This window comes from Wolffia australiana, chromosome 5 (genome assembly GCF_029677425.1).
Source record: "Wolffia australiana isolate 7733 chromosome 5, ASM2967742v1".
NCBI classification, from domain to species: Eukaryota; Viridiplantae; Streptophyta; class Magnoliopsida; order Alismatales; family Araceae; genus Wolffia; species Wolffia australiana.
This window is the reverse complement of record NC_135839.1, coordinates 6,902,903-6,974,991: the sequence shown is the minus strand read 5'-3', so window position 1 is coordinate 6,974,991 and position 72,089 is coordinate 6,902,903. Positions and strand designations below refer to the sequence as shown.

At 38.3% G+C, this 72,089-nt stretch overlaps 5 protein-coding genes across 9 annotated transcripts in view; 3 read left to right on the top strand and 2 right to left on the bottom strand.

Moving 5' to 3' along the window:
• DRM2 (domains rearranged methyltransferase 2) overlaps positions 1-3,235 on the top strand; it is a 29,357-nt gene extending 26,122 nt beyond the window's left edge. The window contains exons 7-8 of the mRNA XM_078575947.1: positions 1,803-1,915; positions 2,005-3,235. Of these exons, the coding sequence (XP_078432073.1) occupies positions 1,803-1,915; positions 2,005-3,150 (1,259 nt within the window). The 3' untranslated portion in view covers positions 3,151-3,235. The remainder of the gene's footprint in view (positions 1-1,802; positions 1,916-2,004) is intronic.
• A 24,500-nt stretch (positions 3,236-27,735) lies between these two features.
• LOC144703537 (uncharacterized) lies at positions 27,736-30,832 on the bottom strand. Its single transcript, XM_078575721.1, has 9 exons — positions 30,702-30,832; positions 29,606-29,750; positions 29,418-29,501; positions 29,116-29,196; positions 28,876-29,015; positions 28,660-28,801; positions 28,320-28,368; positions 28,161-28,223; positions 27,736-28,062 (listed from the first exon to the last, which is right to left on the bottom strand). The coding sequence occupies exons 2-9, from the start codon at positions 29,665-29,667 to the stop codon at positions 27,985-27,987; spliced, it is 699 nt and encodes a 232-aa protein (XP_078431847.1). The 5' UTR covers positions 29,668-29,750; positions 30,702-30,832; the 3' UTR covers positions 27,736-27,984.
• Positions 30,833-33,429: 2,597 nt separating this feature from the next.
• Positions 33,430-36,150, top strand: LOC144703243 (uncharacterized). The gene is made up of 3 exons (XM_078575368.1): positions 33,430-33,810; positions 34,333-34,387; positions 35,863-36,150. The coding sequence occupies exons 1-3, from the start codon at positions 33,495-33,497 to the stop codon at positions 36,011-36,013; spliced, it is 522 nt and encodes a 173-aa protein (XP_078431494.1). The 5' UTR covers positions 33,430-33,494; the 3' UTR covers positions 36,014-36,150.
• A 15,889-nt stretch (positions 36,151-52,039) lies between these two features.
• Positions 52,040-56,411, top strand: LOC144703316 (uncharacterized). 5 transcript variants are annotated; one of them, XM_078575467.1, is made up of 7 exons: positions 52,040-52,184; positions 52,856-52,988; positions 53,672-53,754; positions 54,726-54,812; positions 54,892-55,040; positions 55,884-56,015; positions 56,090-56,411. In XM_078575467.1, the coding sequence occupies exons 2-7, from the start codon at positions 52,859-52,861 to the stop codon at positions 56,277-56,279; spliced, it is 771 nt and encodes a 256-aa protein (XP_078431593.1). In that variant the 5' UTR covers positions 52,040-52,184; positions 52,856-52,858; the 3' UTR covers positions 56,280-56,411. The 5 variants fall into 5 exon arrangements, with proteins under 5 accessions (XP_078431593.1, XP_078431595.1, XP_078431594.1 ...); XM_078575469.1 differs by having other exon boundaries at positions 52,049-52,184; positions 52,884-52,988; XM_078575468.1 differs by lacking the exon at positions 52,040-52,184 and adding an exon at positions 52,280-52,429.
• Positions 56,412-71,333: 14,922 nt separating this feature from the next.
• Positions 71,334-72,089, bottom strand: part of LOC144703221 (uncharacterized) — a 5,037-nt gene continuing 4,281 nt past the window's right edge. Inside the window, exons 6-8 of the mRNA XM_078575339.1 lie at positions 72,032-72,089; positions 71,597-71,644; positions 71,334-71,513 (exon numbers count right to left, since the gene is read on the bottom strand). The exon at positions 72,032-72,089 is cut by the window's right edge and continues 34 nt beyond it. Of these exons, the coding sequence (XP_078431465.1) occupies positions 71,393-71,513; positions 71,597-71,644; positions 72,032-72,089 (227 nt within the window). The 3' untranslated portion in view covers positions 71,334-71,392. The remainder of the gene's footprint in view (positions 71,514-71,596; positions 71,645-72,031) is intronic.

Genomic DNA, 72,089 nt, shown 5'->3' with positions numbered 1-72,089 from the left:
TCCTTATGCTCCAGAAAGAACTTAAGGCTGTAATGATTTGTCCTCTTGACAAATTTCTTGAAAAAATTATATTTTTTCCACTTGTTGATTGAGCATATATATGTACCACATCGGGAGGATCACTAATCTCAGGTGATCTCCCTCTCTTTTTTCAAAAAAAAATGTTTCTGCTCGTTGATCTCCAAAACAATTTCCATCAATTCGTGCTCATGCATGTATTTTACAGGGCTGAGGACTGAAAGATCTCGCAAAGGCAATCAGACCTTGTGCATGATGACAGATCCAATTCCTTTCCCCAATGCATCGATTTTGACCTGAAAGGTTTATTTTAAGTTGGGAAGCTCTTGTACTAGGATGGATATGAGTTCTAGTTTCAGATGTCAAATGATATCTGATCTCCATCATGTCACTAGAGCATCCCTTCCTTCAGAAGACTGGTCAAAAGGCAGGGCAAGAGTTCTAATAAAACATTTATAGTATCTTGGTTATCCCAAATGCATGCAGGTCCATGATATTTGACAGTGGCCAGTGCGTTTTCAACTGGATATTGGAGTCCTCCACCTCCAACTCTGGATTGGGTGGTCCAACATTTTTTTCTATTATCACAGAGATCATGCTGTGTCAAAATGGTGAGAGACATGGTAAAAGTGGACTTAATGGGTGGAAAAATCGTTGCTTATCAAAATTGGCTATAATGCTCTTCCTCAGCACGGTTTTGGAAACCTGATTCATGTGACTTTGTAAGGAGGCTGGTGCGTGCATGAGTCTGAACATCATAAGGTGAATTCATAGTGCCCTCATGTGTCTTGAAGGGGGGCCTTTTCAAAATATAGTCCTGCGCTATAGTTCTTCAAATGCTTATCCATTACCAGAAGGGGATACCTTTTCATTTTGGTGGTTCTGTTTAGATCTCTACGATTTATCTGGAAACACAATTTGTCCTTTTTGACTCTCAGCCAGGGCTCAGATAGGGGCTGTCAGAGTAGCATATCATCCCCTCATCTTTAAGTCTTCCAATGTTCATTCCATCGTGTTCTTTTGGAAGGAGTATTGTAAGGATGAGAGTTGACAGGCTGAGCACCTTTGACCAAATAAATGTAAACTCTCAACGTGGTACGGAATAGGTAATGCCTTGACAACAGCCACCTTACTCCTCACCTGATGGCATGGACCCCACCCAAAATTTGCTTGGTTGCTCTTTCTTCAAATGTCTTAATTCTCTAAAACATCACTCTCTACTCTGTACTACATCACCCCTGCACGTGCTGTTCATTCATGATGTTCCCAATATCAGTGAGGGGTCCACAGTCTTGCATTAAACCCCTTCCAGCCAAAGTAGCTTAGGCGTCATCTCTTATAAGTTTTCTCTGATAATTCTGGAAGAGGACTCTATGGCATCTTTTTAGCCATTTGTAGATGCATTCATGTCTCTAGAAATGTCGAGTCATTACTCGTGACATTTCTGCTTGCAATTTCTAGCAGTTCGATCACCTCAAACATGCATCTTGTTGATATTTGAGTGGTAAGAATTCATGACACATTTGAAATAGTTTACGTGATGATTTTTCTGCGATTGCTTTCTTAAAAATCTCAAAAAACTCTGCCATATTTTTATGTCAAACATAATGCATCCGTTCTTGGTTCTCGATTATAGGCATGAATCAACTTTGTCCTTTTCAACTGATGCTAATTTTTGACACAGATTGCATTCATCATAATCTTTTTTCAATATAGTCATCTAATTTTCTTCTCTAAACCTCTTTAAATAGAATCATCTGAATGTTTTCTGCACTTCTCTGCAGGTCCTAATGCTTCCTTCTTAGAATTGGTGGACTCTATTCTTGCTGCCCAAATGGCAAAGGATTCAGATGATTTTTCGGATCTGTGGGAAGACTTCCCCCTGTCTGAAGATGAGGTATGCGCTCATTCTTGTATCTCTCTTTAACTTTTGTTTTTCTTCCAAATGTTGTTTCTATTGATGTATCTTTTAATACGAATGCTTAGGAGGAAGAGACCAATGTAAGAGAAGATAAAAGACGGCAATTTTTGAATCGAAATCAATATGGTTCTGGGCCTAGTACTGGTCTCCACACCAGCCCCTCTAACCTGCCATATCCAATGGTGGGCTTTGGTCTGCCGTCTGACCCACAACGGATTACTCACCGGGAGCTGCCAAAGTCTGCCTACGGTCCACCCTACTTCTATTTTGAGAATGTTGCCCTTGCGCCCAAAGGAGTTTGGGAAGAAATGTCTAAGCATCTTTATCACGTAGAACCGGAGTTTGTGGATTCACGGTATTTCTGCTCTACTGCCAGGAAGAGAGGATACATCCATAATCTTCCCATTGATAAGAGGATACAGCTTCTTCCTCCCCCTCCTTTAACCATCCAAGAAGCGCTTCCATCAGCACGAGAATGGTGGCCTTCTTGGGACAACAGGACAAAGTTAAACTGTATTTTGACAAGCAAAGTCTCTGCAAGGCACACTAAAAAGATCATTGAAGCCATAGCCATCACCAGCGGCGAGTCGCCAAGTCCCCTCGTTCAAGAGTTTGTGCTGAAGGAGTGTAGAAGGTGGAACCTGATATGGGTTGGACTCCATAAGGTTGCTCCTTTGGAACCAGGAGACATGGAAGTGCTTTTGGGCTTTCCTAGGAACCACACTAGTGGCCTGGGATTCTCTGAAAGATACAAATGCCTTGGAAATTCCTTCCAGATAGATACTGTGGCGTATCATTTATCGGTTCTTAAGGAACTTTTTCCCCATGGGCTGCGGGTGCTCTCACTCTTCTCAGGCATTGGCGGGGCAGAGGTGGCACTTCATAGATTGGGAATCCCCCTGAACCTCGTGGTCTCTGTGGAGAAATCAGAGTCAAGCAGAATGATTTTTAAGGCATGGTGGGGGCAGACTAAGCAAAGAGGGACCCTTATCAGCATGGATGATGTGAAACAGCTGAATGAGGAGAAGCTCAAGGAACTGATAAGGCTCTATGGTGGGTTTGATCTAATCATTGGTGGGAGTCCTTGTAACAACCTCACAGGAAGTAATAGGGTGAGTAGGACTGGGCTGGAAGGCGAACACTCGTCACTTTTCTATGATTATTCTCGCATTGTGCACTTTGTAAGGAGCTTTATTAGAGGAAGGATGTGAGAAACTTTATCATGAGGACCCACTATTTTTTTATATACATTTTGTGGATAATAAAAAAATGTGACAAAGCTTTTGACGTTGATAACCCTAAAGTCGTTTCTCATATTTCCTTGCCTCATCCGTTTTGATCATTGATAGGTTTCATTGTTATAGTGTATTGGCTTCTCATAAGTCATGAAAACATTTTGTGTGGAATCATAAGTTTTCCTTCATCACAGTAAGAAAAAACTTGGTAAAAGTTAAGTTTAAAACTTGGTAAAAGTTAAGTTTTTGATTGATAGTGAAACCGGACGAGAACCGGAAGTATGTGATTTCATATTTTTTTATAAAATTCTAAAAATATCAAATCCAACTCAATGGAGAGGTTTTCATTGAGCTCAGTGTAGACGCCATTATATTTGACCATCTGTGGGCACCCACTTGATGTAGAAGATAGTTAAGATTACTATGAACATAAATTTTCTACTTAGACTTGGAAATTGACTAGTCATCCTAATCAGACCGTAACAGGTCCAGACTGGGCGGGACCAACAAGAACAGACCAAAATTGGACCAAAGTTTAGATAAGGTTTAGGTCTTTGCTAAAAACCCAGACAGGACCAGGACCGTCAAACCCAATATCAATTTACATAAATTAATCATTGTTGTTCAATTCAGTTCATTATTATGAAATTAATTTCATAAATATTTATTAATTATTAGGAAACTAGGTTCAATATTTTAAGAACATTAGGTGTTACATGGGCTCCTAGTATTCTAAAAAAATGATTATGATTCAAAAATTAAAATTTTGATTATTTGATTCTACCTTTAACTAGATAATAATTGTATTGTTATTCAAATTTAGGGCACTAGGTCCAAAATTTTAGGAACATTAGGAGTTATGTGGGCTCCTAGTATTATAAAAAATATTATGATTCAAAAATTAAATTATGATTATTCAATTCCACCTTGAACTAGATAGTAGTTTTAATGTTGTTTAAACTAAGTGCATTCTAAAAAATATAATTGAGGAAAAAATTGGAGACAATAGAAATGAATGGAGACATGTTTACGAAAATAAAGTCGAATTGTGGGGACATGTCGCTCAAAAGTATATAAAAAACATTGTTTAAAAAGTTCAACATGCTAATCCTCATTTCTATCTTCATCCTCTTTGTTGGCATCATTGTTGATGTTGTCTCATCACCTGACAACAACACTTAAGTGTCATGATTAGCTCGTTGCTCTCCGCAGTTAACCTTGATTGCTTGTAGTTCTTGACGACACAACCGGCAGAGAAAAATCTCTCTAAAAGCGCACTTGTCTCCGAAATTGAGAATAAATCCTTCGCAAGTACTGTTAACCATGAATATGAGTGCTCATCTGTGACTTTCCACCAATGTAATGCTTCCACCCCCTTTATAAGAGGTGAGCTAATGTATACATCTAGCTCATCCCCTGGACTAGAGGCTGTGTATGGTAATTATCTGGCAACAAATCATCAAGTGCTTCACTCATAAAAAGCTGTAGTTGTCCAAGCAGGACAAAAACATCTAGAAGAAACTAAATCAGCTATCTTTTGATCATTCCTGACCCCATGCATGGTTAATAAATTCCGCAAATAATTTATGACTGTCCCCGTAGTCATGATCAATTAACCGTAACTTAATGGAAGGATCAATGAGTGAAACAATGGGGAAGGCCTCATTGTGAGTGAGGGCAGTTGCATATTTAGTAAGCTTGGTTTTCATTGCCAGAAAAAGCATTGAAGATGGAAGTTTCTTGTTGTGATGAAGTCTAAGGTCTAAAAATAACAAAAAAAGGGTAGAACCAAGCCAACTAAGACAAAGTGTCATAGAGATAGCATTTATGAAAGAGATAAGTCAGAGAAAGATATAGAGTGAATTTTGCGACCTAGAGGATAGTTGTACGGAAATAGTAGGATCTTACTTAGCCAATAGTAGTAAAATGCAAGATAATAAGACCTTAGAGAGAAAAGACAACAAAAGCTAGAGATATGTTGTGAAAATAGCATAAAAAGCGGAAAACTCAGAGCTCCAAAGTGTTGGGTAAAGCCAAATAAGGCAGATGATATCTGTTTGGAAATAGATGGAATTTAACCAACAAAATGTTGTAAAATGCGGAATAGCGTTACCTTAGAGGCAAAATAGGTCAAAATCTACCAATATACTGTGAAAATTTCTAGAAGGGGCAAATCAGAGTTTCAAAGTATTGGACCAAACCAAATAAGGCAAAGTGTTAGGAAGATCGCGTATAAAAAGGGGATGAGCGAGATAGAGAGAATTTTGTGAAGTAGATGGATGTCTGGATGGAAATGGATGGATTTTAATTAACAAAAATTAGTAAAACGTAAGATGGTGAGAGTTTCATAACAAAGAAGGCCAAAATCTAGAGGTATGGACCGAAAGGAAAAACTCAAAATTTCAAAGGGATGGATCAAGAGAATTGTGAGAGTGATAGTGTTTTACAAATGGGAGAGTGAGAGAGAGCGAGATAGAATGAATTATGCAAAACATAGGATATCTTTTTGGAACCAGATAAGAATTTAACCAACCAAATGAATTCAAATGAGGGATCATGAGACTTTAAAGAGAAAGCAGTCCAAATATTGAGATATGAACAAACAATTACCAAAAGAGGTAAAAATGAGACTGCTAGAGTATAGGATGAAGCTAGAGATACTTTAAAGATAAAAGAGGCCGTTCTTGACTATAATAACATTAATGAATTCCATTTATCCTGTTACAGTATAGAGATCTGATAAAAAGAAGATTTCTTGACTGTAACAAGGTGAATGAAATTAGCCATCTTGTTTCAGTCAAGAGATCCAATTTTCATCAGATCTCTTGATTGTAATAACATTAATGGATTCCATTAATGTTGTTTCAGTCATGAGATCTGATTTTAATCATATTTCTGGCCTGCAACAGGATAAATGAAGCATCGGTTATAAGACGAGTACATCAAAAGGTTGAAGCATCAGTTTAGAAAAAAACCATTTTAGACTAAAGGAAATACAGGAGGGTGAAAGCTCTTTTTGAGGTATATTAAACAAAGAATGAGCCATGGTAAATTTTATGGAAAAAACATACATAAGGTAGATGGCAAATGCATAAATACTAACATCTAAAAATGCTCAACCAAATTACCACTACAAAAGTAGATGAGCATATGAATAAGCAAAATGGTTTGACTATTTTTATAAGCTGGATTTGAAATCAGGAGTTCAATTTTCAACCTTGATTTAACTATGTACTTACATTTTCTCTAGTAGCACAATTAGTAAAAAAAAATTTCCATGATTGGTTGACCCTTCCATCTCCCTGTTGATATGGCCATCAACATTGATGAATAGGAAATATTTAAACCCATGAAATTTTAAGGTTCATGTCATTGAAACAATTGAATTAAAAGAATAGTTTAAGAACATCGACAATGATCAATAATATAATGGCAATAAAAGTTATCTGTAAGATACAAACTCTATTTGAGCGTTGCCTATTTAATAACCACAGCACGTAGATCCAACAATGGAATAGAGATATTTTGTACTTTCCTACCCCATGAAGAAGTTTTAATTATTGTGTGGGAAACTATTAATTTAATTATTGTGTGGGAAACTAATTATTAGCTCTAAAGTAATATGAAGGCTTATACATGCTATAATTAACCGTTTCAGCTACCTTTTTTGATTTTTCCCCAAAATAATAGTTTGACTTCAACAAACTGCCATATCGCCTTTATCCACCAAGATACATTTCATTATCCTAAATCAGATAAAGTATATCAGATGGAAATGTCAGATAATGGGATACGTCTTCATACTATAGCAAGTACTGAATATCAGGGAGAAAATAATCATCTTCTGGACAATGGAGAGTGTCAGATCTCAAATATTGGATATTGAATCCAATATCAATATATCAGGATATAGCATAAAATTTGGGTGATGCGTCCCTTATAAATATGTCCAATTAAAAACTCTATACAAAGCACATTCTGATATTATTTAAGGAAAAAACGTGTGTCATGGCAAATCTAACATTTTCCTTTCTCTCTATTTTCTCCATGGTCAATGCATTCATTGACCAAATGTGACATAGGACTTCAATCATTAGATGTTTTGAGAGAGAGAGAGAGTAAGAAATAAAGAGGGAGTCTCTTACCCAGGCAAGAGTAAGATAGAAAGAGTCTCTTACACATTCATGAACTTCCAGTAGAGAGAGTAGCCTCACTCATATGATGATTATGGCTGGTCCCCTAGCCATTAGTGTTGAGACACTAAAATAGATAGGGGGTGCTCTATGATGGAAATATTTCACTGAATTGATCTGTACAAATCTGTGGAGCGTTTAGTGATAAGGGACTATACCTACATGGTAAATGATGACAATCAGGTTCCATGAGTGAGTCGACTCTTCTTCATATCTTCTAGAGCATGAGGTCTAGCTGGGCAGCCCAAGAGTTGAAGGCTCAACCTATCGATTGGGTTCAATATATCCAACAATGTTTAGTTTATATGGTGATATAATTACTTAATTTTGAAGCTAATAAATGTTATTGGGTGCTGGCATCATTAACTAGACTGATACATGGGCCTAGGGGGTCACACGCAAATGGTTTTTTAGATGTCAAAGGATATACTTAAATTTGGTGATTTTATGAAAAAACACCCTCTTAGCATAAATAGGGAAAGGCCATGAACCGAAATACCTAAAGGCCTTGTTCATCTCCCTTCTTCCCACAACTCAACTCCTCTCTCGATGGGATTGGGATGCATAAAGACAACAATGGAGGGTGACAAGCTAGCAAAGGAGTTTCGATGTGCCATGGACTGCATGGATATAGAGATTGCACACATGAGCAACTCCACACGACTCACTCGAGGATCGAAGGAAACAAAGATGTGATCTAGGCCAAGGTTATCAGTTTCATGTTTTAATGATGCCATTACAATTCCATTGAAGTCTTTCCCTGGGATTCATCTTGAGTTCCTCATCCTATAGAACCTAACTCTAATATCGTAATGCCATACAAGCACATTCATATTGGGCCCTGAAAAATTCATCCCGATATCCATCAGTACATTAAGAGCTTAGGCCAGCTCCAGTACTTCCTCAAAATGGAAGTCGCATTCTCGTCTAGCTTTATCACTTTATCTCAGCACAAGTATATCTATGATCTTGTTGATTATCCTGACTATCCCCAGTGGCAACTTATCTCAACTCTTATGGAAGTCAATTTAAAACTTAAACATGATCCTATTGAATTTGATCATGGTCATCTTCCCCAGAAGCATCTTACTGGTTGGCTTGTCTATCTAGCTCAAGTCAAACTGATTATATCATATTTTGCTAATGTTCTTAGTCAATTTATCCATCATGATAAAGTCTCCAACATGATGGTGCCCTACTAGATTCTTCACTACTTGCATGGGACCATTGGTTTTATTCTCATATTCTCTCGTAGTATGTCCTTGAGGCTTCAAGTTTATAATGACTCAAATTATGGCTTTCAGGTCGATCCCAAGTCAAAAATTTACTATTTCCCCCTTCGTTTTGTGACTTAGTCACTTGACACAAATAATCATTTAGGCATATCCTTATCCAGTGCTGAAGCTTAAGCACTCTGAACTCAAAGAGTTCTATGTGATATTGCTTTTTCTCCTTCACAACCCACCACTCTCCTATGGGACAATAAATTTTTTATCATCTTGGCATGATCCTATCCAGCATGACCTGACTAAACACTTAGAGATGTCATTATTTTATTGACCACAAGTTAGAGAAATCTTATTCCCATTTTAAGCATTCCAACAAAGCACCAGTTGGCAGATCTCCTAACCATGCATGAAGCTCTAGTGTCCAACCTGGAAATGAAGGATATTAATTCCTCCACTTGAGGAGAGGTGTTTTGGTGTTGTAATGTAGAATGTGAGACACATATGCCACACAAGTGGAGGCTAATCATATGATTAAAATAGCCTTTGCATTTCATATTGGGGGGTGACCAATCCAGTCTAACACACATACGTACATATCACTTTAACCTAGGTACAAAGTGTACTATTGCATTCACCTTTCTCTCACAATGTATTCCACTCTTGTCATCTCTCTGTCTCTCTCCCTCTCTCTCTCTGTCTGTCTGTCTCTCTCCCTCCCTCCCTCCGTGACCCAAAACTCTAGATGACAGTAATGTTATACCACTGGAATAGAAAATATAAGTCAGATATGAGAAATTTTTTTCATGTCTGATATCTGATATCAGAAACAAAATTTCAAGATGTTGGCTATATCAATATTAGTACTTTAGCAACCAATTTCTGTTTTTGGAATTAGATATTGGGTGTTGGTTGTTGTAGATATCAATTTTTCCAAATCTGACACAACTCATCATCTGGGAGAGGTGAATGAATACTACAATTGGCTTTCCCACATTTCATAAACAAAGCCTCAAATCTTCATTCAAAGCAAACTTTTTTCGAGTACTGATTAACATCATAGTTCATGTTTAAGTGCGCTATCAGTAAAACACTAGCATACTTTTATGGGTCTTAAGAAAAACAAATTAAGGAGTGAAAATAAACCCAATTTTTAAATTCCAAGTTAAGTAAGCAGAAAGTCCACCTTCTCAGGATTCTCTATGATTCAAGAATCACACTAATCATTGATTGCAGTGATAAATAGCATTGCAGTCCATGAAAATAGTTTTATCATATTCCATACTTTGGACCTGCCACTACTAAGGATATATTTTGGTGAAAATCTTACAGATTTAATTTTTATGCCATGAGGGAGAAAGTGTGTCGTATATAAATCCATCACCAATAATCTCTTAATTATTGTTGTAATAATTGAATACATATTGCTTTACATGAAGGTAATAAAATTTTCTCTATTTACTAAATCGCTTATGGCTGAAACTAATTAGCTAATTGTTCTCGGATAGCATATTATTTGTGTATATATTTGTATTACTTGGGCACTGGTTGTATCCTTTATGTGGCAAATGTTTTAGCATAGTTCCCATTTATCACATTAGAGTTGAAACATTATCATCATCTGAAAATTTTCAGTAAGGGGGACAGAAGTGTCATTGTTTCTTTGGAACTATATCCATCATAAGTTGCTCTATCATTATGCTTTAAATGTTTAATGCTCAATATGGCAGGTTAGATGCACATTTGTTTGATCTGAAGACATCACTAGGGATTGGGGATTCAATCTGCTCGAATGTTCATCCAATGCATTGGTAGTCACCATGAGGTATTGGGGTTCAATCTAATCAGTTGAATGCTCTATCAGATTAAGCACTTGATCGATCAAATCTGAACCATGGTCATTTGGGTCAGAGCGAGAAAACAAGAGAGATAGAGAAAGAAAGCAAAGTGAGAGAGAGAAAATGAGAGACATAGAGAAGAGAGCAAAGTGTTAGAGAGAAAACGAGAGAGAGAGAGAGAGCAAAGTGTTAGAGAGAAAATGAGAGAGATAGAGAAGAGAGCAAAGTGTTAGAGAGAAAATGAGAGAGAGAGAGAAAATGAGAGGGAGAGAGAGAGAGAGAGAGCAAAGTGTTAGAGAGAAAATGAGAGCCAGAGAGAAAAAATGAGAGAGCGAGAGCAATGTGTGAGAGAGAAAACGGGAGACAGAGAAAATGAGAGAGAGAGAGAGAGCAAAGTGTAACAGAGAAAGTGAGAGAGTCCTCTTTTTTCCGAGCTGTTCTGTTTTGATCAAACAATTTGGATACTTTTGTTTGATTTATATTATTAAAATCAGATCAATCAAATCTCTAGATCGATAATTAAAATTCCAATGTTGGATCAAGAAATTCAATCGGTTTGGATCGAACTGAAATTTTATAAATAAATCTTTTGATCAAAATTCAAAGGATCTGATTCCATTTGATCCCTGATCCATAGTCAACATGTAGGTTTACTCTGCTATAGAATTACATTTGATGATAATAGTTTGATATTGATTTTATTATAATGTGATAAAATTTGATATATATTTTTTATTAAGTTGATCTTACAATTATCTTATTTTGATTTCCTAATGAATCTCATTCTGAATGAAGTGCAGAACTGGAAGGAATCAGATGGCACTGGAAATTTTAATTGGGAATTTCTAATATTAAATTTGGGAGAATATATTAATAAAAACTCCATTGTATTCTCAATTTGAATTTAGTTTGATACTTTTCAGCAGCCAACTGATATTAAGGATCTAGAATACTAAGTGGTAGGGTTATTAATTCATTAATGAATGACCACTCCAGATTAAAATAAGGAAACTTTGATTTATGGATTGAGGTTTATTTACTAATATGATAAACATGAAGAAATAAAGTAACTTTGAAAAAATGTTCAATGATCATGGCACATTAATTATTGAATTTTCAGGTAGACATCTGCAAAATCCAAAATTACTGTGTAACTTGAACATTATTGTCGATAATTGAAAATTGAGGTGAGAACTAGAAAAATTGATATTGATGGTTTGAATCAATCTCATATCTTTGAGAAGATTTACTAAATTTAGAATAAATTCATCAGTTGAATCATCTGGAGGAAATTTCCTCATAAATTATATTATCATCTTTGTGAAGAACACTATATGGATACTAATTCACTATGATTGAGAAGATTATGAATCTTTATCTCTCTTTGAGCCAGACACCCTTATCATTTAACATCAAAATTGTCTTTACGGGAACACTTTTCCCTCTCTTGTTGTGACTGTTATTCTACTTTGTGATCATATGACACATGAAAATATATGTTAGGCCCATATGAATGTGCACGTTCACTTAATCATTGCTCCTTTTCCCTTTACTCCATGTAGTTTCAGCATCGCTATGACATCACATCCTGAACATATTTAAGTTGATGACATGAAATTTTTTGTCTCATCATACCTTGCACAGATCAGAGATTGAAGTCTGGGGTAGTGTGAAACATTTGTAAATTTGAGACAAAAATTTACAAGACTATAATAACACTTAGAAGATAGATAGATTTACACAGAGAGAGGAAGACAAAGGGAGAATGAGAGATAGATTGGCAGAGAGTGAGAACAAGGAGGCCAAAAGTGTGATAAATTCATATAGTGAGAGCTAGAAGAGGAAATGATAGAGAGCAAGGAGGCAAAAAGTAGATAGATTCACAAAGAGAGAGAGAGAGAGAGAGAGAGAGAGAGAGATCAGAAGTGAGAGAGAGCGAGGAGGGAAAAAGGGAGATAGATCCACAGAGAGAGGAAGATGGAGGGAGAAAAAAAAGGAAGATAGATGCCTTACCAAGTTGGGCAGCACTGGTGGCACAAGCAATGACTGTTATGGCAGCTCAACGTGCCAACTAGAACCTGAACAAAATTTTGGTGAGCCCTAAAAAGATTGACTGACAATCCGTTGAGGTCTAGTGTGGCCAAAATTTTGCCGAACCGTGTCCTCAGCCATGGGCATAAAGAATGCCATGTAATGGAAGACGAGTGGGTTAGGTTGTGTCGTGACCTAAAACGTGACAGGAGCAACCATCAATAATTAAAATGCGCAGAAAGACAAATGGAGATGTCAGGGATGAGAGAGTGGAGAATGTACGTGTCATAGGGGTAAATGCCAGCCCAGTTAATCAATGACTTAGAAGACGGAAAGGTGTGTACATTTGAAGTGGAGACAAGATTGGCCAAAGACTAATTTTGCCTTCTAATAACAAATATTTTTAGTAGGTTAGTGTGACCATATTTACATGTTTATTTTCATTAAATTTATTTTATATGTGTGTTATCAATCCTAAAATGATTAATTTCATTTATTTTAAGGTATTTTTAATTTTATGAATTTTTATGTATTTTAAAAGATTTTATGTTGTCATATTCTGAAACAACTTTATTTTTAAGGTGGAATAAACTTTTCTTGAATGTTTTTGCATTATATTCGAAGGGATATAATTTTTTAAATTCAAAATATATATTTCAAACATTTGTATGAATTAATATCTACTTTTTTAGTTCTATTTAATGGATCTTTGAATTTTTCCAGTCCTCCAAAATTAGAGAGAGAAAATCAGAGGACTACAAATGATCTAAACTGAAATCGGGATATCCCACAATCAATAGTTGTTTCGAGCTCAAACTTGGAGGGTAGATTTAATTTTCCCACCTCTTTTCATCCATATAGTTGGCTCTATAAATATAGCCTTCAAATTTTGTAAAAACTATTTTTAAGTTCATATCTTTCTAGAGAGGCAGATTAAAGGAAAGTGAAGTTTTAAAGGTTCGTCAAACGTTTTCTTGGTGTTTTGAGTGCTTGAGGAAGATCAACATAGAATTGGGGAGGATCATATGGCTTAGATTGTTTTTCTTCCTTCACATCCCTTCAGTTAGGTGTACATCCTTATTTTCATCGTCGTATTCTCATCACTGTCTTCCATCATCTCACCCAACCACAGCCATCTCTGGGATCTCGATGTCACGCTAAATCATCTAGTCCATCGTCTTTTCTCCACCTCACAACCTCTTATCCATTCTTTCATCACATCTCTCAGTTAGATCGTTATCATTTCAGCACCATCCATCCACATCCGCTGACATTCATTGACTCATTTCATCATCTATCTTCATATTCATCTTACATGTCCATCATCACTTCATGTTTTCATCTATCTCACTCTCTCATTTACATTTGATCTATCCATGTCATCCTCTCATCACGTATTATCACCCTCTCACCACCTCATATTCATCGCATCACAATCTCCTATTTTCTATGTATATACTCTATCCCTCTTGAATCATCATTTAAAGAATATTTAAACCCTAATATATGTTCCCTATGGAAATGACCCTTGCTCATCAGTAAATAGTCAAAATATTTTATGAGTAAAGGTTTATAAATTATTATTGATTTGACTCAAATAACAGTGAAAAATTAACACCTTCAATCTGGCTTCATCACTTTCATGCTACACACTATGCGGGGGTAACTGTTGGATCATCTAACGAGTAGACACAAAAGGCATAGCTGGAAGAGCCTTGATGGTGGGATTTAAAGCTGTTTCATTGTATGGCCATTCAGGTTTCCTAAATCATTCTAGAACTTGTTACAAGGATGCCCAGTTTTCCCATACTCGGTACAAAGAGGAAGGGCCTCCTTCACTTTGACTTGATTCTATCCCCCATTGTGTTTAGATATCATAGGATATTAGGAATCTCACCCTACATCCCTACCATGTAAAAATGGTACTACTAGAATCTAGGAATCTAGTAATGCAGATGAATGTTCCTTTAAGTAAGAATTTGAACTACCTGAGGGAGCACCATTGCTAACTTATTTTTGGAAACTTAGCAAACACAAATTACCTGACCACAAATCTTAGATGCAATTGAGGGTCTAAGTCCACTAAGATAAATAAATGACATAAGCTCCTTGATATATTTTTGTAAAGTGCATAATGATGGAGGCAAATTGCAGTGTTAATTTTATCTTATTTTAAATTTCATTTGCATAAATCAAATATCATTTTTAAAATACAAAACTCACTTAGGTTTGTATGATGAGAGTGTGGTCATATTCACAGGGATTAGCCTTAAGATATTGATCTAATAGTTGAATTATAGTTAGGGATAGTAAGATCATAATAAGGGTAATATGATAATTTAGCTATAACTTGAGTAAGACAAGTTATAGTAATAATAATAATGATGAAGATATTTAAAGGCGGAAGATAAGTAGTGAGTGGAAGAAAGTAATTAGGGTAAGAGAGAATTTAAGATGATGTGTAATGGTAAATAATAGTAGCTAGTATTAGAGAGAAATAGAAAGGGAGAGGTAATATGGTTATAAGAAAGGATACTTATATTATTAATAGGGTAAATATATTTCATAGATATTAGAGGTAGAGCGGAAGAAATATATTCCTCATAGTATTATAATGAAACAAGATAGTCATATAGGTAGTGGAGGATATATTTTTGGAGTTTAATCATGATGTAGGAGAAATAAGGTTAAGTGTGATTAATAAATATACTATGATAAGTAGGTGATATTCTTAGTGTGATTATTTAGTGTGGTTATATGTAAGAATGATAAAAAGATGTAATAGTGAAGAAGGATGACTATGTAGGGAGTGTTAACAGTGGTATTTAGAGTTAGGTAAGTAGTGAATCCAAATTTATTTTATTAAGATATAAGATGAAGAAAAAAGGGGATGAGAATATTAATGATAGTAAGACATAAACTATTTAATATTATATATATATATATATCTGGCACGGTATTATTGATATAGATAGGATTTTAACTATAAGATGAATAGTATGATAGTTTTTATTTAGTTTTAGAGGGGCCTAATTAATTAGAACGAGAGGGAGAGAGTAGTAGAAGATAGTAGGAAGAATAATATTAATTAAGTTCAATTATAAATATTAATATATAGTTAGGAGATGTCAAATAGTAGCATAGTGATGCCTATATAGTTTATATATTTAATATGTGTATATATATTTATATAGTAAAATTTGGGATGAAAAAGTGGAAATCATGGAAAATGCTCTGTGCACAGAACGTGTCAGATAGAATTCCTTGAAGAGGGCGAACCATGAAAATACAATGAAATCAAGTCCCACTTGGACTCAAATCAAATTATGTGTAATCAAAGATGTTCATAAACTATTTTTCAACCTGATTGAGTCAAGATCATACCAGATCCACCCTGATTTGAAGAGAAAAGGATGGGGGCACTGATCGTCACTGCCCAACATTGGTGTGCACCTTCCATGTGGGACAAATCTTGGTCTCTTGAGTGCTGGCACAAATCTTGGTCTCCCAAGACTATCTATGAAGCCATTAGAGAAGTATCACAGCACTCCTCTTGCTCACTCCATCACCGAAGGGTCTCCCGTGCCATTGAGAATATTTGTTGGAAGATGAAGATTTCAGGGTCGAAGAGATCCTTTCAAAGGCTCAGGAGGATCCTCACCAGCCGTGGATAGGTTGGTCCGGTTGTAGTGGTCCTCTATGGACTGTCAGATTGCTTGTGACTATCCCCCATGGCCAAAAACTGTTATACGGCCAGCGGAGTAAATGGCTAGGGATAGAGATAGATGGATCTGCCCCTGGCCATTGATCTCCTTCAGAGAGAATCCAACGATTGTGATTAAATCACAGCCCTGGACCTCACTTCGACTGGTGCAGCCCAGCTTGCCACATAGATCGCCTTGTCATCGAGCTTGTCAATCGGCCCATCAGCACCTTCCTTCCCGATCCATCTTTCTTATGGTCCAGCCATAGTTGTCAGCATTAGCTGACAAATAAGGTGCCTAAAAAAGACAATAAGTGAACATATATAGTCTAAATCTGGCAGCACAATATCCTTCACAAGATTTTACTGTCGAGATTTTACTATCGAGATTATATCAATGCAATTAAATTGGCCTGATATGACACAGGCTTTGGGTTGGGTCAGCTCGAAGCCCAAATATGATTTTCTTTTAATTTTCTCAATATTACAGCCCCTTTGGCCGTGATCCATCTTGTCGCTTTTCATCTTAACCTACTGTGAAGCAAAAAGAAACATTGAGATTTGATCTCATATTGGAAAAAATAGCAATATAAATGTTATTTGAGTATGATATATGAATTAAAATTCTCATCTCCCCCTCGTGTGTGCACCTTTACACTTGGGCATGTGATGGAGCGTGCCCAAAAGACATCGACAAAATGTTGTCAGAGCTGTCCTTGCCGTCATCAGCATCACCGCCGGTTCATGTCCAGCCAGACCGGTACGCCAAAGCATCCGTGAAGATGCCCGGGTTTAAATACATCCTGGTAGAGTACGTCTGTGCACGTGCTCGCATTTAGTTATCTGTTTTCATTCATCCAATTTTATGTTTCCTCTTCGTCACGACGAATTCCCCATACTTATCGTGGCGCATCCGTATCGTTGCCTTTTATCCGTCATTCTATTTTGAATTGTTTTATTTAAGTTTTCCCCTACGTTTTCATTTTTAAATGTTGTAAAAGGGGTCCCTTATTGGGCCCCTTTTGTAAACTTTGTAATGGGCCCATCATGGCCCTATATAAGGCCATGATGGGCACGTTCAGAGACAGATCTGGAATTATTGTTGCAGTTGCATCGTCGTTCTTCAGATCTCCCCAAGAAGAAGAAAAGGTGAAGAAGAAAGAAGAAGGGGTAGGGTGTGGAATATTGGTGCCTTTTTTTTTTCTTCCCACACTACTATGCTCGTTCAGGTTTCTTCCCCAGACGCAAATCATCAGCAGAACTTCCTGCCTCGGATTGTTGCATCGCACAGTTTGCATTGCCTGATCGTTCATCACAATCTTTGAGAGTTACTTCCCAAGGTCGTTCATTGCGTTTGACCACACTGGTACCCGCTCGCGACTCATCTTGGATATGGTGGCCCTACCGTGGATATTCCCCCTCTGCCGAAGACCCTCCCATTTGCTCGGTTACTCCGAATATGTACTGCACGTAGCAGTGAAATCTTCCAGTCATGCGTCCCAGTCCTTGACCGACGATCCAGACAATCTTTCGGTCAACTTGGACATGCGCCCCGCCCCCATCATCGCACGAAACATTTGCCTTCTCTTTGTACATGTTGATTGCTCGGGAAATCTCCGTGACATTGTGGCGCATCGTTGATCTAACGGAGGTCATTGATCATAAAGGGGATCCGTGATGATTGACCAGCGTGGGATGTCAACAACGGCTCAATTCCAGTCTCTTCAGTGCATGATTACTGCTACGACACAATCCACTGAGACGCCTGCATACTGGGTGAACTCCTTTGGTGTTATTCCCTCCAATGCCTGAATGGATTACGAGCTCGGTATCCCTACGCCAAAGTTAGTTGACGGGTTGAATCACCCCTGAGTTGGTGCCGCGCTTTGCATCCTTGGTCCATTATCACATCTCTGCCACCTGACAAACAACGACGTCCTTCAACACCTCTCTCTTCATTGCCTTTGCTCTCCTTTTTTGTCACTCCAGCGTCGCTTCTCTCGCCAGCTGTCGAGCACTACACTGTGCCTATTGCTGCACATCTCTTCTGCTCATCTGCCCACTCCAACTTGTACATCGACGACGACATCGACGACGAACGTTGCTAATGATGAGCGTCTCGCTCCCACTTCACGCTCCGCGCTTATAAAGCAACATCATCTGCTGCATCAGCTTCCCTCCACTGTTTATTGCTCGCACCGAACTGTGTTTTGACGAAGACGCCGACGGCAAATGCCATCACCAATGAGGTACGCCATTCCCTTTGCTCGTCAGTTACATTATGTCTTTCAGTATACTTTTGACTGTGCTCCACCACGTCGGGTTAGATTAGGCGAGAGAATTACTTCAAGAAAAGTATGAGTTGAGTGTTTCCCTAGGCACGAACCAAGTCTGTCTGTTACGTGCGAGCCCCTATGGATTTATTCTGTTATGCGTCGTAGTCACCATCGTCACTCCAATCAGGGTCAGAAGGTCACCGTTATTGTCATCGGTCATCCGCCCTAGAGCTCGAGAATCGGTGAATTCCTCAAGTCGAACCTGCACGTACACTCCACCTAGGTCATTTGCACTCTTTAGTTACATTATCCGTTAGTGAATTACCCGTCTGACGACGACGTTGATGCCGTTTGACATCATCTTGGTATCAGAGCATTGTCGCAATACACGACCAAATGATGTCTTCGACGACGTCCTACATCACCTTGTGTGTGTGCGGCTGCCAGGTTCTATTGAAGGGGCTACTACATTTGCCGACTAAGGGTAGGCTTGAGTACCAAATGATGCAAGAGGTTGTGATATGTGAGGAACTCCTCAACTCCCTAGGTTCTTGAGCTATAGTTATGGCTGGTGAAGGTGTTTGCTATTTGAGTGAGCTGGGCAGGGATAGAGTAATGACTGGTTAGTGGAACTTTCACTAACTTAGCAAATACAAACTCTAGAAGATGAGGCATAACATCTAGAATTAGAGGCATTGGAGGTCATACAAATAATGAGTGGTCATACTGGTTGTCAGTTATATACATGACTTGGGCAAGAGCAGGGGCCCTGAAGAGATGGCAACCATAGGGGATTAGGCTTTTTCTAATAATGGCAGTCACTAAGCTGTTAGTCCGAGGCCCTCCTAGGGGTGATGGCGGAGGTTGCATACCTTTAGCCCTTATGGGAGGGGAAGCAAAGGCAGAGCAATGGAGGATAAATGGTGGTGTCAAGAGAGTGGTGTTGTCATCTGATAAATGGAGCATTTTGGTTTTGCTCTAATAGCATGTGAATTGGTAAACATTGATGATGCATAATCAATTTATTAACCAAAATATTACAAGTCTATGTCTACAACAGGTCATGGGATGACACTACAGGAGAGGGGAAGGGTCATCTCTAGCAGCACGACATTATAGTTTAATTCATGCACATGTATTCTTAAGAATGATAAGGTTCTCACAAAGCCGAGGATCCCATTTGATGTACTCTTCATGAATTGTGTTGAATTTCATTTTAAAGATGCATTTTGAATTACAATTTGGCTTTGATTCAGAATTTCTAGGAGAACACAAGATACAATCCAAAATTGTTTTGGTCTGCTGTCATGGCAGACGAGGAAACCTTTTATGATTAAATATCTATATTAAGCATAAAGATTTGCTTCCATAAACAAGGTTCCAATTCCATTTATTAGGCCCACACATATTTCTCATTCTCTTTCTTATCAAAGAGGTAGGTACCTTTTACGATTAAATATCTAGTTAAAATAATATCTCGCAGTGTTTGTGCTAAATAAATAACACAAACAAGTCAACTAACTTTATAAATAGCCTCCAATAACAAATCAGATAATGACATCTAATATAATATTATTTTTATTGAATTGTTGGGTTCTCTGATAGGTGGCTTCTAAGATGTACGTATATGATAATTAAAAACAAAAATCTCAATAAAATGACATAATCATCACCTAGTCACTGATGATTTCAAAATGTACTTTATATATTGGCAATGTTGGTCCAAAAATTGAAATTGATGGTTTAAGTTGAATTTCTTTCTCAAGAAAGATGTTGACTCAATATATTGAATATATTGTTAAGCTCAGTAGACAGCAACTTATATATGTGTGTGTGTGTGTGTGTGTTAAATAAATAAAATGTAGATAAATGGAAGTTGAATTTCCTGTAATTAGGGTATCATTATCACTAGATAGGTGAATCATATAATATCATTTTTAACTTTTGCTTGTTCATCGAATATCCCAGAATTTTACATGTGAACTGGTATTGATACATCATGTGATCTAACTTTCGCATTAACAAATTTCTCCCATCAGAGAAACATTAACTTTGGAGTCCCCTTCTTGTGGTATCCACTTTGGCAAGGCAAAGGGATGTGTGTAATATTCCTAGAATTATTTTGAAGTTTTAATCTCCAACCCAATTTAATGTTTTATAGTGCATGGAGAGAAGCACGCTTGTTGATTGAAGGGAGAGACACCAAAGTATCAAAAAATGTAACAAGGAAGGAACACGTTCATTGATTTCACACTAGGTTCTTTTAGTTGTTTCAAGTGAATGTGTACCAATTGCATTCAAATATAACAGTGATTGAATTCCCTATATCATTTCACCATCGATGAGCTGAAATTGAGCCTTTGGATGTCAAATGCATTCCTGCAATGTTCACGCATTAATTCTATTTACTTGAAATAGCAATGCATGAAAAACCTAGCTGTGTTTCAACATACCTTGTTTCACATTACTTTGCAGCCTGGTCAGATTGACTTAGCCCATTACTATGACATGCACTCTAGGTAATATTTGAAAATACTGAAATTATTCTGGTGTAGACATTTTAAATTGTATTTTAAAATATAATTGTCTGCGAATAAATGTACAAAAAACATATATCAATAATAGTTATATATTGTGAACTTAATTCAAGACTATCTTGTGAAAATAAAATCTCCTTACTCATGTGGTAATTCTTTCCTTACGATATACATGCATGCAGGGTTTAACCTTTTGGACCGGTTGGACCGGACTGAACCAGGACGGTCGGTCCATCATTTTAGGGTGGACTGGCTGGTCAGGCTGGATCCAATCTGATGTTCAAACTGGACTGGGACCGCATATTAAATGATAAAAAAGCCATTATATTCTTGGTCAACCGATCTCCATCCCCCATCCCCATCCCAGCTGCTACCACCAGTTGCGCACACCTCGTCCTGCCAGTTCTGGTCATCTCCTCCCATCATCCGTGCTCCCCCTCCCCCACCCTCTCTCTCTTTATCTCTCTCTCTCTCTTGCCTTCTCTCTCATGTTCTCTTTCCCTCTCTGGCTCTCTCTCTCGTGCTCTCTTTCTCTCTCATGCTCTCTCTCTAACAATTATTCTCTTTCACTCGTTATCTCCCAAAAAAATAATTTTTCTCTCTCTCACACACACTATATCTCTCTGATGGGGGTTCATCTCGCCACCGACATGGAAATATGTCACCAACCTCATCGAGCAGCACGAGCCGATGCCCGTGACCGTCGTTCAAGCCTATCCGTGTTCTGGGCCTCGTCCTTTTGAACTTAATGGTGGACCATCTTGCCACTGACACGAAAAGACATCAACAACCTCATCGAGCAGCACGAGCCGATGCCCGTGACCCGTCGTTCAAGTATTCTGCTTAACCACACGTCAACGAGCATCTTTTATTTTCTCGTTTACTTTGAATATAATTTCTTTTCAAATTATGGACAGGCCTATCCATGTTCTGGGCCTCATCCTTTTGAATCATTTGTCATTATGTTGTTTTGGGAAGGCCGCTCGTCAAGCGACGGTTCCTTCCCATTATGGCTGATTGGGCATGCATTCGACCCTATATAAGGGCCGGCATGCCCAAGAGGACACTTGGAGTTGAATTTGAAATTGAGAAGTTTCTTCATCTTTGGCTCCCATCCTTCCCTCCCCTTGGGAGAGAGATTTATCATTTTTCTAGTGTTAGATCCTGGAGCACGTCCGCGGTGCATCCAACCACGTCGCATTTCCGTGGAGGAACCATCGCCAATGCCCATCGATTTCGTGAAGCCATTCCTCAAGGAGTTCCACATCTTGGATTGCTTGGCTTCAAGAAGGTACAAAGAAAGCCTTTCTTTGTCAGTTCTTGTGAGCGTCGCCATCGCCATCACTAGTTTCATTGCCGCCGCCGCTGCCGCTGCCATCGTCGTAGCTGCCGCCACCTGCGTCGTTGATGCCATTGTTGCCTTGGTGCCACCGCTGCTGCCATCGCCGCCACCACCGCCACCAGCATCCTTGTTCTTGCATCGAACATTCTTGCACCGGTGCGCCCCGACGCCCCGGCGTCCTCGCACGCGCATGTCGCGCCCGCAATTGCGCCCGCGCCCTTGCCTGCATTCGCACGCTGCGTCGTGCGCACCCCGTTCTCGGGCGTGCCAGCGCGCCCCTGTGCCCCACGCACGCTGTGTGCCTGCCCGCGCACGCACCTTTCCTGCGCCCATCCTCCTTCGCTACAGGTTTGCGCCATCACCCAGCGCGCTCACCCGTGCACGCCGTGCCCCGCCAGCGCGCCCATGCCCGTGTGCTCGTCCGCGCACCATGCCCCGCGCAGCCTGCGGCCCGGCGTGCCAACGCGCCCCTATGCCCCACGCACACTGTGCGCCTGCCCCCGCAAATGCCCTTACCGCGTGCTGCACTGCTGCGCGCATCGCCCTACACACGCCCCACTCCTGCGCCGTCACTCGCCTGTGCTGCGCACCCGGTTCCTACTGCCTGCTGGCCTATTTGCTGATCGCCTGTGCCTCTCTGCCCCGGTTCGCTGAACAACGGGCATCGCCCTCCAGGTTCTATCGCTTCCCTTATGCTCGTAGTTTGGTTATCTCTTTCAGTACTGTTGAACTGTTCTCCTTCGCCTCCGAGAGTTCCATTGTCATTTAGAATTTAGCCATTGCTACTTGTGAGTGATGGGATTTCATTCGTGGTATAATTACTAGTCCATACCGAGAGGGATTTGACGCCGTTGGGTAATTAACTTTACCCCTCATTTCGTAGTGTCTATTTGGTCCAAAGGGACGTTGAGAAGTATGATTGTGATCCAATCGAACTTCGTAAACTTAATTGATCGTACGAATTGAATAGTCTTTCCACGTACTTCTCATTGAATTTTAAAGATTGCATCATCTTATCTTCGCATCACCATGCACTCTCACACCTCCATGTGTTGTAACAAGTGCCGTTCGATCCTGGTCATTACGTGTTAAATCACTCTCTCTCCCACTTTCTAAGTCCCTCTTTCTTGCGCTCGATCTCAAGAATGTTTAGCTTATCATCGTTTCTTTCTCTCCTCCAACTGCCAAGTTTGTTTTCAAGGTATGGTACATTTACCCGCTTCTTTCTCTATCTCAATCACTCTACACTCTCTTCTGTCAAGTTTTCTCCATTACTTTTATCCTTCTTCTTTTTTCTTTAATTATTCTATTCATCATCCATTCGTCTTTTTATTTTCGTTTTATCCTATTTTTATTCTTCTCTTTTTATTTCATTCATCTTTTCATCATCCATTCTTCTTTTTATTTATTCTTCTCCTCTATTTTATTCTTATTTTCTTCTTATTTTTTTCTTATTTATTCTTTTTTTATTATTCTTCTTCTGTTTTTCTATATTTTTCTTTTATGCTTTTCTGCTTCGTTACCTTTTTCTCCTCTTTTCCATAATCAAGAAAGAAATTTTTGAAAATGGACTTGAAGATGGACGAATTTTTAGATGAAATTTTGTATTTAGGTTTTTTATATGTTGAATTAAATTTTCAAACAATCAATTTATAAATCTAGAGAGAGAAATTAGATGAATTAACCTAGAGAGAGAAAGTAGAAAACTTTAGGGAAAAATGAATTAAAGGTGAAATCTGACCCTAATCTAGAGATCTAAGATACCAAATTGGATGAAAATCAATGTAGAACTAAGAATTGAAAGTCAGACCTTGAATCAAAATCAAAATGCAATGCTAATTTCCATTCAAATCAACTTCAAGGGCATGCGTTTAAGAATCGTTCAAGGATAAGTTCAAAAAGCAAGTTGGAAACTTACAACTTTCAATGATGAAACAAGATTTGTCGACTTCCAAAGCATCACTAGTGTCCTTCCTGGCCAAATCCTTGGGGAGAGCTTTCAAAAGTGAAAATTTCCTTCTTCCCAAAATCCATTTAAAAATCCAACTGTCTGGATTGTAGAAGTTGAAATGACAAACCTACCCTCAAATTTTGGGCACAATCGGACGACTAGATTTTAAGATATCGCAGATTTATTGGCGCTTAATCGTGGCCGTTGGATCATTTTATCTCTCTTCCATGCATCTAAAAAATGGCATTTTATAATTGGGTGACATTTTTTTCTTGTTTTCTCCGCCCTCGGATCGCGTTCTGATACGTATTTGCACGCTTCCACAGGCTGCGACTATTGCTCAATAATGTTGCATTTACACGGAGGAGAATGTGCCATGTCTCCTTGTTTAAAAAAAAATCATAAAAAGACAAAGTCCTTTTTTGTTAAAAATTATTACAGGCGGTTATTGATTGCCGCGTGCAATTAATGCATGCGGCGAATCGATTCTACGTGTATTAAAAATGACGAATACTCCTTTATAAATGCACGCAGAGATCCATTCTCTGTATGCATTTATTGAAAATTTTAATAAACCGAAATTGACAAAAGTTACCTTTTCCTCGTCGCATGCGCCACTTGTTTCTTTCGAAGTAATGATTTGCTCATTGTGGCATCGCGCATTGCGATGTCATAATGAGCCAATAAAGCTCTTCTTTTTTTTTAATGCCTCCACCCATTTGCCCAAATTTCAGGCGAAAGACGTGGATGCCACGTGATATATATTAAAGAAATGCTTTTTAAAATGCCAAATAAATAAAAATATATTCTTTAAATTCTGAAAATCATTTCTTGGCTAAATAATGGTCAGAAAATTATAAAAATATATGGAAAAAATTCCAGAAAATTATTTTATGCCCTATAAAAAATATTTCTTGAGTGCACTGAGGTTAAATACCATGTAAAAAATATTTAAAAAATTAGAAACAATAACAAAATCAGAGTACAAGTCATTTATGTCTATTTATGTATGATAACATGCAAATATGGCCAAGAAAACACATATATGTAATGTGATATAAATCAATTTAACATTTTAATTTGCAAGTTATCACTTTCTTATTTATTTCTTCTCTTATTGTTCTATCATTCTTCTTCGAATCTTATTTTCTCTCTTTTTATTTTTTTCTTCTTTTCATTTGTCAAGATGGGATTTATAGGTGACTTTGCAATAAATTTTCCCTTTAATAAGAATTCCATACCATTTTTTTTTTTGATTTTGTTCTTCGAGTTTGACTGGTCAACACTGCTGGACCGGGACCGGGCAAGACCAGACCCAACCCTGACTGATCCTCAGATAAGGTTTTTGGTCCTTGCTAAAAGTACAGACCGGACCAGTTAGTAAATCCTTGCATGTAAATCTTATGTTGGGGAGCAAACCATAATTATATTTTTGAAACGACTAGAGGTAAAGCGGGCACTACAAAATGGTCTCTGGAAAGAAATTAAACTGTCTCATCCATTTGAATTGATAGTGAAGAACAATCTCAGATTAAAGCTTAACCAAACCCGACTTTTTTTTAGAAACAGTGGAGATTGTCTTGATATTCCAAACATAGTATGCTACAACTTAAATAATATTAGAGAAAATCTTGCAACAATAATATTTTCTCAACAATAAGATGCCTTGTCCATCCACCACGACTTTTTCATTAATTAATTCTCACTGATCCAAACTTGGCAGAGATAAATCAAAACTTGGGCCAGATTGGTAACCTAATATTACTCATGGACTTGATTTGCTCACATACAAATGAACCACCCCATTATAAAATAAGCGTCGGCTAAGATGGTGTGGATCCTAAATCCATGAGAAAGTTAAGAACTTTAAGAAGAGTTTACATGCAGCTTGACATAACCTTGGCCTTCCCTCAAATTTCTTCTAATTAATTTCAAGAAATAATATTATTAACAAGATATTCACTGTAATCGAAATCGGAATTAGAGCCACAGAACATCCTGGAGGCCACCCAATCAGCATCATAATAACCATTAAAGCCTAGAGTTTTGAAGATACTATTGGGTAGCTCACTCTTAGGATGAAACTTTAGGTATCAAAATATGGAATTCACAGAATTCATATTTGCAGCTCCAGGTGCATATGAAGATCATAACATGTATCCTTCCTGTGATTTTTTCAACTAGAGCGGTGTTGGCTTGATTAAATTAAAAAGTGAATAAGTGAATAAGTTCATAAGTACACGGCACAGAGAAGGAGAGGTAAAGAGAGGAGGCTAAAGCTCAATGGTTCAGCCAATAGGTGTCACAATACTAAATCATTGATAGAACTTAAATAAGTCACCAAATCTCTCGACCCGCTCTTAAGGATTGGTCTCAAAAATATGATAACCCTAACTTACAATGGTCAAAAGGGAACTCAAAATAAAGGGTGACAAACAGTGATGGTACGAAAATAAGTACACGACCAATTTTTCATTAAGAGACGCAACAATAGAATACCTACAAATGACCATTTAAGGTCAATGACCTCTGACTTAAGCACTTTGAGTGAAAAAATTTATGCAGACGTTGTGCTTTAATTTGAAAACTGATATGATCCTCATCCTACTAGGGGTAGTCTTGTAGTATTAGCCCACAAGGGCATTTTAAACAATTAACACTTAGGTATTTCCTTTAAATAGGGCAGCCCTCCTAAAAGGAGAGCAGCCGAGAAGAATGAAGCTAGAGTCATTGGTCTCATCTCACAGGGTCTAAGTCCCTTCTCTCCCTTTGCAATCCTCGTCTCTCGTAATCATCTCTACCATACCGCATCGTCAGGCAGCCCGTTTCTGGTCGATTCCTGTCTCATCCATTCGACCACACCTCACATCACTTCCCTTTCTACTGTCATACTGATACGAACCTTGTGCTAGGTTCGTATCAGGAGTGGAGGACGAAGCGAGGTAGAAATTCCCGGGTTAGAGAGGTGAAACGGGAAGGATAGGAGAGGAGGCCGAGTGGAGGGGGGTAGGGATCGGCCGGGGACTAGCCACCTGTCGACACGGTGAAGTGGAGACGATCGCGATGACGGGGATCGTAGAAGGGGAGAGAGAAACCAGACCTAGACGAGGAGAGGGTCGGGACAAGAACACTTCTTCTATCTTCTTGGCTGCCTTCCTAAAGGGAGGGCATCCCTATTTAAAGGAAATACAACAATGACTAAATGACTGAAATGCCCCTGTGGGCTAAGATGACTAAACTACCCCGAGGATCCTATCACATACACAGGAACATATAAACCTTCTCGTCTAGCCCCCCATCTCGACAGGAGCCTACATCAAATAGCTAGGGTTGAAAAACTAATAGAGGCCTCAATTCACTGTCCTAGGAAACAAAAATATAGTCAGAAGGTCATGGCCAACACTAAAGTAGTAGGACATGTATGGATTAGAGATGTATTTGACCCTGCCCTATATGAAAATCTCTGCATGTAGATTCATAAATGATATAGAAAATTCTGCTATTTTCATGCCTTACGGAGAATTTAAATGTATCTAATATGTTCCAATTTCCAATTTGACAGGAGATTAATTACCAGCCTATGTCGTTCTTTCCTGTTGAAAACTGGAGATGTGCTCTGGATATCAATATGGCCGCCAGTGCATGATGTAATTTTTTTTTCAAGTGAATCAACGTGAACCGTCACTTCTTCCCCAGATACTGTAAAATAATCATTAAATCCTCCTCCTCTTTTCTGGGAAAACTTTCTTTGACTGTTGATCGACATCATAATTCACGTTGCTCTGTGCTATCTGAAGGACATTAGCACACTTGTATGAGCCTTAAGAAAACAATCATAGAATGAAACGTAGCCCAAATCTTTTGTTTCTGAGTTAACGAATAAGTTCACCTTCTCAAGCTTCTCTCTAACCATTATAGCCGTGTTATTCATCGATTGGGATGAGAAATATTCCTGAGGTTCACCAAAGGTATGCATTTCAGAAGAAGGAAGGAAAAAATAAGTATTACACTTAACTAGATTTGAATCATATGTTTGGGGGGCTTTGACCTTGCCAGATGACACATGGGCCATAACCGCGTCTGACTTGACTTTTACACTGAATAAAGGAATGATCATCAGCATTTTAAATCATTAGTTTCACGCAGCTTTCAAAAATATGAACTACTTGATAGAACCATGATTATTATAAAAAAATCTATAACTCATTAGGTTCTCGTCAAAATAAGATAAAGTTCAGATTATTATAATGCAGGTTTTTCAGTGATATACAAATGAACCTAATTCCTCTCCACTGCTTTATAACGATACATTTTTCTGAATAAAGGAGGTTTTCTGCAAAAACTATTTATCAAATGCAACATACATTTCTTGCATAATTCTTGCTTACCTCTGATTGAGCCTTTCTTGCTGGAAGCAGCTCGTCGATGAAGAGGCCGTCACAACATCATAAGAACTCGAAAATCTGCTATGACTCTGTGATGAAACTGGGGTCTTAGGAGCCTCTGACTTCCCAGCCATGCCAGGCAGAACTATTACAAAATGATGAGTCTTTAGATCAATGAAGAGAAAAGTGCCAGCGGGTCGCTTATGAAAATTGACAGACATTTCAATCGGAGAAGGACTTCTTTTCGCCTTCCTTCAAGTTTCTCTACCGTATCTGAAAGTGACTCAAACTGAGGAGCGTAGGATATTTGCAGCCTATTGCCATAAAAGACAAACTCATCTAGTTTTCTTTTTGCAAATCTGTAAAAAAGCATGACGAGGTGTGTTAATGATAAAAACATAGAAGACGGGATTACTGAAATAACTATAAATAATGTTTTGAAAAGGTTGAAGTAATTACCTGGCATTCGTATCCTTGAAGAACTTGATCCAAAAAACATCTGTAAAACTTTCAGCATTCTCTGCATCCATTGGTTTGCACCTGAAAATTAAAGGCCAAATAACCAACATAGAAATCATGACACACGGGCAGATCAGAGGAAAGAACTAGTAGGCACGATTTTGTTTCTAAATTCTTTCTCGTGATCAAACATTATCGGAACGTAAGAACAAACTCCAATAAATACAAGAGCTAAAGTAGGCAATCACAGACAGAAACCTAAGTGGAATAAGAATGACATCTTGTAAACAATATATGCATACTCCTCAATCTCTCCAAAACTTGAGAAAAGCTTCTCAAGCTCTTGCCCGCATCCTAAAGCAGGAACATTCCTCACGATCAAATACCTACAAAAAATCCTCAAATATTCAATGAAAAAAACTAAATCGTCTTTACAGAAATTTCGTGTTAAGAGTAAAAAAGAGGATCTAAAACCCAATTGTTATGCAACCTGGACTCATCACAAACGGTGTACACGCGCACGGCTGGAAGTTCGTCTCGATCTCCTGGCATCCCTGATCTCCCAGCAGCCACCAGGACAGCCTCACTAGGAAGGAAAGTTTTCCTTGATCTTAGATTTTAGCAAAAACCTAAACCTATACCCAAAGTTTGATTCAGTCAAAGAGCACTTTGGTTCAGTAAAGCCTGTAATTTTGATCATGTGTATCAGTCAAAGAAAATATTGACATGAATCTTCTGAAATCAAAACTTTGGGAGAGAAAAAAAATTGTCAAGTAAGCTCTTAGGGCAGTTCTTATTGTTTATCTTCTGATTCGCCATTTTTCCCTTCAGTGTCTCCTGAAGATGATGGAATCCCATAGGGAAAGAATAAATGAGGAACTTTATGATTTCCCATAGGAAAAGAATAATTGAGAACTTTATAAAAAATCACACTGTTCTAATATGACCTCAGAGAACAGTGGAGGTAGGTATAATGAAGAGTACAAATGAAAGCTCAAGAAGTTAGGCGCTCATCTGTCAATGTCTACTTTTATAAGTTCACAATCAAACAGCAACTGTTAACCTGTTATTCCGAGAAATGCCCCATAATTTAAACATTTGAGAAAAAATAACACAAACTATGGAGGAACTACAAAGATCTTGAGCAAGAAATGGCATGGAGATCTCCAGAACGAACATAAATTGAGTCATTCTATCCTTCAGAAGATCCGATGTGGTGCAATTGTGGAAGAAAGTTTTCCTTCCAGTGTCGGAAAGTTGGCCCGAATCCTCCAACTGCCACGTTCGTGGGATTTTTTTTTGCGAAGCGAACAAGATTGATTAATAATCAAAGCATAGGCATTGATGGCCAGATGATCTAAACCGATTCAATTTCGTGGCTTGAATGGATGTATCAGAAAATTGAAAGCGGCGAAAGAAAATCTTCAGATTCTGCTACTGTCCCCCGCAATAATTACACAAGTGCGAGATTAAAAAATAAAAAACGGCAATAAAAAACACACATATCTTCCGTTCAATAGCAAAAAAAAGATAATACAATCAAACAAAAAAATACAGATCTCGATGTTAACCGCAATCCAACTTGCCTTTCCTATGAACTGATCTCCGAGCAACTCCAGCAAAAAACTGTTTCTCTGAACTTCAAATTGCTGCAATCCGCCTCGGAGAAAATTCAAGAGGGTTTTCCCTTCTTTTTACAGCGAGGAGGCAAGAAATAGCAGAAATGGAATATAGAATATTAGTGAGCGGTACGTCCGGGACGTGACGCCTCGGACGGGACGGGACGGGACGGATGACGATCCGTGACGGACGGTCACGTGGCGTAAGTCACCGTCCCGTCACAAGTCCAAGGATTTCGAAAAAATCCGTCACATTCGCGTCAGCGTCACAGTTTGCGGCATCCCCTTCACATCCCGGGAAAAACAACCATGCGGAGGAGAGAGAATTGGAGGGGCATATCTCCAATTATCTTTGGACGGCATCCTCTTGCGCGCGCGAATTAATGCAGGGACTTTTATGCAAAATGCCAAGAATTGAGTGAGTCTAACAATTTTTAAGCTTTTTGGTCGTTTTTAAAAATCAGTCACGGCCGTCCCGTCACGTCACTCGTCCGAGTCCCCCCATCACCGTCACGTCACCATCACTCCCAGTTCGTCATCCGTCGTTCACATGTCGTCACTGTCGCCATTCTGTCATCAGTTTGGTTATGTAGTCATCCCGTCAGTCTAGGGATGTATGACAGAATTATGGAAGACAAATCTAAATTATATTGTGGAGAAAACATAAAATATATTTATTCACCCCATTTTCCCACCCACACGCTTTCTTTGAATTTTTGTCGTCTCTCGCCATTAATGATTGGTCTCATCGGCGTTACACCACCGCCACCTCAGCTACCCACTTGACCAACCTTTCGCTCTCACTCCATCCCAATCTCTAACTTTCTATTTCTCTCACATGTTCATCGTCTCAGACAGATGAGGGATGACTAATGACAGAAATAACTTCATACATTCATTTGTCCACAGGTGTCTGATGGATGACAAATGACAAATGATGGAAATGACTTCATACAGTCATCTGTCGACCGGTGTGAGAAATGACGGATGACTAATGATGGAAATGACTTCAAACTTTTATATATTCAGTGGTGTGACGGATGACTAATGACATACATGACTTTATACAGTCATTTGTCCTCTAGTGTGTGACGGATGAGTGATGCCTGATGACGGAAATGACTTTGTACCGTCATCTATCTACTGGCGTGACAGATGACGGATTGAGATGAAACCATTGATGATCCGTCATTTGTCACCCAATCCCACGCAGACAAAGAACAAGGACGATGACAATTCTACTATTGATGATGATGATGATGATGATGGTTTTTGTCATTGTCCTTGAACACCAGATAACACTACTCACAGAGTGACAACCGAGTAGGGAAGGGAGAAAATATCTTTTTCTTCCACAAATGAAAATTTTTTTTTCTTTTCACGAATGGGTAAGAACCTGGAGAACAGTGTTCGCAAACAGTTCGCGAACAGCCTGAACATGAACGGGTGGGGCAAATTTTTTTTATCTTTTTATAATACCTCTCTATCTATCTATGTATCTATCTATATATATCCATCCATCCATCTATCTATCTATCTATCTAATCTAAAAATATCTATAGACCTATCTATCTGTCTATCTATCTACCTATCTATCTATCTAATCTGTAAATATCTATTAATATATCCATCTATCTATCTATCTAATCTATAAATATCTATCTATCTAATCGATAAATATTTATCTATCTTTCTATCCATCTATCTATGTATCTATCTAATATATAAATATCTATCTAATCTATATCTATCTCCCTGCTCCCCGCTCTTACGTGGGCCCCCCGACCCTTCTCCCCCCCCCACTAACAATACAGGTCTTTCAAAATGTAATTCGTTTGCGAACAGTTCGCGAACGAACACAAATGAACTGAACACGAATGCGAATGTAGATTTTCACCTGTTCATTCGGTGATGAACAGCAAATTTCCCATCCCTACAAACCAGACTCTTTAACACTTTTCTGCACATGCTTTAAATGGGTTGTTATGGGTAGGGATCGGCACGCGTCATCCATCACGTCACGCGTCACCGTGACGGAAACGTGACGGATGGCATGACGGTGATGGTTTTAGGAGTTCGTGACAGTGACTGTGACAGATGACGAAGTGGTCATGACGGGGACGTGACGGTGACGGGGTGCCCAGGATGTGTGACGTCGTGACGGAACGGCAGTCACAGATGATGGCCGTGATTGAATTTTTGAAAAGTTAAAACGGACAGAGACACATATAAAAATCATTATTTTTAATCTTTCCAACACCTGAGATTGCGCCACATGACGTGGCCATCTAGATTTCCTGGCATTTGCACAGATGTCTCTGTTTTTTGTGTTCACAAATCGATGCTGCCTATAAATAATTGGAGATATACCCCTCCGTTCAAGTAGGGTTTTATTCACGTCACCAATGATGGTAACGCTGTCACGGTGAAGGGGACGTGACGGGAGGCCCTGTGGAGGGACAGTGACAGGAATGTGACGGTTTTTTTTGCATATACGGGGATGCGTGACGGGACGGTGACGTGCCGAAAGTTTCGTCACATCACCGTCCGTCACATTTCGTCATCCGTCCGTCATCCATTCCATACTTATGGGCCACTATTTTTCCCCCAAATTCTTGGCAAATCTGGCCCACTTATCTTGTTGTTGTTCATCATCATCTCTCTCCTGTCACTATAAATACGACCAAGGAAGATTCCTGATCCTTCATTCAGCGGTGAAAATTTTCAAGGAGCGGAGGAAGATCGATCGGTGGAGAAACGATGCTGGCGATGGGGGGGGGGAGGAGATCGATGGTCAGGCTGCTGGAGCTGGGAAGAAGCTCTTCGATTGGAGCCCAGAATTGTGGAATTTGGCGCAGGGAGTACCACGAGAGGGTCGTCGATCATTACAACAACCCTCGGAACGTCGGATCGTTCGACAAGAATGATCCGACGGTCGGGACGGGGCTGGTGGGCGCCCCCGCTTGCGGAGACGTGATGAAGCTCCAGATCAAGGTCGACGAAAGCACGGGGAAGATTGTCGATGCTTGTTTCAAGACCTTCGGCTGCGGCTCTGCCATTGCCTCCTCTTCTGTTGGTACGGATGTTAGGACACGGTCTTGTTTTTTTTTTAATTTTTATCGAGGGTTTTGCTGTCATTCGTGACGGGTTGTTTTTGGATTTTCGTTATTGCTTACCTTCCCTGGTATAATTCATTTTTTTCAATTATTCAATAACTATCTCTAGCAACAGTTCACCCTTTTATCGTCTTCTCTACGGTGAAGGATTCTGGTTCTTTCTTTCATTGATTTATTGCGTGGTTAAGCTTGTTTATCTGTCTCTGCAGAAACTATGTTTTTTTTCTTGCCATTCGAAGTATTGTTTAGATTATATTATGTTAGTTTTTTGTTTGTGTTATCTTCTGCAGCGACGGATTGAGTTGTTTATTCGTTTAGTTTTCGTTAAGGGTTGTCTCTAGGGTAAAAGATGCTGTTTTTTCCTTTGCTTTATTTCTTATTAAGACTTGTTTAACTGTCTCTATAAATTTTTTTTCTTTTTATCCATTCTAAATACTACGCAAAGTATTTTCTGTTTGTTTATTGTTTTTTGTCTCTTGCAGCCACAGAATGGGTGAAAGGAAAGCAGATGGAAGATGTGTTATCCATTAAAAATACGTGAGATTACCCTTCCCTTACAGATTTTTTTCTCATTGCTCAGTTTTGCCAGCTGAATCCTTTCTCTAAAATGATGATACGTTATGCTATCAGAAACCTGAATATAACTGTTTCATGGGATGGAAAATAATCGAAAGTGGAATCTTTGTTGTGGAAAACTCTTTTCGTTTGCCTTGTGTAATCCTCATTTTTTTATTAGAGCTGACTACTGTAAACGTTATAACCTAATGATAATGGATCGTAAACATTTCATTTAATGGGGAGTATTAGTTCATGGTCATACAAGATTTGTTCATAACCTCTGAAAAAGGATTACAGTCTTCCGTGGGACTCCCATGTTTTCTTGTAGTTCATATGTTATATGATTCTTCGCAACCAGTTATCAAACCTTGCTGTGGCATACTATTTCTGAATTCATCTTTTATTTACCCATAACTTTTGCTTCCGGGATGAGTACAGACTAAATAAGTTTTCAGAGTAAAAGAAATAAGTTTGCTAGATCGGATATGAAGAGTAGGAAACTCCAAAGCGAAGCATGCGAGATGGGATCGATTTGTAATGGGTAACATCCCGGGAACTTCTTTGGAAGAAGTCCCATGGGACAACTGAATACCAATATCAATTCGCTTTTGTAAAGTTCTGGGACAACTGAATACCAAGGAACATAGAAAATAGTTTTTCAAAAAGGAAAATCATTGATGTAAAAGAGGCCATTTTTCTAGATCAATTTTCTAGAATACAATCTCTTGACTCTTCTGCGGCTTGACCTAAAAAGCATTTATGGAGCCATTATTTCTAATGGCTGGTCAATTTTTCCAATAAATTCTGTTCTATGATTCTGAGATAGCTTCAATATTTTTTCTACCGTAATCTGTTTGGGACCCTTAAACTAGTAGCCAATAATCAATCCTTGTCGGGGCAATTTTGTTTAACTTTTGCCACCAGAAACAGAAAAAAGAAAAATTTCCGGAATAATTGAAATTCTTACATCTGAACATCCATGAAAGCAGAAAATGTCATCTTTTATTCAAGAGCATTGAATCTGGGAATTGTTTCTCGCTCAGCTCTTCAAACAGTTGACCTTATCAACTTAGTGATATACTTGTTAGCGATTATTTCTTACTCCTGGGTCAATTTTTTTCCGATATTTTGTGCTCCTATCAGGGACGTCTGAATATTTTCTCTCTCGTGTAACTTTTATGAGAATCTTAAACATGTGCTCCGTATTTCTAATACCGTTTCTGACTTCATCTTTTCATCTTTTAAACCGAAAAGAGGAAGAAATATATTTACAGGATTTGCAAATTTTTGCATCTAACAGTTCCTGGACCCAGAAAATGTTTTTTTTTTTCTATTTTAAGGTATTGAATCCGGGAACTATGTATCCCTCACCTCTTAATCCGCTTGACATTCATTTGGAAATTAATTATAATGCTTGGCTCAATTTCTCTAAGATATTATGTGCTATATTTCAGGGACATTGCAAAACATCTCTCACTACCTCCAGTGAAACTGCACTGTAGTATGCTGGCAGAGGATGCGATCAAGGCTGCTATAAAAGATTACGAGACGAAGAAATCAAAACAAAACGGGGATTCTGCTGGTGCTGTTGCTGAATCAGGTTAAATGAATGTATATTTTGTTCGAAGAGATAACCGTATGTCGTCTATGCTAATCATAAGGGCCTTGTGAACTTTGCACAATTATGTTTAAACTTTTTGTGGCCGTCTATTAAGGTGATATTGTTTTATTGGTTTTTTTAATGGTGGATTCATTACATAATTACTGTTCCAAGTTTAGGGTATTGACTGTTTTGATTAGCTATGGTCATGGCTTTTAGGTTCTGCTGGTTGCCTTTGGCTAAAGTATTGGAAAATGAAACTTCTTTTAGTGATTTGAAATCGACTTAAGCCATAGTATCCATGATAATTGCATGATTTATTGAGAATTTCATTAATTGTTTTTTAATAAAATGCAGTTTCTCCATTATTCATTCTGATTTTTTCTACCATAATAGCTGTCTTCTTTTATTTCTCATTTATAGCTTGTTTTCTTCATGTATGTCTAAAGAAAAAAAATTAGTCGTTAAGAGTATTTTATAAAATTTCTGTAGAATAGGCAATATTGATAAAATAAGAGGATTTCATCTTCAGTTAAGAGAATCAAGAGTCCTCGTTCTGATTCAACAAGCAATATTGATGGCCTTGTATAAGTTAATTATTGTCGCATAAATTATTTTCACATAAATGCTGCTGGATGGCTTTATAGTTTTGTTTTCTTTTCAGACAACTATGATTTATGTTTTAGTTATATACATGGGTTAACCTAATAATATAAGAGTACTAACCTCCGTCAATCCGAAGTATACAAATCATGAGGTCAAACTTGGCATCCATGATATGAATTGGTGGCCAGTTAAGGCTTTGCAAGGCACGTTTTCATGAAAATATGTCAAATGATCATCCATGGTATTGATTATGTAAGAATGAATATTCACTCAGAATATTGGTGGAAGACCATCGCTTTAATGCAATAATGATATAATATTTTCAATTCAAAATTTAGGTATAAGATGAGATAATCTAGACAGGGTTGAATGCAATACTCATTAAATACTTTTGACTCTTTCATGTGACACATTTGTTGTAAACTTTTATTCAATCTTTGCTGCGTCTGCCCCAAAACGCATCTATTAAAGTGAATTGATGAAGATCAAATTGTATTAAAGCATGAATAGACTTATTCAAGCACTCCTAAGACAAGGAAATTATTTTGTACCATTCAAATATTTGGAAAGCCTTTGCTGGACCAAAAAATATAGTGATTTCATGGAGGAAGGCATTCTTGCTATATATATTTGATGATTAGACAACAGAATTCTGGCCACAAGTCCTAGAAAAACACAAATTAAAGTGATTATAGAAACAAGAGAAGAGGCCTCGGTAACGTTTTTGAGCAAATCTTGAAAACAAAGAACAGTTAAGAGTCAATTGACTTAGGCAAGGGGTTAAAGTTTGGTGTAGAACAAATTCTTTGACTTAATTGGATCAATTTGAATTACCTAATTTGTCTTATATATCTATCTAAGCTATAGAGATCAGCATGATCTATTTTCTGTAGTTCTTGGATATTCAATTTGACATCCAAGAGAAATAAATCTAGTTAGGTGATATATAAGGCAAAGGTGATGCTAAAATTCCTACGGCTTTAAGATAATCCATAATCATGTCTTTGATATCATCATTTCCTAAGAATGTAACTCTTATTTTGCCCTATCAAGAGTCTATGCCAAAAAAACATTATCCCTTTTAATAAGGTAATAACATAATCGAAATAGTTTAAAAACAAACTTATTACATTATAAAGGTCGCCTCCATGACTCCCCACACAAGGTTTCCCCTGCTGAGTGTAAATTATCCACCTTATATTCCTTTATACTTGACGGGCTTTATTTTGATGCATATCCAAAGGAATTAGTTTTGACATAGCCTAGAGCTAATTTTTCAATTTTAGTGAAAAATATGAAGGAAAGAATTCCAAACACTATCACTATAGATCTCAATCTTCACTATTTCAAGAAATTAAAATTTAAGATGTCTAAATATTAATCCAATATCATTTTCAAAATTTTATTTATACAGTAATTTATATTAGATTAATTCAATGTGAATAATTTTAGGTTAAAAATTAAATTTCACTATTCAATCCATTTAAATAATATATCAATGATTTTAAAAAAGGTTACATCTCTATTGAATTATCCTCATATCAATCTCTTTTAATTTATGATTCGGTTAAATATGATATAATTTCAATCAACTGAGTATGAATTTCTAAAATATATCTCTGTAAACTAAAATCTCAATGACCAAAATCATTATTTTTTGATTCAATCAAATTTCTAGTTTTTGTTGAAATCCTATAATCCTCAATCCAATATAAATATACTGACTCTCACTAGTTAGAAACATAACTCTCTCAATCATATTCTTCAATCTTTCACAATTCAAATAGTTAATAAACCCTTAAGGCATTCAGTAAATGTCCAATATAAAACAGTCTATGTCTTATCTTGTCCCATTCTCTCTTATCAAGAATATCTTAATCAATTTATCTCAACTTGAACCCAGTAGTACTTTCTCAAACTCCATATAGTGTCTCCTTTATCAAGCTGGATAACCAAAGCAATTGATATCAATATATGATAATTCATTTTGCCACATTTTATTTACCTATGCCTTTAAATTGTATTTATTTAGATTTTGAATTACATAATTTTATGTTTATATAAATAAATATTTCTGTGGTGATGAATCAAATAAGTAGATACCAATTCAATGTCTCGTTAATTGATTTTGCACCCAAATTTTGGTGTGACACATCTTCCAAATTTTGTTCAATTATTGTCTTGATAGGTTGTAGGAAGAACTTTGTCATTATTTACTTGAACAAATATCAATTTTATCCAATTTTGAAGGCTAGGAACTGTCTTTCAATCACGCCAATCATATAATTAGGGAGGTTATTACACGTTGCCAAGAGGCTCAGGCCATTCGTGTTAAACTTGTATAAAAGTATACATTTTGGATCAACCCACCATTCCTATTTATCAAATATACTATGAAAAAGGGGATGGAAATATATGTGGCCAGCAGGGCAATCACACATTCCGCATCTTGTTTCATGTTCATTAATAAAAGATATTCATTAGAGTGCACATGTGATGCTTATAACAAAGTCCATGAATACATGATCGGACTTAGTGAATTATGATGATATCGTAATACAGAGATGACTAGTCTTTAAGCATGTGTTCTAAATATTCCTATTTGAACGATACATGAGAAAGACATTGAAGTATCCGGATAGAATAGCACTATCTAGACTCACTCATATGATGAGTATGGCCGGTCTTGGAAAGCCATTAGTGTGGAGACAATAAGGATAGATAGCAGGTGCTCTTTAGTGGAAAGAGTGCACTAAATTAATATGTACTATTCCCTGAATGGTATTATACCGAACTGTCAATCAAGTGTTGTGTAAGTGGTCCTTACACCTAAGACACCAAAGACGTCTTGTGGACAGACGGTTGTACTTTAACTATGGCCAACAAGTCTCTAATCATGTGATTCTAAATGGTCTTAGTTCGGGTACATCAAGAAGTTCACAAAGATGATTAAGTGGTCAAGATGGGATTGTCCACCCTAGGTATAAGAGGTGACAGCTCAAAGAAAACAATGTGATGAAGTCCTTGGCCAAGGCAGTGAAATATTGGAGAAGAGTTCTCCGATGATTTTCTAATGCATCAGTACTAACTTGGATAACCGATTAGGGTTTGACAGTTGACCATACCCTAAGTCATCCAAGGAGCGTCAAGTGGATGAGGGACTATACGTACATGGTAACGGATGACAAACAGGTCCCATGAGTGAGTCGATACACACTCATTTGTATCTTCTAGAACACGAGGTATAGCTTGGCACCCCACGTGTTGGAGACTCGACCTATCAATTGGGTTAAATCGATCCAACATTAATTAATCTATATGATGATATAGTTAATTAATTTGGAAGGCCAATAAAGGTTATTGGGTCATTGGAGTCATTAACTAGACTGATACATGGCCTAAAGGGTCACACACAAATGGTCTTTTGAACGTCGGAAGATATACTTAACTTTTGTGGGTTTTTATGAAAAATACCCACTTAGCATAAATAGGGGAAGGCCCTGAATCAAATTCACCCACGCCAGAATTGTTCATGGGGCTTTTCACCTTCTTCTCCCTTCTCCCCACAACCCCTCTCCATCTCTGTTGTGATTGGGACGATGTAACGACGATGATAGAGATTGAACGGGACTTGTCAACGAGGAGGAGGAGATTTGACATGTCGAGGATCACGTGGATACATCTAGAGCTGCACACTTGAGCAACTCGACTCGCCTCGCTCTGGGATCGAAGAAATCACGGATGCGATCCGTGCAAAGGTACTTCATTTCAATGAATTTATAGATGCCATTACGATTTCACAAAAGTCTTCTGCTGCATGTCGTTATGATTTGTTCATCCATATCTAAGCCTCTAGAACCCAACAAAAGGCCCATGGTAATTTGAGATTATCTAATAGTTTTACGCAGTTGGGAAACATAAAAAGTGGAATAATCTTAGTAGATGCTGGTAAATCTATTTTATATGGGATGAGTCTCCTTTTCTGTATTATTTTGTAATGACAAAATAAATTAGTGAGCGTTTCTATGATATCCTTTCGGCCAAGGACCTCATGTGATGAGTTTGAATTTTGAAACTATAGATTATCTCACCCTCATTGAATTTCAGGACACATACATGTTTATAAGATTGTAATTTCATATTTTTTCCATTGGCTGTATGTAATTTCAATTGGGATAGAACTAGGCCCCTTTCTCATAAGAGATTACGTATATAATCCAAATAAGTTGCTGGTGATTTTTAATAGAAAGCAGAAGGCGGATCCCTTCCATATAATTCCTGAAAGGTTTCATCTTTATTGAAGAATGATACGATCTAGTATAACTGAATTTTGCCTAAAAAAGCCACTTTACCAACTGTTTTGGACATTCTAAAAAAACATTGTACATAGAATTCAAGTACTTGTTAGCAATTTCAATTTTACCATCAGTTTCTAGGTTGAAATGAGTCTCAATAAGTTACCCCAGAGCTTGTGAAATTCTTTCAAGAATGAGCTGAACAATTCACTTCTGTAATATGAAATAATTTATGGTGAAAAATGAACTAATGACCCCTAAGAATTCTCTTCTTTAGCTCCGAAAATACTCACCTGGTTGACCAGAAAAAGGAATAAAATTTTACAGACTTATAGAATTTCAATCAAATGTAATTTTCAGGATAATAATACATCAGCACCAAAAGTATTTCAATAGACAATAATTTGAATATCCAATCAAGCATTACACTATATTTCAATTATGAGAGCCAAAAGAATAAGTATAGATTTATTACCTAATGATTCTTTGATCAAATCTCTTGTTAATCATCCCACAAGTTGCCTAATAGTTTTTTTTCTCTACAGTTTTGTAATGTTCTCGTTTGTTCTCCTGTAGCATCGTCAATTCCAGATTATATGAATTTTCTGAGTGCTATAAATAGCTCTTTTGATCAATAAAGTATATAAAAATAATAACCAACAATCTCAAAAGTATGATATTCAGGAGAATGTATATGACTGTGTGAATCTATGGTCACAAGATTGTTCTCCTTGAAACTTCTTCAATCACAAATTACATATTAAAAGTCTAAGGCCTGTTGATTTATATGGATTTTATTAATAACTCCTTTTTCTAATAAAAATTCCAAAAATATTTGCAAGAAATCTCTGAAGTATGATCACTAGACTAAAGTTTGTGACAATGCAAAATCTGAGGCACAACAATTTTCTCCTTAAAACTTCTTAAAACTGCACCAAAACTATGATTCCAAGTCCTTTGGATCTAGGAAGATGTTACCTACAACGTAATGTAGAAAAATTACAAAAAAATAGGCTGCAAAGTTCTGCAACAGTTAGATCTGATGTTTTCTCTTTGTAGTGCAATTTTTTGCCACGAAAGAGGAGGTGAAATAAATTAATTTTAAAATATTAACATGTATGTGATTTTCCAAAAAAATTAAAATGTTCCTATGTGATTTTAAAAAGTGAAATGGGAAAATATTAATTTTAAAAAGTCATGTGGATTTTATTGTGATACCGGAGATATTGTTAAAGATAATAGGGATGATACTTATTGGAAATTTATGCCAGAGGTTGTTGAGTCTCTGATAATTTCTTTTTAGCTTCAATTTCATTTTTTAAAAATTGGTATGCTCAATAAACAAATGATATTTTGGTCGCTCAATGATAAATCTTCCCTAGTATGTGATAGAGAATTAGCTACTAGAATATTTTTGGGACTTATACTTATTTTCGATATCCACATACGGTACTGATCTGGGATTTTCTTTTAATCATTAATGAAGCCCAAAGTGAACTGCTTGTTATGTACAACAGAAAATAGTGCTTGGATTTTGATAAGTCCAAATTTGGGGTGGTTTAATGTTGTTGTTTCAATTTAGACTTAGCCAACAATATTTATGAAACATTTCACTTAAATACTCTATAGTTAAAATAGGGAAAGTAAGGAATCAATCCACAGATAGGCAGAAATTTAATTTCAGAAATTTTATAAAGCTTTAGAATGAAATAAATTAGTTTAAAACTGAGAAATATAATTTCTGGGATTTTTTGGGGATTTTTGGGTAATTTATAAAATTTTCTAGGATTTAAGTTGAAGCAGATATTCAGAGAATCACACTAAAATATTTTATAGTAATTTTATTAAGTTTAATTAACACCAAAATAGGAAATATATATTTTTAGATTTTTCTGGAATTAAGTTCACATAAAAAACCACTAGAAATAATAATTATGATAATTAGAGAATTTTTTAGATTTTTTAAAAAATCCAAAACAACTAGAAGTTGATCATAATAGTTGATGGATATTATGTGGCTGTCAAGCCAATCATACTTCCATGTTTATTTAAGTTCATTTAATAAAATATTTGTATCAATTATTATTCTGTGTGATGTTTATAATGAAGTCCATGAATATGTGGAATGACTTATTGAATTATGTTGAGATCATAATACAGTTATCACTAGTCTTCAAACATGTATTATAAATATTCCTATTCGAGGGATAGTCGAGATGGAGATTAAACTATTCGGATAGAATAGCACTAGCTGATCCTACTTATACGATAAGTATAGATGATCTTGTAGCTATTAGTGTGGCGACACTAAGGACAGATGGTGGGTGCTCTTTGGAGAAAGATTTAATGAATTGATCCCTATGAATCCCTGAATGGTATTATACCTAAATGTCAATCAGATTGATTCAAGTCACGGTTGTATAAGTGATCCACTAACCTGAGACACCAAGGACATCTCGTGAGTAGACGACAATATTTTGACTACGACTTACGAGCCTCTAATCATGGGATTCAAATAAGTTATAGATCAGATATAGTAAAAAGCTTACGGAGATGATTGAGTGGTCAAGACGGACCATCCGCCCTTAGTATAAGAGGAGATTGACTCAAGGAAGATGATGCCGAAAACTCCCTTGCCAGGGTACTGAGGATATTGGAGAAGGCATTCTCCAATGATCCCTTTTATGCATCAGTATTAATCGAATGAGAAATTAGGGTTTGACGATAAACCATACCCTAAGTCATTTGAGAGTATCGCGCGGATGATGGATTATACATATACGGTAACCTAAGACGGTAAAGGTTCCATGGGAGAGTTCGAGACTACTCGGTATCTTCTAGTGCACAAGGTGTAGCTTGGCACCTCATGGGCTGGAAACTTAACCTATCGATTGGGTTAAATCGATCCCTATTTAATTAATCTATATGTTGATATAGTTAATTAATAAGGTTGGTCAATAAATGTTATTGGGCCATTAAAATTATTAACTAGAACGATACATGGCCTAGAGGGTCACAGGCACAAGGTCATAAGGGCATTGGTGGATATATTTTACTTTCGAGGGTTTTTGAGAAAAACCTTAAGTGAAATATAAAGAGGGAAAGGGATCTCATTTGGAGCACCCATGCAAGCCTAATTTGAGAGCCACTCCCGTTCTCCATTCTCTTCTCCACTCATCCAAGGAAGAGTGTCTTGATGGTGAGGAGATCTTCTAGATTTTCAAGAAGAGTTGAAGAAGAAGACGTGGAGATCCAAGCGCCAAGTGATCGCGTGGATACTTCTAGAGTCCAGATGCGTGAACGGCTTCAGAACAATCTCAAAGTGGCAAAGTCAAGGGTGGAACAAGTTCCCCAAAAGGTACTTTCAATTTTTGTTTCTAAAGATCGATTGAGAATCGATTGACCACGCTTCCGCATCCATAGAAACGTTATTTCCTTGGACGAACCAAAGCATTGAACCCCCCCCCCCCCCCGCTCTCTCAGGCTGTTGCAAACAGCCTCCCACTAGCGGTGTCGATGGCCAAGGGCGAGGGTGGACAAAAATGCCCCTTGCCATCTGATCCCCTTCATCTAGGTCCAAAGATTACAATTAAATCTCAGTCGTGGACCCGGATAAGTTCGCTGTACCCCTCTTGCCCCATTAGCATGCCACATCAGTTGCCTCGTCAGCTATCTGCCTTGTGATTTGTCCACCGAGGGGTCCCCCGTCCGCATCAGCCGTGTCAGCCAATAGGATCCCTTGAAAATAAAGAAAATATATTAAAATAAGTTGGGATAGATCTCATCGTATGATATTCTTTAAAAAGATTGGACGAATGAGATCATATCCACCTCTTAAAATAAGCCTGAAAAGACACGGGCTTTGGGCCGAGTTGGCTCAAAGCCCAATCTTAATTGACCTCTTGTTTTATTTAGATCGCGGCCCGTTGGGCTGCGATTACTTAGTGGCCCGGACCGGTGTAAATCTGAAATAGATCATGGGATCTAAATCCCATATTGGAAATGTTTAAAAAGTTCGGTACTATATAAATATGGAAATTCTTTGCTGTTAACTTAAAATGCCATACCTCTCCTTTGTACTGCGGACATGGATCTTCCGTGGGCCTGACTAGGCCTATGTGTTTTCCTTGTGTGGCCAGTTGGGCTTGCCTCCTTGCTGGTTGTGGGCAGGCTTGAGCACCCTGCGCTTGCCTGCCTATGGCTGGCTTGGGCGCGGATGCGCCTGGTTGGCTCTAGTTGGCTCATAAATCCAATTTTTTATGTATTCTTTCTTTTATTTTCTCTCTTCCTTGAAATATAGATAACGTATTAAATATAAATTATTAAATATATTTTACTAATAAATTCTTAAATATGTTAAACATGTATAAAATGACATTAAAATGCATTTTTTATCACTTGCTCTATTTAGTGCATAAAATGTAAAATTTTTATAAACATTCAAGACAATACACATGAAATGATCCCAAAATGACTTAAAAATGTGTATGATTACATGCCACACTTTGGGTCTAATTTCCTTCTGCCAGACAAGTGCACCGCTGCATGTGTGTGTGACCGGGGGGCAAAGGGGTGCGCTGCACGGTAGCACGCATCACCCCACTTTAGTGGTGACGGATGGGAAAAACGGATTTTGAAGTGTGAAAAAAATGATTTTTTTGTGATTTTCAAGCGGGACGAAGTGGAGAATAATGGGGATCTAGAGAGATAATAGGAGAGATAAGGAATAGATCTAGAGAGAGAAATTGGTCAAAATAAAGAGATAGAGAGAGAGAGAAAGTGAAGAAATGATGTAGGGGAAGTTTGGAGTGGAATTTGAAGGTGAAACTGGTTGGGATTTTTTATGAAATTTTTGGAATACAAAATAGAAGTATGGATGAAGGTTTAGAAAGAAAAAAAAATGATTATAGAGAGTTAAACAAGGAAAACAGGTTTTTAGAGTAAAGTGATGGAATCAAAAGGGAAATGGATAGAGAATGATGAGAAAATAGAAATCTAAGTTCCTATTATCTTAACGTAAGTCTATTGAGCCCTCAATGCTTCCTCTCAAGTCTGAATCCTTATATTTGCCAAGATCAGGTGTTTTTTCAATTCAAACAAGAGATGAGATTGAATGAAAACTTCAACAAACTTACATCAAGTAGGTTCAACATACTAGATTCTGAAATATGCCTTGTCCTGTTGTACAACCACTTGCTAGAGTATTTCCAGAATGAGTTAAAATTAGGGGGGGGAATGGGCAGTTCAGGACGCCCATTCTCCTCTAATTGTTCTTTTGAAGGCCCACAACACCATTTGACCATCTTAGATCCATTTCCGTTGTCAATGAGCTTCCAAAGAATTCTATAGCTCATTAAGAGTTGCCTTTTTTTCATTCTTGTAAATTTCTGCACAAGTGGAACTATAAAGTATTCATCAGTAATAAGACTGCTTGACTTCAAAGAAGTCAAACAAGTTAGTTAAAAATAGCCATAATGTGCATAAATTGGAATTTATAGCTGATGCATAAATATTCAGTCAATCCAAATAGTAAAATTAAAATTTCAATAATAATTAAACAAAATTCATATAAAATGAATGAAAATAACTATGCATTTACCATGTTATCAGTTTTATGTATTGACCTGAAGACAGCCACCAGTTATCTGTCATAAGAAAATTAGAGTGAGCCCTTCTTGATAGCACCTTGTTTAAACAAGCAATGAGGTGAGCATCTTGAGCTAAAACTACTTTATTTCCAAAGCGTGACATCTCCAATAGCTTGAGTACCTGTTCAGTAGCCATTTGCATCATCATATATTTTAACAGAGAAGATTTCAGATATCAGGATGGATTCATCATTCTATTGAAGGTGGCCGATGCTGGTTGATGACATCAAATATGTAGTGATAAATATGTCATTTTATGATTTATACTACTAGTTATATCAAGAATATATAAAAAGCTATGACTTATTCATGTTAGAAATTAAATTAACACAATTTTTAATTGGTCCTAATTAATGGGATTTAATGATTTATGAACTAACCCAACTTGATTTCCTTAAATCAAGTTGTTAATTTTTCTCATGATTTCCTTGGATTTTCTTTTATAATAAGTCTCAGGTTATTTAAATATTAATGATGGAGAACAGAGGAACCTACAGCACAATGAATCTGAGTATGGAGTGGGCCCAATCGGAATCCCAAAAGGAGCTTAAGTCCAGTCAAAGGAGAGGCCTATTTTTAAGGAGAAATTCAAGTGGGTGTGATAATCTCAATTTTATGGATTTTATTTGTCGTTGGTAATTTACTCAATAAAAATATATTTTACCGCACTAAAAAATACTTAGTTAATGATGAGTACGGGTCGTCTCCACTGGGAACGATGATTAAGGAATCAATTTAATATGATAGTGATAACACACAAATTCAATGGTAAAATGATATAAATATGTGTTATCTGGGGGTATTAAAGTGATCTAGATGCATATTCTCATATGGAATTATGATTTATCTGCATTAGAACCACTTATTGAGCACTAAATAAAAAAGAAGTTAATTTGGTGAGTATATGATTTTTATGATTTTCTTTGGGTATTCTTCTTGGACTTTTTGTTATCAGAATATATTTATATAGTTGTCAAAAGGCTTATTTGGGTCTAAATATTTTGGATGATAGATTTCAGCAGGAGATTGGATGATTTTGGAGGGATGAATTCGGAGAAAGAAAGCCAAAACGAGCACGGAACACGAGGAGGCGGAGGAGAGAGAAAATGGTAAAATGGGGAGACAGCCCACTTCAAACCCTCAGATCTCTCAACTCCACCTTAGATCACGCTCAAATTCTGATTGTGAGTTTTTCACTTCATCTACTTTCAATCCATTGGTGGAAATTACCAGAAAACCTCTAGAACTTGTAATGAAGAGACGACCAAGGGCGAAAGGGGAAGTGACTTTACCCTTTCACCCAAGGTACTTAAACCCTTTTTTCTTTTCTCTTCGCCCATTCTAGAGTTTCCACCCATAGCTGAGAAGACGGAGGAGGAAGTTCTTGGATCAAACAAGGTTCTGAGTTTATTTCATTGTATTTTCTGGTCTTGATTTCTAGATTGTATTCTTCTAAATCGCCTTGGCTTGGGTGAAATGTTCTAGCCCTTCCTAGGAATCGATCTGATTTTGCTTGAGATGAATATTGAGCCCTGAAAACAAAAATGAACTAAAAATTAGATAGATTTCATTTCCTTCTAGTTTAAAAATTAAACAGCTCCTAAAAACTCTTGAGAAAATTGAATCAGCTCCTATATAGATTATCATTCCCACTTACATTATCTTAGTCCCTACTCTATTTTTGATATCTTGACCTTGATTTCAAGATCAAGAAGCCTAAATAGATATCTCACAAATACAATCCTAATTTCTTTTTCCCTATCCTGAGGTTCTTGATCTTCTTGACAAGATCAAGAAATCCAGATAGGAATCACTCATCCTATTATCTCCTATATATTCCTCTCCCAAATTCAGCTCAAAATCCACTAATCAGATTGAACATCTCATTACCTCCTAAGCCTCTCTTGGACGATCCCGGATATTCACACTATACATATAAGTATTGGTGTAAATTTATAAATTGAATTGCATAATCTGAATTGTACAATGACAGTAATTAAGGCATCTTAATCACCCAAAAATTCAGTTTATCAGATAGTGATGATCAATGAGAGAATAGATGAAGACGAGAGTAGAGGATATGAGCTAGTGATATCGAGTAATACAATATATGTTAATTTAACAACAAATAACTGAACATGAAGAGTACGATGATGGCGAGTGTGTGAACGATGGTAGTGGCTGAATGTAGAACGGTGTGATGGAGAGGATAGAGAGACAAGATAAGAGAATCTAAATGGGTAAAATGTGAGCAAAAATACGATAAAAAACACTAATTAAGTGAATTATGATGTCGGGAAAGAAACAACGTAAGGCAAAAACACTTACCTTGGATCCTTACGTTCTGCCACGATCACGGAAATTTACGAGTGCCTGTAAGTTCCTCCTCTTCTCTAATGCTTCTCCCCACACACCCACGACACCAACAACACACTTGATGGATCTCAAAACTCACTATCTTTCAATCTGCCCATACAAGTAGGAAACAAGTTTAAGATGAATTTCATGATGATCCAGGACTCTATTTATAGATCAGAGGGTATGGATGGAAAGAGGAGGGAAAGTTGAAGCAAAGCTGAATATTTCAGCTCAGTCAGATTTGTAGATGAAAAGTAATGGCCGTTTGAAGTTGAGCCAATCCTAGCCCTTGATTTCCTTCTCTTTCCTCGTCAACATCCTCATTTTCTGTGTCCATTAAGAAGTCAAAGCACTTGAGACTTTGTGTGTTTTGTATTCTGTAGGGGGCCTTTTCGTATTCTGCACTATGTGTAACTGAAGAAAGGACAAAGAAAAACAAAAGAAAAAGCATAAAAAACTTTTTTCAAGGCTGATGTGGCGTCACATCAACACGCAACGCTACCCTCTTTCTTCTTTCTTATTTTTTTTCTTTAGTTTTAAATGAGTGCACACGAGCATGCCACGTCACCCTAGGCAAAAAAAACATAAAAAATGTGTTAGTCATTAGTGCAATCATCGCTTCGCGAATCACGAAGCGATGATTGCCTGGTTAATGATTGGCTGGCGCCAATCATCATCGGGCGCTATGTTTCGTTTACACATGGCGGCGCCAATAAAAAATCCAAAAAGACTTTAAAAATTCATATTAAATAAAATAAAAGCCCAAAAAATATGTATAAATATATATAGATATATCGACTTAGAAAAATCATATGATTCCAAATTTAATGTCAAAAAATTCCAGAAAAATCATATTATGTTCCCAAAATATATTCTTTTAGAATCTATTGTCATAAAATTCCCAAAAAAATACAAAAAATGTAAAAAATTTAGAATTTAATTCTAAAAATAGATTTAATCATTTTAAGATTGATAACATGTAAATATGAGTGATCTAATGCAAATAGACATGTAAATATGATCATATTAATGTACTCAATATGCATGTTGTCAGGGTGGTTGGTGTTTCTTTCTCATAAAGGGGGCATGAAACTAAATGGCCAAATTGCCAAATCCTGGCCACACATTCTAGGTGTCTTATATTGAGAGTCTTTATTTATGATCCTTATTTATACCCCTTTTCTCCCACATTATAATCATCCCTGAACTTTTTTCCGAAGCTCTGTTTTTGACAGCCTTGAGTGTTCTAGTGTTTATTGGATCCACTCTGTTTGAGTGTCAGGTTGAGTGAAGAAGGGAATCAGACCATCAAGCTTGGAGGAAACTAAGAATAGTGCATCCTTGGCCCGAAAATAGTGACACCAAAGGTTCATGCATTCTCGGAGGTTCCTGCCTTCCACACTCAATTTTTATGTCTTTGATTATTGCAGGATGTGATAATCAAGACCCAGGCTTTCCAACGCTGAAACGGTGCCACAAAATTCATCTTACAGCTCAAGTTATTGCATTTTTACTGAACCAAAAAACTGGTGATCTGCCACATATTTTCGGTGCCGCCAATTCAATTCTCGGATGGTTAGGAGGGAAGCCCTACTGCCCTCTGTTAAAAAATACTGCAAGCTATTTTCAGTAGTTATTATTTGATTTATAAACATTATAATATTGAAATAAAATTTCTCAAAAATATCTTTGAAGTTATTATGAACATAATTTATGTTTTTTTTCATTTTATTTTCTTAAAAAACAAGAAAACTATTGCTTCTCTTAGAACTAGTTTTTATTTTTATATAAAAACTATAAATATATAATCACATGGAAAAATATTCAAATTGATTTCTAGCTCTTTGTGGTTTGACCCTTACTCAAATATATACTTAGTAAGGAAACATTATGAATTTGTCGTTTAATCCAGGAATTAACGTAGACATATACTCTTCTAATAGCTCATCACCAGTACCAGATATTAAATATAAGATATTCAGTGATGGATATCTGATTTATATATGTCGTAGTAATCAAAGAATTTAGGACATTACTCTCACATCGACAACATTTAAAATATTAATATGTGGATATCATAAATTTTTGATAGAAAATTTTTGGAATCCCACACTGCATGTTAGTAGATGTTCTTACCTCATAGCGGCTGCCTGGGAGGCAAGTCGTAGAACCCATTTGATCATTTGAGAGATAAAAAGAGGGAGTATCTTACCTAAGTTATTATTATTTGTTGTATTCAAGTCCCGGGGGCTAGTGATGCTTAGGTCAAGGGCCAAGTTGGCAGGCCGATCAAAGTTGTGAGTCAAAACCAATTGTGGAAACTTTAGGTTAATAATAGCCTATAAAATTCATATGGCTATAACATAGATAATACTTTGTGTCCTAATATTATGAACATGTATTAAGAATAAAACGTGGGATATCGGAAATCCTTTATTAGCATACGGTATCTGATACCAGCATTAAAAAATTAAAATGCAAGCAGCTGCCGATAGCAGAATTAATATTGATTTCAGATATTGGTACTTTAGCAATTGAAACCCATTGTTGGAATTTGAAATGACAATTACTACCTCCAAAATACCCATAGGACATAGACTTGTGTGTGCAAGTATCCATGTACATGCGGAAGGCACAAAGTTCATATGGATGCCAAAACATGCTCATGAAATGCATGTGATGATGTGCACTATGAACATAACAAAATACAAATAAAATGAAAATTTCTTGATTTTAAAATATTTATTTATTATGTTTATTACACTAGTTCATAAATTAAAGGGAGTAAAACAATAATCTTCTAATAGTTAATTACTAATTATTACATGTATTACCATAATTGATAAATGATCCACGCTAATTATTATGTTTCAATCGAGTATCATTCACTATGCACGTCACACGAGAACGATGTTGTGCACGTGCCTTGCACTCATTTCATTCGTGCATTTTGAAAGCTGTAATTCAAAGTATACATAAACTAATTTCTCATCATTTTAATTTTTCAAGCGTTGGATTTTCAATACACAAAAGAAAATGAAGGAAACCAGAATATAAAGAGATATAATTCTTTAATATAAGTCAAAACATTATTAATTTTTAAATGAGAAATGAACGAGTTGAGCGCTGAGTCAACTCGGACAGACGGTACTGCAGTAGCGCGTTCGCAAGGAAGAAATAAGAAGATATCGAGCCCAAAATTGAAGTCAAAATCCAAATTTCAACGCTCTTGTTGCTGTCTATTGTGGAGGTGATTGCGCGATCTCGCGGTGAGTCGTTTTTGCCCAAATTTGGTGCTATCTCAACATCATATGCCGATTTTTTCTTCACAATATCGATTTTTTTGTCGCCTAAACTATCAGCCTCTTATTTCCTTATTAAAGGTCCATGAATCTTTTGCCTACGGTAGAGGTTTGTGGTCTGCTTGAAATCGCGGTTCCTTTTTCGATCGATCGCGGCCTGTTATTTTGCTCCCGCGATGGATTCTGGACTGTCTTTTGCGGTTTAAATAGCGGTATATAACTTCGAGGCTTGTTTATTGCTCGTTTATATCCTGAGAATTCTTGTGCATTGCGTCATTCCGGGCCTTCAGAAAGATCTACAAGTTTTAATTCAGATTATGTTGGAGTTGCCTAATTTTTATGTTGTTTCTGTGATTTCTTTACCAATTTTCTCAAAAATCTCGATCAAGCAGGAGGGATTAATTCGTTAAGATAACGGTGTTAGTATCGCAATGGTACACGAGTTCTCTACCCGATCCTGGTAGCAATTATTGATACTCTTTTGGCATCGTAATTCAAATGGATAACCTAGAAACCAGAATGATACGTTATTCATCCATTCTGATAAAGAAATCAAACCAAGGTTTTTGAGACCAATTTGGTAGACGTGTGAAAACGACTTTTCCCTTTTTTGATTTAGCAGTTGTTGCATTTTTTAGGTTATGGATCAAATTTTCCAAAATGCAGAAAAGTGGATGAGTGATGTGGACAAGTGGATTCGCCAACTGCAGCCTGAGCAACTTTACACAGCTCTTCTGGTGCTCCTTCTTACTGTTATCTTTCTCGTTCTAGGTAAAATGCGTCACTCTGTCTTTTCTTTCAAATGCTTTTTTATTTGATTCCATTTTAAGTTTAAATTTGATCAAAAAGTTTGTAAAAGGTTTTCTTGATTCATTTCAAATGACATGTTTGTCAACCCAGCGAACTGTCACAATTGCAATAAATGAGGGAATATCACACATTGTTTTTTTCTCATTCGCTTCTTTAAGCTGAAATACCATGATCATGTGACATGCTTATCTGAGATTATATAAATGGATCGTCTAAACGTTAACTTAGCTTCTGAACTGTGAACTCTGATTTCTGTTCGCACAGGGTTTTTTGTAGAAACGTTGGACAGTATTTGATACGTGACTAATTCATTATTTGCTATTTTCCCTTCCTTTGTATCTGTTTTAGCCATGCAGTTCCTCGAACTATTTCACTTAAAGGGAATTTATTTAATATTATCGATTCTTTTTAAGCCCTAATAAGTACAATGAAAGCCACCCAATGTGATTTCTTTTTTTTTTCTGATTATTTTTGGAGCATGTTGGGTCTCTTTCCCATTCGTATATTGTAAAAATTAAACTTTTTTAAACTTTCTTTTCCCCCGGTCTCTAATTCGGATATATGGATAGCATTCGTAATGAGGTAGGGTAAAAGTTTGTGTTCGATTGGAGTTCTTGAAATTTCTGACCAGTATGTATTGATAGGTCGCCTTTTTCGCCGTACAAAGTCAAACACAATTGTGCTTGTTGGCCTAAGTGGAAGTGGAAAAACAGTTCTTTTCTACCAGGTGGACTTATCTATATTTTTTGCTTTTTATTTGTCTTTAAACTGCAAACTAACAGGGTCAAGAACTGTGATACTTATTTTAAAGAGGTTAATTATTATTCGATGATATCTAGTTTAACTCGAAGCAGAAGATCATTTAGCCTGTAAGTGTGCGCATGTTGGAATTTGATACGGCCCTCAATCTAGGCTCGTATCGGAAGGGAGTGGAGGACAAGGCGAGGTAGAAATTCCCAGGGTGTAGAGATGAAACAGGAAGGGGTACGAGAGGAGGCCGAGCTGAAGAGGTAGGGATCGGCCGGGGATGGGCCGCCTGAAGACACGGTGAAGCAGAGACGATCGCGAGGACGGGGATTGTGGAGAGAGACGGAGAGTGGAGATAGAGGAGACGAGGGGTAAGGGGAAACACCAAAGATCACTTAAGAACCAAACTCCAAGTCCGCGCCCCCCCCCACCCCCCCCCACTAGAAGGAGGGCTGTGCTATTTAAAGGAACATAAAAGGAGAATATGACGAGAATGCCCTCGACGCGGCCCGTTAAACCTATCAGAATTCAACCATATGTTTATCCTTTCTAGATTTTTATCTAAACGTGTTATACTTTCTTGTTTTAAACTTGTTTGACTCTCTTCTTCTCTGAAAATTTGTATTTTGATAGATTCAATTGGCACACTGCTTTTTTTTGCAAAAAATCTCTTAGCTAAGGCATTTGGATGATCTTTGATATTTTGTACTTCATGTAAAACTTTAAATGAATATCTTATTTTTGTTCTGTTCAGTATATGCCTAATGTTTTAAAATAATTAACCGATAAAATTAGAACATTGATGTTTATATGATATTCATAGTGCTTAGAAAGTCTGTAGAAATTATGTATATTAAAGCGTGCAAACTAAAATCACATAATTCGAATTATAGCCACACTGATTGACAATGTACTTCAATATGAGACCCACGACTTAAATTTTTTGAATAGCTTCGAGATGGATCGCCACACCAAGGAACAGTGACATCAATGGAACCCAATGAGGACTGGTTCGTCCTCCACTCAGAGTCAGAAAAGGTCAAGAACAGTAATAGCTCACTCAACCGATGATGACTTTGTTTTAGTTTATGCTCATGCTGCCCATCCTTTCATGCAGAAGAACAAAATCAAACCAGTTTGTGTTGTCGATGTTCCGGGCCATCCTCGGCTGCGGCCAAAGCTTGATGAGTTCCTGCCTCTAGCGGCTGGTGTTGTCTTTGTGGTGGATTCTTTGGATTTCTTACCAAACTGTCGGGCTGTTGCAGAGTAATCCTTTATCCCCCCCTTTCTGGTTATCACTTATTGTTCATACTTTGATTCTGTCCAATCGTTTTTGAGATGATTTTTCTTCTTATTCTTCTTTGTGGGTATGTCAAACACTTTCTATTATTGTTGGAACTTTTCAATCATCTCCAATACACTTTCTATTGTTTAATTTTTTCGTCAATAATTTTCTACTTCTGTAATTACAAATTGTCTCTGAGATTACTTCTGTTCTTATTTTCTTGTTCTCTGTAATTTAGAACTTCCAATCAACTCCGAGATCATTCTTCTCCTTTCTGGGTATCACAAAATCTTTCTATTGTTGGATCTTTCGAATCGTCTTTAAGATGGTGTTGTCTCTTGATTTTTTGGGTAAATAATTTCGACTTTTGGAATTTTCCAATCACCTCTGACATGTCTTCTCTTCTTATTTTCTGATCATTTATATCTTTTAACTTTCCCATCATTACTGATAAGATTTATCTTCTCCTTCATTCTGGGTATCTCAAACTCTTTCTATTGTTGAACCTTTCTAATCATCTCTGAGATCGCTTGTTTTCTTCCTTTTTTTGGGCATTAATTTCTACTTATGAAAAGTTCCAATCATCTCTGAGATTGCTTCTTTTCTTGCTTTTGAGTATCTCATTGACATCTATATTTTTGGAATAACTTATATCATTTCTATTTCTAAAAATATTTCAAAAAAAAAATTCTATTCCGAGAAATTTCCACTAGTCTAGGAGTCGCTTTCTGTATTTATATCATTTGAATTTTGGGAATATCCAATTACCTCTGAACTGGCTTTTCCTTCCATTTATCTTTTCTTCTCTCTTGATATTGTTTCAGGTACCTTTACGAGATTCTTACCAAGGCCACTGTGGTGAACAAAAGGATTCCCGTTCTTATTCTCTGCAATAAATCCGACAAGGTGACAGCCCACTCGAAGGAGTTCATCAGGAAACAGTTAGAGAAGGAGATGTAAGAACCGGTGCCACGTCATTGGCTCATCCCCCGTTGACTTTTGGGTCTCATCTACATGCCACGTGTTGCAGTGACAAGTTGCGAGCATCGAGAACGGGCGTGTCAGAGGCTGATGTCACCAATGAGGTCAGCCTCGGCACGGAGGGAGAGGCATTCGCATTTGGGCAGTGCCACAACAGGGTATCGCTCGGGGAGGCCTCCGGAATCAAGGGTGAGATCAGCCAACTGGAGCAGTTCATCAGGGAGCATGTACGGCCGTGATGAACCCACAAAGGTAACTGCTGACTTCACCTTTTTGCCCAAAGTTTTTCTCGCAATTTCCATTTTTTTTCTGTGTTTTCTTCATTTTCCAGAATTCTATGCGGAAATTACTATCTTGCCTCTTTTTGACCATATTTTCCGTGGTTCTGGTATTTATTGGTAGTATCTATACTGTGGAAAAGTAGTGTGTGCTCCAAGTGGACCTTTCATCTTGTGACTCTACATTTGGCTTCTGTACAAAGGAAATTGCATTTACTCATTGTTGAACAAGTACCATAATTGGAGTCTATATAAACTTCTTTATCAACTTTTTCTCATTTCTAGAAACTAAGACCATTTCATAGTTCTTTTGAGGTATATTAAAACATGTTGGTGTGCAACATACAAACGTGAAACTTGAGGATTGTGCATAAACTGGCTAAGGATATTAATATCATAAAACATTTCAGTTCTGCGGTGGAGTAAATAGATAAGTTATCTATCAAGCTTGTTAAAGATTCCTGATGAATATTAGGTTTGGTTTCAGACTTACTGGATCGGTAGTTTTTCTCAAATGGAGTGTAAAGAGGTTGAGACTTGAGTTTTCCAGTCGTGTTAAGTAGATCTTAAATATACTTCTGGCGTCACTTAAATTCCCCATAATTTGATCGTTTAAGTATATCCCTAAGAAACATTTAAATTTTTTATATGATATCGAATTGTTCTGCCCATGGCTTACCCTATTATGTTAATTTTTGCTACTGGTGCAAATATTTCAGACTGACATAAGTATATGTATAACCCCAGGGGGTAGTCTATCCTTGTACCTCTTTATTTGTTCATCAATCTGATGTTTGATTGTGAAATCCATCCACAACAGTCTACTTTCTTACCAAGTGGGAGATTGGTTCTATCACATAAGTTTTTATTACGTCATATGTTTAGGTAAGTGTTAGAACCACTAAGTGCTATGAAATAGTATTTACACAACTCCTAACACATTTCCTTGGACAATGGATTCAACCAATAATGAATTATATTCTTCTACAGTTGGTTGCATAACTGGGGGATCATTGGGACTTAAGCAACCAATTTTACACTATTTATGGTAGCCATAATATTGGTTCTTTGTGCCCATTGTTTGATTATAAGATGGTAGAATACTGGTTTTATGTTGTCTACCTTTAAATTTTAGAGTTGTCTATATCTCTCCTAGATTGTGATGAAATATCTGACGATTTACGCATGAGGGGTACTTGTATTTCTTAGTTTTTCTTTCTTTATGATTACACATCATTTATCTTCATGTAAGATCACATATCTGTTAAACAGAAATTTTCTGGAGGGTAGGTGAATGTAGATTTGCCTTTTCAGATAATATACACACTTCAATGATCTATGATCTAACTTTGGTTATTTGACAGAGATAAATGTCAGTATGAATGTTACATCTAGATATTTTAATTTCCATGTTATTTTTAGTTTGGCAAGAGAGCATAAATGCATTCATTGGGCTTTTTCTTAGAGAACTATAATAGGGAACCCATTTCTCCGGCGTATTGAAGTTAATGTAACCTCTTCCCCTCACTATGCCCAATTTTTTCTCTATCATATCATATTGGAGTCAGTAAACAAGAAACTTAATAGATAACTTAGTCATCTAAAAATTATATATATTTGATTATATTCATACTTTGTATTACCATTATCATGATCGTTAGAATTGTGTCTAAATGACCTTTATAAGATTAGAAAATCTTATAAAAAATATTCAAGTGCAATTTTATATCATTAGGTATATGGCCCTCCGCAAAATGATAGCTGTGCAGAGCCATCTCAAACAATGTATAAAATGATAATAAGTGGGATGATGTAATCCTTGTAGTTGATATCATGGTTTACCTTGCTTCTCCACCATCCTTCATCTCATGAATGTTGATGGGTTGAAATGCTATAATACCTATGCATGAAAACATTGAATGATGAACCAAATGAAGTTTGAACTTTCTTCTGTTATCACATCGTAAATTAAACTAAATAAATGATATCTCTCCTAATTGTTGAAGGTATTATAATAATTTTGCCACATCTGATATCAAGTCCTAATAGGCCCTTGAAGGGCATTTTATAGAATCCATATGGGTTGAAATCGATATGGGTAGAAACTTTCTTTTGGTATCAAGTGGTAAATAAAGATAAATGAATGTGATCTCACCTAATTTTGAAGGTATTATAATTAATTCAAAAGTTGAGTAAATTTATTAAGTGGACAAGGGAAGAAGATATTACTCAAGGAGAAGAGTTAACAAAAATCTTGATCATTTTTAATTCATCTCTCAGCCTTTAAGTTTCATATGGTGTCTATTGGTGACAAACTCGTATTGTCGTGGGGCAAAATATACAATTTTGTGGTAAGATTGTGTCATTGGCCAACTATTGCCTCTAGGGTTAGCCCCCCCTTATTGGGTTGGTCCATAATAGAACATGAATTCCCAAAATGTGGTGGCTTCCCATGGATCTTTATAAAGTTCTGAATAAAGTGCCACAGTTTATTTTAGTGACTAGAATGTAGATAATTTTTTCCAAGCCTTCTTATTTTTTACTTGTAATTCTTTAAACTGGTGATTTCACTTTGTGTTGTTTGGGCAGATGGGGTTGAGATTAGATTTAAGATTCACAACCACAACATATCGCCTAACATCAACCCATTTTTTGTCCAAACCTAGATGACTCTTCTCATTACAAGCACATACCCTGTATCATCCAAATTTAGGTCATTTTAGTTTTTGAATAATTGGTCTTTTTTGGGTGTCAAAATATTATAAAGTAGTGAGTGTGATATATTATCACACATTATTTATCCACGAAGTTTAGTTATAAGGTTGATTATGCTATTTCATACCCCCAGTACAATTTATTGACATATTTTCTTGTAGGAATGGTATCAACCTATGAGCAAGTAAACAATGTATAACTTGTCATCTTCTTCGATTTTATGCATTAGTTGTATCCTAAACCTCTTTGAAAGAACAATAACATATAAAGTGGGACCAAAATGTAGAATAATTGGGCTTAAGTTTAATTTTTTGTCAAATTAAGAAAAATGTAAGAGGGGCTAAATCATGTATTTAAAATATTATCAAGATTTATTTATGAAATATGTACTATCTACGTATTAAATAAATCCAATCCAGTTTAATAAATAGGTATAATAAATTAATATATGGATATATAATTTTACTAAGGTTATGGATATTAATTCTTCATCTCTTGGAAAATATCTATTATCCAGAGCCACAGATCCTTACTCTGCTACAATATATTGCCTAGGCTACCAATGTTTGAGCCCTATGAATACTACTATTCAAATGATCTACAATTCCAGGAGAACAGAACTCCAGAATCAGGAACATAGCCCGCCAGATATTTTATATTGATCATCTTTAGCTCCTTCAGCAACCTACGCCTTCAATGGATACTCCTCCAAGAGTTTCTTCTCACTGTGCTCTCAAGATACATTCTTCAGTATAATTTTTAAAAAATAATCACAAATTTTAACATTTTTTCTTTCAACAGTCCAATCTCCAAGTGATTATACTTAAATTCGATTCAATCCAAGTATTCTTTAATCCCACAATTACACTTTACATGTGACCTCAATTTTACACAAGGCAAATCTCTTTGGATCAACTGATGCGTCAATCTTAAATCATAGATTCATTTTTACAAAAATATTTCTCCCTAATCATCAATGTCTAAAGTCTTTAAACATCAACCAAATAGATGCCCATTATTTGTAGTCCAAAAATTCAGTCAAGGTCTATAAAGTCATAACATCTCTAAAAACACTAAATATGTGTCAAGTACCTATTTCTCACATATAAGCTCTATTTGAATTTGATTTCTGTGTCAATTATCTGATACATCAAGACTTATATTTCATTATGGTTCAAATATATTCCAATGACATTATTTTATGAGATTGCCTTAAGTTATTCAACAATTAATTATTCAAATGTCAAGATTACGAAAATAAGATAAGATATGATTCCCAGTTATCCCTTATTTACGTTGTATGATATTCCTTTATCTATTATATCTTATCTTCTTGTTATTATTCTTCCTCTCTAAATATTTATCATGTTATTAAGGTGATAAGTACTATTAATATAAGCTAATTAAAATGCTTATCAATTTACCAAAATTATCCTTGTAGAACAATTTTCAAAAATTTCTTCCTTTGTAGATTAATTTCTCTATAAATTTCCTTTGAGACTAATATACGTAGATGTTTTTTTCAAACCATGTAATTCAATATTTATCAATCATGAATTTGATAATGTTTGAACTAAATTCTTAAACAAGTTTTTTAGAGATTTTGGTTTTTTATAAGTTGAAAATGGGAGGCAGCTGATTTCTTTTGTTCTTTGTCATTCCAGAAAAAATCTAAATTTGTAGAATAAACAATATATTTAAATTACGCTCCATGAGTAAAATATTAGTTTTCCTATGATACACATTTTTCAATATAATATTTTTGATACGTATGAATGAATAAATATAGGTTGGTTTGTGGATGAATAAATCAATAAATGAATAAATGAATAAATTTCTCATCAGAGAGGAGCAATAAAAGTTATATTTGGGTTGATACCTTCATTGATGTATCGTTAATTTATTATAGCAGCCAATTTATCCCAGACATATGAATCATGGCAAAAAATGACTGGAATCAATTTATTTTAGTGATTAGTTGTCTACGATTGGAATCAAGATAATTATAAATCAAAAAATTGTTTTTTTTATGTTTAGAACACAAAATGAGACAATTTTCCTTTCAAAGCCAATTACCTTTTCTATTTGAAAATTCTGATTTAAATCCTTGGGGCATAATTAACTAAACATAAAGAAGCAGCGCCAGAAGTATATTTTATATCATTTTTAACATTATAACTTAGAGTCCAAAATAATAGACAGGCTTTGTTACACTTAAAATTATAATAAATAACCTCAATATTCCATCAAAATGGACTCCAAATAATTTCAAAAAATCATGATTAAATTCGACATGTTTTTCTTCAGTCTCATTCCGAGAATAAAATTTTCATCTAGTGGTGACCTATATTGTAGTGATTATATTAAAGAACAGGTTTACAAAAATGAAAAATGAAGAACAACACCTGTTTCACCTACATTAGCTCTGAAAAATAAAGATAGGATGTTGGAAAATTTGTGGCTTTAATGAAAAAGATCTGAATTTGATTGAACAATAGTATATAAAATTAAAATGGATATGAGAACCAAGGACATAGAAAAACCAAGGCATCAGCTTTTTGGAGATTGAATCCATGATTTGTTTGTTCCTCAATTATCTTCAAGCGGTTTAGATGTTCAGCCTAAAGATGTATCAGTGCAATCTTCAGAGCTTTGCGTCTACTATTCTTTCCACTAACTCGACTGTTGGAATGTGATTGCCTCTCCATCTAGTCCCCACTAGAAGCAACACTCAAAAGAAGAGGAAGAGAAGAAAGACAGGTGGGGGGATTCAAATTGACTCCCATTAGCATGAAATGAGGCCCCCCACTCTAGTTATGCTATTGGGGAAAATTTTTAAAAATTCCCTGTGCTCATGAACAATAAATAAAACTCCCGAAACTTTGACTACAACCACCAATGTCCCACAACCTTGGGGTATGTGACCCTGTAGGCCAACGTATTAGTATGGTGATAACATACATTTTGAAGACGTTAATCAATGGCTAGTATGGTGATAACATACATTTTGGGGTGATATGATGACACTGATGAGGATAAGGTGATAAAAATCAATGGCTAGGAATTATCCAATGTCTAGGCTTGATATCTTGCGACCCAGAACTCAGATTGAGCTGAAATTTAAAAAATAGATTTGTCTTTATGTCCTATATCCATACATGTAGTTGGATCTATAAATTTAGCTCCTTTAAGTTCACTTCCTTCTAGAGAGGCATATTGAAAGAAAGTTAAGTTTTGAAGGTCCATCACGAGTGTTCTTGGTGTCTTTAGTGCTTGGAGAGGATCAAGAGAGAAATGGGGACACTGATCTCCATCATGAATATAATTTTGTCCCAACATAAAAAGGTCACTAAGGTCAGTCTCTTCCCTTACATTGGTTGTTCTTTGACACATTCATTTTGGGTAGGTCATCCACCATCCATATACATTAACATCAATCATCATCCCTATCTATCATCATCTACCATCCATCTCACGTATCACCTATGCTTTCATGATCTCATCACATGTCCCCTCTCTATTTACCTAAGAAAACTTAAATAAACAACTTCCCTCATTTTATCCATTACTCTATTCCTATTTCCACCACCTTCATCTCTGCGTTTCTTACGATCATCATATCTCGCTTTCAAACTCACTTATATCACACTAACATCATGATGTAGGACGTCGTCGGTGACGTCATACAAGGGGCGCGTGATCCATTTGTCCTACTCGGGGACGATCGTCTAGGATCGCACGTCCCGCTCTGGGGTGTCTCAGAAAGGTCCTGCGAGGGGCCTCAATTCGATGAAGCCGAGGATGACTGATCTCCGCATGCTCTACGCCCCACATGGCAGGCCCCGACGACGAGAGGGCGGTTCAGTCCGCCATCCTGATGACGAGGACGACATTAAACTGTGAGGTGGAAAACGTCGATGATAGCGGTCTGCGGCGGTGCGGCTCGGGGGTGGCAACGTACGACGGAAAAGGCAGCGGCGTGCGGCGACCGCGAGCGGCGATGGCGCCGGGTGGTGGCCGAGGGTGGCAGCGGGTGGCGGCCGAGGGCGACGGCGCGCGGCGTCCGAGGACGCCAGCGCGCGACCAAGGTGGCGGCGGCGGCGGCTGGGGCGGCAGCGGCGGTTGGGAACGCCGGCGGCGGCGGCTGAACGTGGCTGGCTGGGACGCGTGAAGCGGCCGCCGCGGTCGGTGGAGGCGGCCGGCTGGCGGCAGCTGGTTGGGAACGGCCGGCTGGCGACGATCGCCTGAAATAGCTCCGTGATCGTCGGGCGGCCGCGGGCTGGGCCGGCGGGCAGCGGCGGGGGGTCACGGACTGGGCTGCAGCAGGGCCGCGGACTGGGCCGCGGACGACCACGGTTTGGACCGCGGAACTGGGGCGCGGTGCCAGGTGGGCTGGCCCAGAGGGGGATCTGGGCCGGCGGTGTCTCGAGCGGCGTGCGGGGCACCCTAAATGGTGCCTCAAGTGGCGTTGTGGGTGACCGGGGTGACGTGGCGCCTCAAGGCATGTGCAAGGGCGACTAGGGCTGACGCGGTGCCTCGGGGTTTGTGCATGGCGGCTAGAACTCGCAGCGCTTTGGGGCGCGTGTTACAGTGCCTCGGGGCACGGGAACCAGGCCGGCAGGCTGGGCCGCTTTGGGCTTGGCTAGTTGGCGCCAGCCCAATGGACGGGCTGGCCCACTAGTCCGAACGGGCGGGCCACCTAGGCCAGGCTAGACTGGCTGGGCCAGATTGGACGGAGCAACCTCGGCTGGCAGGCGGCTCGGCCGCTACTGAGCGCAGCGCGGCCGCCGATTGGGTCGCGGCTGGCCTGTGGCTCAAGCAGCCGCGGCGACGGGCTAGGCGGCAGTGGGGCGCGCAGCTCGGACGGGGTAGATGTGGTGGCAGCGACTTTAGGGCTCGCAGCTGCAGTGGCGGGCTTGGCGGCAGTGGGGCGCGCGGCTCAGATGGGGTAGATGTGGTGGCAGCGGCTTCAGGGCTCGCGCCCGCGACGGTAGGCTTGGTGGCAGTGGGGCACGCGGCTTGAACGGGATAGATGCGCAGCGGCGGCTCGGGGTGCGCGGCGGTGTGGCTCGAGGTGCACGGTGGCGGCTTCAGGGCTGCGTGGCGGCAGCTTCAGGGGCGCGCGGTGGCGCGGCTTGGTCTTGTGCGCACGGGGATGGCGGCCGAGGAGAGGCCGACGGCTCTGCCACCGGCAGCAGCGGCGGGCCGCGTTCTTCACGCGCTCTCTCTAACTCTCTCTTGTTCCAAAAATTTGTGTCTAAAAAAAAGACTTCTCTCTTTCACTTCTTAACCTTGGGGTCCCATATATAGGCCCCATGAGGAACAAGGGAAACCCTAACTAGAAATGAAAATTTAACCTAAACCTAGGAAAAAAAATCTAGATAACCTGAGGGCATTCGCCTTCACATCATGTCCCGCATTTATATATATCTAAATTATCATGAGCCATTAATTCTTATCTCGTGTAATCTTCATTTCATCACGACTTCCTTAATCCAACTCTCTCATTTTCACTTTCATCGATCACGATGCACTACTTTTATGATACTTTTCCTGTTCTTAAATAACTACTATCTCTATCTTTGATCATTATTTTCGTCCTATCACTATCTCTTATGCTATATATTTTTCTAATCACTCTCTCAAATTCACTTTAAAGAGAGAGTTGTGTCCTAATATATGTTCCCTATGGAGACGACCCTAGCTCATCACTATGTAGTCAAAATATTTATGAGTAAAAGATATAAATTTCATTGATTATACTCAAATTCATAATGATGTAATTTTAGCCCAAATTCTGAGTTTATCAAACTTGTTACCGCATTTGAGCTTGAACAGTTTGGAATCCCGTGCTTAAAAACCTATAGGGTGTAGTCAAAACACAACTGCTCATCCACAAGCCATCTTTGGTGTCTTAGGTTTAAGAACTATTTACACAAGCATGACATGAAGAAACTTGATTTATAATAATATAATGTCATCCAGGGATTCATACAGATCAATTCAATGAAATCTTTTCCAAAAGAGCAACCACTATTTTTCCTTAATGTCTCCACCCTGGTGGCTACAAGATCAACCATACTCATCATATGAGGGAACTAGCTAACATTATTAAATACAGTTATTTCAACGTCCTTCTTGAGTACGATTTAAATATGAATGTTTAGAACACATTTTTAAAGACCAGTGATCTCCGTATCATAATCTCATCATAATTCACTTAGTCATTGCATGCATTCGTGGACTTCTATTTTAAGTATTACTTGTGCTTTATGACTAATCTATATGGTATCAATGAGTATTCAACAAGACGTCAACCATGTAATTGGCTTGCAGGCCACATATATTTCTGATAGAGGAATCAACGAAATCCTAAGTGTTGAGATAAATATAATATTAACTACTACGAATATCACTAATTTGAATGGTATTCCTATAGAAAGGAAATCTACATAATTATAGGGAGAGGATAAATAAGCATAGAGTAGCCCAATACAAGAGAATATGATATCCATGAATATTGGAATATCAAGCCTACAAAAGGTCACTCACAACTCTTGATGGAAATATGTGGATGGCACATAATTGGTGCTTGATATCAACGAGATCTTTACACGTAAAGTCCTACCTAGAAGCTGGAAATCCATTTTCTTGGCTCTTATCCCCAAAGTGGATAATCCAGCTTTAGAGACTTTTGATCTATTAGTCTTTGTAATGTATGCTAGAAAGCTGCATCCAAAATCATTACAAATCGACTAGGGACCTTCCTTGATAGACTCATCTTGCCTGAATAGTGTGGTTTTGACAAGGGTCGAGAGATCCAGGATAGTGTCATGCTAGTTCATGAGTTAGCAAAATCACTGGACACTCATATTTGAGGTTCGAATCTCATCATCAAACTCCATATGGAGAAGGCTTTTGATAGAGTTAAGTGAAATTTCCTTACCATAGTGTTACGTTGCTTTGGTTTCACCGATGCATTCATTGCTTTTGTGGATGCTTGCGTTAGAGAGAACCATTTCTCTCTCTTGGTGGAAGGAAAGTCCACTGGCTTCTTCACTGCCACGCGAGCTCTACGGCAAGGTGATCCTATTTCATCCCATCCTTTTCATATTGATGGAGGAGGTCTTTGGTCGATCACTCACACGAGCAATTGCGCGAGGCCTCATCCAACCATATTTTATGAAAAAGGGTTGCCCGATCCTCTCGCATTCTATTCACATATGATGCCATCCTTTCCTCAATGGATTAAAAAAATCCATTAATGAACTTATGAGTGTACTATTGCGTACGATCGGGCTTTCGGTCAGCTCATCAATGCCTCAAAGGGTAGCTTTATGGTTGGTACATCCACCACTGTAAAGTACTCCCAAATTATCCAAAACTATATACAATACTCACGAGGATGCCTTCCTTTTGATTATCTCAGATGCCCATCTTTCGTGGCCACAAGCGACATCATTATTTTGATGCCTTGTCGGCCAAGCTGAAAAAACAAACTCGATGGATGGAAACTTCCTTTCCTATCCCTTGGTGGGCACATCCAACTTATTTGACACGTCCTCAAGCGCATCCGTCTGCATACCCTAACATTCCATTCATTATCGCTCCCAGTCCTTCACTCCCTGGAGCGACTATGTGTGAATTTTCCGTGGTCGAGTCACCTTGAGGGAGAGTGTAGGCACCACTGGATTTCTTGATAGAAGGTTTGTCGGCCGAGAGATGAGGGGGGTCTCGGGATCAGACACCCTCAGTACGTCCAAGACATGTTTTAGAAGAAGCTCGTGTGGCATATGCATACTACAAACTCCTCGTTCGAGAGTTTTATCTTGGCCAAGTACGACGAGTGGGCTCGTAGAAAGTCAGATATTTGGGGCCAAAAAAGGTGGCGGACTTGGCAGAGACATTAGCTAGTGATATCCATTATCACAATTGGCATGTAGGAAAATACACGGCTAGCTGACGAGCCCCTAGTCCGCCATGCCCACTTCGTACCACATAGACAGCAGTTGACTATGGTATAGCTGTGCACGGGCAACACGCGCCACTTATGGGAACATTATGGCCTCCCGCTCGATACGCTACCACATGGTCTGAATACTACTAAAGGAATCTCTAGCAATCACCCCATTTGGACGCTGACACTCGAAGGGTCCTTCTCTTGTCGATCCTCTTGAGACCATTTTCATGACAGATCCCCTACAAAGACTTAGGGTCGCCACATGTGGCATCTGCCAATTCTCACTCGTGTCTCCTTCTTCCTTTGGAGACTAATGTATCATGGCCTCCCGACTAATTATGTAGTGACCCATATCGGTCATTCACTTAGCTTGCGTTGCCATTGCTGCCCACTTCTTCCCAAGTAGAGACAATGGAACACTTTTTTTTCCATAGTGAGATCACTCAAGAATGTTGGCGCCAATTTATAAATCATTTACGCCCACTACTGAGAAATCACGCCTCCATATCACCGTTAGAATGTTTTGGCAAAATGTTTATCTCGCCCACACGTTTTAAGCGGAGCCCCGACCTACACATCACCATAGCTTACTTACTATGGGAGATATGGAAAGGGCAAAATTCTTCTTATTTTGTAGGGACCCCCATGCGAGCGTTGGATATCATGCGATAAGTCAAGCGATGGATACAACACACCCATCATCTCCTACCGCCCCTTTTCTCATAGTTTTGGCCTTATTTCCGATCTTCTTTGCACTTGGGGCATTACATCGACTCTGGCCCCCATCACCAATTGGCTATAAATCGTCTATTGGCATCCGCCGCTGATAGACATTCTCAAGCGGAATGTGGATGGTGCAGCCAAAGGGAACCCATGACTGGCCAGAGGAGGCGGTATTCTCCTAGATCATACAAGGAGTATTCTTTTCACTTTCTCATTCTTTTAAGACATACAGAATAACACAACAGCCGAGGCTATGTGATGTCGGACGTCGTCGGGGATGTCGTCCGGTTGACACCGAATATGATGGTTCAGCACCGATAAGGGATAAAGTATCGGATTACGGCAGTGTTGTCCTCCGACGGATACCCTAACGGGTATGTAACTACGGAGTGATGAATGCCCTACGTATTGTACGTGCATGCTCCGACTCGAAGGAGACACCGAGCGCCAAGCTAGGACGGGAGTCACCGAGTGATGGCGACGGTGGCCTCTCGAACCTCGTCGAAGCGATGAGGACATCTACGACCGAACGAAATCAATCCGTAGGGCTCGCATACAATGGACGTATTCGTTCATACCGGTAAGACACTCATAGACATAGTTTCTCTCGTTTAGCCTCCCTCACTACCTAGCCCGAGCGCGGTGGAGTCAGGACGAAAATCTACTGCGAGAAGTAATTAAACGAGCGATGGGAGAGGATGACGTACCTCATCGACGGTGTGTCATAGTGCAGGATCTCGTCTTCATCGGTGGCATGTCAGAGCGGGTGGGGTGAGAGGCGCCGGAGTAGACACGCCAGCTCGACGTGTAGTGGATGATGTCGGAGCTTCTTAAAGGTCGGTAGAAGACTCGTGGGGACGTCCTGTGCTGGTGGAGACGACCTCCTCGTGGCGATGAGGAAAGGTGCCCCAGAGCGTCGTTCGTCAAAACGTCGGGGGTCAGTGACGATCGACGAGGCGCAGGGCGTGCTGGAGGAGTCTGCTGACAGCGCCCAATGAGGTGGCGGTGTGGGGAATGGCGTGCCCTGTGGCAGCGTCCCGTGTCGATGGTTGCAGCCGCCCTAGCGGATGCGGCTGCTCCGGTGGCTACGGTGGCCCTCGGCACCGGCGGTCGCCTGGGGCGGTTGCGGTCGCTCCGACGGTTGCGACCGGTCTGGCAGTTGCGGCGGCGCCCGCGGCTTGCGACGGCGCCCGCGGCTTGCGACGGCGCCCGCAGCTGGGGGCGGCGGTGCCCGCGGTTGGGGGTGCGGCGCCTGCGGGTAGGGGGGACGGCGCTCGCTGGTCGCGGCAGCGCCCGCAGCGGGGGAACAGCACCCGCGGTGGGGGAACAGCGCCTGCGGCTGGGGGGCAGCGCCCACGGTTGACGGGTGGCGCCTGTGGCTGGCGGGGGCTGCCTCTGGCGGCGTGGGCTGCCTTTGGCGGCATCCGCGGATCTTGAGCAGCCCGACGGTGGCGCGGTGGCAGCGTGCCCGCAACGGCGGCCACGTAGGGCTCGGAACGGAGCCCTAGAACGGTCGCACGAGCGGGACGGGAGGGGCGTGAACCCGGCCCTGTTCCGTTCCGCCCATTCTCTCTCCTCTATTTCCTTCTTTTTTCTTCCTTTTTTCTCCCATTTTTGTATTTTTCTAAATGTGAGACCAAAGATAGACTAAAAATCAAACATTCTCTTCCTTGGTCTGATATTTAGGGAGCCCCCCACTTCCTTTATATAGGGGAGAGGTTTGGGCCCCCTAAATGGGTCAAAAGAAAGGGGAGATGCATCCATTAGGGGGGCCTTATATAATGGGCCCCCCATTACACATAGGAGGGGAAAAATAAAATAAAAATAAAGGAAGGGGAAGGGGACAGTCCCTCCCCTTGACGATGAAAATGCGGATACGGGTCGAATCGCAGTGCGACAAAAACAAGACGATGAACACGAACATAACACAAAACATGACAAGAGACGATGAAAATAAAAAATGATAATCAAGCACTTCTTACACCCGATCTTCGATGACGGTGGCGGGTAGCATGAACGACATCATTGACGATCTGTGATGGCGTGCGCCATCACTATGGCTATACGTGATGGCTTGCTCCTCTGCGAGAAGCGAAACCTTCACAATATCATCATAGAATTGGACTCACATGTGTTAGTCGATATGCTTCGTGTAGATAGATGCTCCCAATGGCCCTTGTACAACGTGTGGCAAGACATCATGCGGTTTCAACCCCACTCGACTAGTTTCCGCATGACAACCAGTCAGCAAATGCCCTCACCAACAATGTGGTATGCACTTGAGCCCCTTCCTCTCTTTACCTCTCTTGGCAGGACCTTCCTTGGGAAGCTCGGGGATGCCACCGTGTAGAGTGCCTCAGCGTGTTGACTCTTCGTACGCGTCGCTCCCTGTCGAAGGATGGCTCCTGTAATTGGCATATTGCATGGAGCACTGGAGGCAGGAGCGCATGCCCTCTTGCCTGATTGTTGTACCCGCCGCGCACCTCCAGGGTCACATAATGAAAGCAGGAAGAGCTCCGCACACTCTATGCACCTCCACTGTGGTTGGGGTACAACATGCTGCCGGCACGAACAAATTTTTTTCGGGCACTTCTGAGGTATCACTAATGTATTTTTTCTTTTACTTCTACCTGGGCGTGGGCAAGCAGGGTCCGTGTGTAAATGGGCCATTTACGCTCACTCCACGCCTAGAAACGCTGATGAATAATCCATTTAATAAATAAAGAAACCCCTTGGGGGCATTCAGGGCATGGTTGGATCGGTATGCGGGCATAACCTTGGGGTTGGCCATAACCGGCACCGTGTTTATTGCCAATAATAATAATAAAAACACATTCCATATCTTGTTTATCGTTCATTAGTTGAATATATTCATTACAATACACATGTGATGCTTATAATGAAGTCCATGAATACTCCAAATTGTCAAATTATGGTGATATCATATTACCGAGATCAATAGTTTTAATTATTTGTTATAAATATTCCTATTCAAATGATAACCAAAAGGACATTGAAATTTCCATTTAGAATAATATTGCTTAGTCCCACTCCTAGGATGAGTATGTCTGATCATGTAGCCATGTGGAGATTACTTGTATAAATCATGTAGCGATCAATAACTTTAGTCTATTTTAGATGAGAAAAAAATCATAAAAGGTGTATTACTTGTATAAATCATTCTAGGAGTTTCAAGCACATGTGCAGCAATATGTACACGGTAACCAATAACAAAAAGTTCCATGAGAGAATGTTACTCTTGTATTTTTTCGAGCACTAGGTGTTGCTGGCACCCCACAGGTTGGAAACTTGACATCATGATTAGGTTACAATATTCATATTTAAAATTCACAATAACCCTCTAGGTCCATGCATCAATGTTTAAATTCAAAATATTTGAATAATTACTATACAAGTAATACACCTTTTATGATTTTTTTCTCATCTAAAATAGACTAAAGTTATTGATCACACAAATACATTAACCATATCCAAGCTTGACCTTATGTTTAGAAAATTGATTTTATAATTGTGATTTATGAACATAGGGTTGGAATATGAAATTTTCAAGTAGAAATAGGTTTTCAAATCTTTGAATATTTAGAGAAAATGCACAGTTCTTAGAAGAGACAAAAAATATATGTTCACTAATTTTAATTACTCCCCTGCATTGACCTTAGTGTCCTCTTGACTGAGAGGAAGGAGGGAACCATCGTGCTAAGAGGTGATGCTTTGCCTTGATAAGCAGATGAAAGGCTCCAAAGCAGGGAAAATGCATCCCTGCCACAGCCAAGTACCTGTAAGATTCAACCCAAATTTTACTTTTAGAAAGAGAGAGATATACACATGAACAGTTATTGAAGATTTATATACATATTACCATAATGGGGCATATGGAGAGGATAGGTCCAGAAATGGATACGGCCACCTGCATGAAAAAACCATGATAAATAAAAACCTATATTTATGCACATGATATTGCTGGCGTGCATTTTAGAGTATCTTCTTAAATAATTGTCTTAACGGAAAAAGGGAGTTTATATTTTGAGTACATATACTTGAAACTTAATAAAATGATGATTATGTATATTGTCTTTAAGCACTTGAACGTCTATCAATAAAATACCCCTCGACGTACATGTAGTAAAAAATGGTTGTCCATTAGAAGGGAAGTGAATATTATTCAGTGGAGAGTGAAGTTCTTCAGAGTGAAGTTCTTATTTGATTTTATCTTCTACCACAGTCTACATGTTGAGTAGTTGTTGGTATTTTTTGGATCTAATTTATACAAAGGATGGTTGGGCTTTGAACTTACCAAATGGGGAAGGAGGCATGAATGGCCCACTGGAAGATGACATATACAGCAGTCCATA

Bases quoted from the DNA above. Each gene is read 5' to 3' on its own strand.
- LOC144703537 (XM_078575721.1), bottom strand. From the start codon at position 29,667: ATGCCAGGAGATCGAGACGAACTTCCAGCCGTGCGCGTGTACACCGTT. The intron at 29,016-29,115 runs GTAATTACTTCA...GCTTTTTTACAG, and splicing joins TTCAAGGATACGAATGCCAG to ATTTGCAAAAAGAAAACTAG. The intron at 28,063-28,160 runs GTGAACTTATTC...AATGTCCTTCAG, and splicing joins TTAGAGAGAAGCTTGAGAAG to ATAGCACAGAGCAACGTGAA.
- LOC144703243 (XM_078575368.1), top strand. From the start codon at position 33,495: ATGCTGGCGATGGGGGGGGGGAGGAGATCGATGGTCAGGCTGCTGGAG. The intron at 33,811-34,332 runs GTACGGATGTTA...TGTCTCTTGCAG, and splicing joins CATTGCCTCCTCTTCTGTTG to CCACAGAATGGGTGAAAGGA. The intron at 34,388-35,862 runs GTGAGATTACCC...GCTATATTTCAG, and splicing joins GTGTTATCCATTAAAAATAC to GGACATTGCAAAACATCTCT.
- LOC144703316 (XM_078575465.1), top strand. From the start codon at position 52,303: ATGAATCTTTTGCCTACGGTAGAGGTTTGTGGTCTGCTTGAAATCGCG. The intron at 54,813-54,891 runs GTCAAGAACAGT...CCTTTCATGCAG, and splicing joins TCCACTCAGAGTCAGAAAAG to AAGAACAAAATCAAACCAGT. The intron at 55,041-55,883 runs GTAATCCTTTAT...ATATTGTTTCAG, and splicing joins AACTGTCGGGCTGTTGCAGA to GTACCTTTACGAGATTCTTA.